The sequence below is a fragment of the Pygocentrus nattereri genome, chromosome 17 (genome assembly GCF_015220715.1).
Source record: "Pygocentrus nattereri isolate fPygNat1 chromosome 17, fPygNat1.pri, whole genome shotgun sequence".
Classification (NCBI taxonomy): Eukaryota; Metazoa; Chordata; class Actinopteri; order Characiformes; family Serrasalmidae; genus Pygocentrus; species Pygocentrus nattereri.
In genome coordinates this window covers 11,345,227-11,416,867 of record NC_051227.1, presented here as the reverse complement: position 1 = coordinate 11,416,867, position 71,641 = coordinate 11,345,227, and the positions used below count along the sequence as shown (strand labels likewise).

Below are 71,641 nucleotides of genomic sequence, written 5' to 3'. Positions count from 1 at the left end.
TAAATAATTACTTAAATGTGATCACACTTTAAGGTGTTTAAAACGCCGTATAACATCAGAATAAACACTAATGAACATAAATACGGTAAAAACGCTGTATAACATCAGAGTAAACAATAATGAACATAAATACGGTAAAAACGCTGTATAACATCAGAATAAACAATAATGAACATAAATACGGTAAAAACGCTGTATAACATCAGAATAAACACTAATGAACATAAATACGGTAAAAAAAAGCCGTATAACATCAGAATAAACACTAATGAACATAAATACGGTAAAAACGCTGTATAACATCGGAATAAACACTAATGAACATAAATACGGTAAAAACGCCGTATAACATCAGAATAAACAATAATGAACATAAATACGGTAAAAACGCCGTATAACATCAGAATAAACAATAATGAACATAAATACGGTAAAAACGCCGTATAACATCAGAATAAACACTAATGAACATAAATACGGTAAAAAAAACGCTGTATAACATCAGAATAAACACTAATGAACATAAATACGGTAAAAAAACGCCGTATAACATCAGAATAAACACTAATGAACATAAATACGGTAAAAAAACGCTGTATAACATCAGAATAAACACTAATGAACATAAATACGGTAAAAAAACGCCGTATAACATCAGAATAAACACTAATGAACATAAATACGGTAAAAAAACGCTGTATAACATCAGAATAAACACTAATGAACATAAATACGGTAAAAACGCTGTATAACATCAGAATAAACACTAATGAACATAAATACGGTAAAAAAACGCCGTATAACATCAGAATAAACAATAATGAACATAAATATGGTAAAAACGCCGTATAACATCAGAATAAACAATAATGAACATAAATACGGTAAAAAAACGCCGTATAACATCAGAATAAACACTAATGAACATAAATACGGTAAAAAAACGCTGTATAACATCAGAATAAACACTAATGAACATAAATACGGTAAAAACGCTGTATAACATCAGAATAAACACTAATGAACATAAATACGGTAAAAAAACGCCGTATAACATCAGAATAAACACTAATGAACATAAATACGGTAAAAACGCCGTATAACATCAGAATAAACACTAATGAACATAAATACGGTAAAAAAAACGCCGTATAACATCAGAATAAACACTAATGAACATAAATACGGTAAAAAAAACGCCGTATAACATCAGAATAAACACTAATGAACATAAATACGGTAAAAAAACGCCGTATAACATCAGAATAAACACTAATGAACATAAATACGGTAAAAAAAACGCCGTATAACATCAGAATAAACACTAATGAACATAAATACGGTAAAAAAACGCCGTATAACATCAGAATAAACACTAATGAACATAAATACGGTAAAAAAACGCCGTATAACATCAGAATTAACAACAATGAACATAAATATGGTAAAAACGCCGTATAACATCAGAATAAACACTAATGAACATAAATACGGTAAAAAAACGCCGTATAACATCAGAATAAACACTAATGAACATAAATACGGTAAAAAAACGCTGTATAACATCAGAATAAACACTAATGAACATAAATACGGTAAAAACGCTGTATAACATCAGAATAAACACTAATGAACATAAATACGGTAAAAAAACGCCGTATAACATCAGAATAAACACTAATGAACATAAATACGGTAAAAAAACGCCGTATAACATCAGAATAAACACTAATGAACATAAATACGGTAAAAAAACGCCGTATAACATCAGAATAAACACTAATGAACATAAATACGGTAAAAACGCCGTATAACATCAGAATAAACACTAATGAACATAAATACGGTAAAAAAAACGCCGTATAACATCAGAATAAACACTAATGAACATAAATACGGTAAAAACGCCGTATAACATCAGAATAAACACTAATGAACATAAATACGGTAAAAAAAAACGCCGTATAACATCAGAATAAACACTAATGAACATAAATACGGTAAAAAAACGCCGTATAACATCAGAATAAACACTAATGAACATAAATACGGTAAAAAAAACGCCGTATAACATCAGAATAAACACTAATGAGCATAAATACGGTAAAAAAACGCTGTATAACATCAGAATAAACACTAATGAACATAAATACGGTAAAAACGCTGTATAACATCAGAATAAACACTAATGAACATAAATACGGTAAAAACGCTGTATAACATCAGAATAAACACTAATGAACATAAATACGGTAAAAAAAACGCCGTATAACATCAGAATAAACAATAATGAACATAAATACGGTAAAAACGTCGTATAACATCAGAATAAACAATAATGAACATAAATACGGTAAAAACGCCGTATAACATCAGAATAAACACTAATGAACATAAATACGGTAAAAACGCCGTATAACATCAGAATAAACTCATTATTGATTACTGAACTCTGCAGTAGAAGATAGAGCTCAGAGTCTGATTATTGATTATTAAACTCTGCAGTAGAAGACAGAGCTCGGTGTCTGATTATTGATTATTAAATTCTGCAGTAGAAGACGGAGCTCAGAGTCTGATTATTGATTATTAAACTCTGCAGTAGAAGACAGAGCTCGGTGTCTGATTATTGATTATTAAATTCTGCAGTAGAAGACGGAGCTCAGAGTCTGATTATTGATTATTAAACTCTGCAGTAGAAGATAGAGCTCAGTGTCTGATTATTGATTATTAAACTCTGCAGTAGAAGACGGAGCTCAGAGTCTGATTATTGATTATTAAACTCTGCAGTAGAAGATAGAGCTCAGTGTCTGATTATTGATTATTAAACTCTGCAGTAGAAGACGGAGCTCAGAGTCTGATTATTGATTATTAAACTCTGCAGTAGAAGACGGAGCTCAGAGTCTGATTATTGATTATTAAACTCTGCAGTAGAAGACAGAGCTCAGAGTCTGATTATTGATTATTAAACTCTGCAGTAGAAGACAGAGCTGATTTTCTATTATGTTTAAAACAGATTTTAAAGCACTTTTAGAACTGTTCCGTCTGTGGACTGTTACAAACACAAAGTTTAAGACTTGATATTTTATTTGAAAGTGCTTTAGACTCAGATATGTTGTCTTATTTGATTAATTTCCTCATTTATTTTTATTACGTTATATAATTTTTAATTGATTTTTTAATTTAATTTTTGTTCCTAATTTAGTTGTTTTATTTTTACTCTCTGGGATTTTTGTTTTGTTTATTTACTTTATTTTATTCTGTTCTCTATGACTTTTTATTATCGCGTGTTTTCATTCTTGTCCTCTTTTCTGGGTTCTCGTAGTGACTGTAAAGCACAGCGACTTAGAACGAAAGATTTTACATAAATATAGGATCAAAAGATTCATGAATTAACAGCTCGAAATAATCACTTATCATGAGATTTTGAGTGAAGCATGTCAAAATAATCAGTTATTACATTTAAATAATGACTTACCGTGTCGAAATAATTAATTATTATTCCACATTACAAACTTTCTCGAAATATTGAATTGTGTTCACGAAATAATCACTTATCATGAACTTTTATGTCAAAACACTGAGGTCTTACGTTTAAAGAAGGTGATTAATTTGGTATGATGAGTCTTTATTTCGCGAACAGCAGGTTATTATTTAAGTTGGTCATAATTTAGAGATGTTAGTTTTAAATGTTTATGCAGCTTCGAGAAACACAGACGGAGAAAAACGCGATTTTCCGCAGAAATAAATATGAGAGAGACTTTTATTCTGTATTTCCGCGGAGCGGCGTTCAGTGCGACCGGCTTCACGCTCCTCATGTGACTCCGGTCTGCGGAGCTGAAAATCATCCGCTAAAGGAGCGAATAAAGCGCAGAATCTGCGGGTTTGGGGGTCTTTGACGCGGCCGGGGGGCGTGGGCTCCGCTCAGAGCTGAGGTTTGGTGTTAAAAGGCCGGGTTTCTGTGTTTTGGTGCTCATGGCTGGCAGGAAGGTGGCGGTGGTGGTTCAGGGCGAGGCCGAGGAGACGGACTCTGACTCGGACCAGGAGGTCTACATCACCACGGCCAGACCCTCCTCAGGACTCACGGTTCCTGGAGAAGCTTCAGAGACCGACAGCGAGGGAGAAGCAGAGCCATGGAGACCAGAACACTCCCAGAACCCCCTGCTGTTCCGGCCGGATCTGCCTCCTCTGGTGGTCGCTCGCGGCCCTGAGGTGCTGTCAGAGCCTGGACCAGATGATGGGAGGTGTTTGAGGTTGGAACCTGCCGGACAGTCCACTCTGCTGCAGCAGAAGCTGCAGGAGAGCAACGCTCGGCTCTGCGCCGACGTTCAGCACAGCCTGAGGCTCCTGTACCAGGGAGCGTCCAGAGACATCCGGACCGCCACCGCCCACCTGAACACCTCCCAGAACGGCATCATCAACACCTCTCACAGCATCCGCCTCATCCTGGAGGACCTCAGAGCCGTGTCCGAGAAGATCGACATCATCACCAGCTGCAAGCTCCTGCCGGACATCACCGCGCCCGGCCAGCTGGCCGCCTCTGGACCTTGACTGCTCTGGAGCCACTCCAGGTTACAGCTCTAAAGCGTGGAGTGGGTTTATTACCATGTTTGGGAAGCAGCATCTCTGGAATTAGGGCTCAGCGATGAGGCTGAAAACGTAACATCACCGCAGACATTTCACGATACGTCCCAGCATCGAGCTGCAGAGTCCAGACGCGGTTCATCAGAACATCAAAGAGACTGTCAGACGTTTTGGGTCCGGTGGTTTTCATACAGCGGTCACTATAGACTTTCTGTTCCAGCTGAAACGGAGCAGCAGTCACATTCTGGCTGCCAGCTGCTGAACCGTTTAAGGTGGAACAGAAAATTAAAATTTCTTTCCACTGTATTGTGTTAGTTACACACCGCTGTCTTAAGTTGTGCACACTATAAAAAGTGATGTCCCACTAACTTGTGTTCCCCATTTTAACACTTTCTGTATCCGACTGCTCTCTGATTTTCATGTTGAAAGCACACTGTTCTCAGTAACTGGGCACAGAAATGTCCCCACGTTCAGCGTTAAAGGGACTCACTGATGCGTCTGATGCGTGACCGATGAGGGTTTTAGCACCCATGCTTTAAGACTGCAGTGAGATCTGCTCTCAGATCAGCTCCTCGACAGCTGTAGACGGAGGAGCTGATGACCTCCTCATTCCGAGCGTCCAGCGTGCTGGATGTTTTGACATTTTGTGGCTCTACAGAAGCTCATGCCTCTCCTCCCTCACCTTAATGTGTCCCTACAGAACTCAGGCTTTATAATAGCCGCTCATTTATTATTATTTACTTATTATTATTTTTTCATGTCGTTATAAAGAAAAACAAACAGGGCAGACGGTGAGATGGACACTCCCGTCTTCCAAGGCCAAGCCAAACACATCCTGAATGATCCTGGATTTATATCAGAAGTGATTCTGTATGTTTGTCCTTCTGAACGGTCCCTTCAGTGAAAGTCCAGTAGGAAAGAGTCGATATTTGTTTCTGATAAAGTTCACTGTTCACCGATCTGGACGTTTGGATTTCTGTTTGTTTTGGTAAAAGTCGAGTCGGATGTGTTTCTAGGAGTGGCAGTAGACGATGATGTATGTATTTGGGTATAATATTGTTTTTTTTTTATTGATTTTACTGAAATGAAACACAAAATCTGTAGGATTTTGTAAAATGAGCATATTTATGATCATCAAGATAAAAACCCGAACAACAAACTAAACATTTCCTGCGTGTCAGAAAAGTTCTTTCTGTATGTGACGCTGGATTAAGGTGTAAACGGTACGTAATGTGTAGTATTACACATGATATCAATTATGTACAGTCTTACATATAAATCTGTTTAAATCATTTTTTCCATCAGTGACCTTGATTGTTTCAGGGTTTATTTCAGATATACCCTTGTAAATGAGTCTGTTTGCTTTGAGGTTAGAAGCTCTTTATTCGTTATGATATAAATGGATTATGAAAATGGTTTAATGTTTGAGGAGCTGTTCATGCGGAAGTCTAGGCAGTTCTAAGAGTCCAGAAACTCTCATACAAACAGTAACACAGGAACAGGTCACGGCTTTATTCGTGTCTTATGTTGATGACAGATATGTTCATTTTTCAAACGCTCTCCCGTTTCATGCGCCCAACTGTCCAAATGTCCTGGACTCTGAAGATTATATGAAAAATAATTCCCGTTTTATTAAACAGACAGCAGGAAACATTTCACAACAAAACCCCTCGTTCTCCAAAAAAAGTTTGGTCTTGATGAAGGTCCTGAGAAAAAGTCTCCGTCAGATTCGTGACGTGTTCTTGAAGCGCAGAACACCTCTGTTCTCACCTCTGTTCTCTGGACTGTGTGTAGATTCTGTTCTTACCTGAGAACAAACCCCATAGAAGAGAACGAGGCCCAGCGTTTGGAGAACGAGGCCCAGTGGCCAGCCTCTGGACTGAGGAGGCTATGAATGCAGTGGTTTTTGTACAGTGGTGAAGTCAGGCACGCATCCTCCAGCTTCCTCATTTTCAGTTCCATCTTAAATGGAGCAGCAGTTACATTCTGGCTGCTGAACCGTTTAAGGTGGAACTCAAAATTCAAATTTCTTTCCACTGTGTCACATAAACCATAGATAAACGGCGCTGTCGTTAGCGAGGTCTGCTCTCAGGGCAGTTCCCTAGGGAGCACCGGTTCCACTGGTGGTCCTGGACACACTCCCACTTTAAGGCATGGCCTGATAATGAGCTGATCAGCTGGACTGGGAGGTGTGGGAGCAGGAGGTTCTCCAGGACCCGGGTTGGGAACCGCTGCTTAAATATTCTACATTTTTCTTGTACCTTATTTCCGCCTGAGCTCTGTTAATGTTTGCCTGGTTTTATGTGACCCATTGTCCAGCTTCTCTTTATCCCTTAGAAAAGGAGAAGCCGGTCCTGGTTCTGGAGATCCACCACCCTGCTGTGTTCAGCTCTGACTCGAATCTGAGCTCGTATTCATCTTCTCAGAGCTGGAGTTCTGATCTAGGATCAGATTCCTCTCTTATTTACTGTGACTTTACTGACATGAATACAGGACCTGATCCAGCTGACGATCTTCAGGAAGATCTGAAGAAGGTGTTCTGCATCAGAGCTTTCCTGGGTGGTAAAGGTCCAGGACCAGGACTGAGCACCCCGCCTTAGAATTAAACAGGTATTTTTTGTTACTGTCCCTGTAAGTCTGATGCAAATGCAAATGAGCTCTGTTCTGATTGGCTGTCCTCTATTTTGGTTTGTTCAGAAGCAGACTCCTTATAACTTCCTAATGTCCAGCATACTGGTCATTTCTATTTTTCCCCCGGCGTTTTAGCTCTATGTTGCGCTCGCGTTTAACATGTTTCTGCACAACTCGGTTGATCGTTTAATTAGTATATCATCTTTTTATCTCATGAACCTGCTGATGTTTCCAGCTCCTTCACTGTGATCTGCTCTGTCTGAATTAACGAGGGAACTCTGTTTTAATCTGTGAGCTTCACTTCATTTCTCATTTTTTAATATGCGTGAAGATTATTTAATATTATCGGAGCCGTTCCTGCAGACGTCCAGTAAACGCAGGAGAAGTTCAGTCCTCGCTGTGTTCTGTTATATACAGTATAATAAAAATAAATAATAAATAATAATAATAATAATGAAATAAGATCAATAAAGATGATGTCCAGCAGCAGTGAACATGCTTCATTACAAAACACTGTTTTTAAGGTGTCCAGTCTTGGGACTGGGGTGTGTGTGTAAATGTGTTGATTTTTGTGATGTCATAAAAACTGTAAATTCAAAACAGGCTGTTTGTGCGGTTTAGTTTGCGCATCTGGACTTTACAGAGGAGCATTAAACTGGACACTGAGCCAGATGCATTTATGGATGGATGAGCCTTCAGTATGAGGCAACTCATTAAATGAAATATATAAAATCAAAAATCACCAACAATGACACGAATGTCTATTTCAGCCACTCAGAATGAATCATATTTTATACGCATTTCTGTTCATTTAATCGTACAGTGTAGCTTTATTTACTGGGTTTAGTGGAAATGCTTTTGCACGTCGTTTCCCACTGCGTTCAATTCAGTAAATAAACAGTAATAGTGCAGTAAAATGTGCCGTAGTGTGTCTGTAGAGGATGCGTCAATTATTTACACGCAGAAAATCAACAGAACATGGAATTTGACCAGGGAGGCAAAAACCAGCCTCTCTGGGGCTGTATGTCCAGGAGAGTGAAGGTTCTGTTTTGGTGCTTTAACAGCATTTATATAAATCAGCTTCTTCAGTCTCAGAAGAGCGAGACAGCCGCGGGTTTCCATCAGACGAGCTCTTTAAAGGACACGGTAGCTTCTGTCTCTGTGAGGTGAGTCACACTGAAAGAGGGAAGAACAGACTGGCTTCCTGCAGCTCCACTAAACCTCCACTGTGCTCAGATCACATGACTGTCACAGCTGAGCCAGTGTTTCACCTGTAACCGCCGACTGAACCAGAGAACCGTGTCCAGTGTGATCTGTATTTATACGATGTTAAACTCTCTTATTGCTGTGTGTTGTATGTTTTTGTCTCCGTGTCGGCGCAGACCGTTTCGGGTGTGTTTAGGTTTTATTTAGGGTCACAGTCTCAGTCTCAGTGAAGAGCAGGGCTCTGTAGGTCACACTGAGAGGCTGTAAATGTAAATGATGATGAGAGTCTGGTGTTTGTCAGGAGTTGTTGAGACTGCCTGACTTTCATGATCAGGTCTATCTGAATGTCCAGTGTTATAATGAAGCAGCAAAGCGAAAACATGAAGATGTGAAGCTGAACTTTGACTCTTATTTGAATCTTCTGTTCCAACTTAAATGGTTCAGATTCCAGAGAACACAGCTCCACAGCCCGGTGCTGGGGGGCTTTAGGCCCCTCTAGCCTACGCTGGACCTGCATGGTGAAGATAAGAGCACAAAGTCAATCTGAACATTCTTTAAGATGTTTAGTCCAGTGGTCACCAACCCAAATCTAAAACATCTCCTCCAGCTAATCAAGGACTTCTGAGACCAGAAATTAGATGGAGGTGGGGCTGATTAGGGTTGGAGCTCAGGTCTCCAGGAAGGTAGAGGGTCTAGTGACCACTGAATTAGACCAATTACATGTGAGTATTAACTCTTCTTGTTTCCATATTGATTAAAAACAATGTGTATGAACAACATTGGCCTATTAGAGAGAACAAACCCAGTGCATCTTCTGATGGTGCTTCTGAAACCCAGCTTTGGTGACGTTCTGTTCTCTGTCTGGTCTCTGCTCTCCATCACTGACCTAATTTACACTGAACAGGACTCTTCTAGGTCAGTGGTTCTCCACCCTGGTCCTGCAGAACCCCTGACCTGCACCATTTACTTGCTCTAAACACCTGCTGCACCCTCAGTGAAGGGTTCTTCATTAGCCGTTGAGTTAGATCAGGTGTGTTGGAGCAATAGCAGAACCTTTTTTGGTGCCATATAGAACCATATACAGCACATTCTCCATCAATCTGCAGAACCTTTCACCATGCAGAGAACCATTTAATCATGCAAAGGTTTCTTTGAGTGCTCATGGTTCTATATAGATCTATTGTCTTTACTAAAGAACCATCTTTTTTTCCCCGGGCGTACCACCCTGGAGAGTTCAGATCCCCTACCTGACTGTGAGATTCAGACACAACAGAAGATCCTCATCACCTGGATCAGGTGTGGTAGATCAGAGTTGTGGTGGTGGATCTTTAGGCCTGGGTGCTGTTCTGCTCAGACTGGTTGTTCCTGATTGTTCTCGCTCTCCAGTCATCCTCCTCCTCCTTACGATCTACATTCCAGCAAGTTGCAGCTTGCATCTCACATCCTGTCACCCCCTACGAGTGGGAGTGAGTATTTCTCCAACTTGAGTTGAGTTTCCAGCTCTACTCAAACGCAGCAGTGTTTCACAATGTGGCCCCCTGAGGGTTAACGCTGCAGACATCCCTCATCAGAAGGCCTGTCTGAATACTTTTGGAGGTCTGTCCTGTGTATGTGCTGTTGTCTCTGTTGGTAAAAACAGTTGTATTAATCAGCATTAAAAATAGCACCTGCTGAATTCCCCCAGAATTCCCCTCGGCTTGTAGGAGGACGTTTTAGAGACTTCCTTCATTCTGTGGCAACATTTACATTTCACTCCTCCAAAGCTGACCGAGCGCTTCTGCTCTGACCACAACACGCTATGGGTCACTGAAGCTCTGCTGATCCTTCCAGGGAAGTTCTGAGGGGAAAAATCATCATAATGACATTTAAATCGAGGAACATGTTTTCCTTCAGTGTGAAAAGGTACAAACGTGTTGAACGCCCTTACAAAAAACCCCAAAAGTACTGAGACGCATCCAGTCCATGACCCGTGGTGGTCCAGCTTTTGAGGCCCACTCCTTTACGGTCTGCATGTTTGTGTGGAGTCTTTTTAACCTGCTGTTGGGGTCATTTGTTTGCACCACGTCTGCATTATGTGTGCATCTCATTTGTGTTTGTGATCTTTTATGTTGTGTAAAGTTTCTGTCTGTGAAAAACGTGACACGCGTAAACTTTACTCCCCTAGTAAAGGTCTGTAAATGTCACTTTATTCTTAGAGGAGAACAGTATTAACATTTTGGTGAATATATGAAGTGATTCCCAGACTAAACATCCCAGAAAAAGATTAGATTAGATTACATTAGATTAGATTAGATGAGATTAGATTACATTAGATTAGGGCGGCACGGTGGCGTGGTGGGTAGCGCTGTCACCTCACAGCAAGGAGGGCCTGGGTTCGATTCTCTGGCCGGGCGACTGGGGTCCTCTCTGTGTGGAGTTTGCATGTTCTCCCCGTGTCTGCGTGGGTTTCCTCCCACAGTCCAAAGACATGCAGTCAGGCCAACTGGACATGCTAAATTACCTGGGTGTGAATTTGTGAGTGACTGTCTGTGTCTGTCTGTCTGCCCTGCGATGGACTGGCGACCTGTCCAGGGTGTATCCTGCCTTCCGCCAGAAGACTGCTGGGATAGGCTCCAGCACCCCCCCGCGACCCTGACGGAGAAGCGGCTAAGAAAATGGATGGATGGATTAGATTAGATGAGATTAGATTCAACTTTGCTGTCAGTGTGCAGAGTTACAGGTACAGAGCCAATGAAGTGAAGTTAGGATATAACCAGATGTGTGAAATACAGTATTATTTAAATATAAAGTGCAAAAAAACTGTATATAATGCAAGTATAAATATAATATACAGACATACAGAGTGAGTGGAGAGCGTACAGTGAGGAAGTGTGTACTGTGAGAGTAGCATGTCGCTGCTGTCAGAATAAAACCTCATATGTCCAAAATGCTAACTTTACAGGAGGAGGAGAAAACCTACTCTACTTTTAATGTAAGTCAAAGGAACCAGATATCTTTCCAAGTCATTTTGGGTCGTTTCTTTTAGTTCACTCATCTTGAAATGTACACACAATGTAAAGAACAACAGGCGTTTTCAGATTATGTCAAAAACTGAAAAATGATAAAACTGGAGATACGAGGTTTCATCCCGACAGCATGTAAGCCGACTCATGTAAAGATGAGTATGCAGAGTAAACTTGTACAGTAACCATTGGTGCAAATATGAAGAGTGCTGTAATACTAGGATATAAAGTACAATACAGGGCAGTGAGTGCAGACCAGTGAACCAGTAAATAAGACCAAACTCTGTAGGGGTGTTTATTCACAGATATGTTTACCACACAGAGGACGACAGCATGACGGTCCAAACCTGACAAACCCACAGTCCTCCTTCATCTTTACTGCTTTAAAAAGCACGTCAGTGTAATAGCATCACACTGGGTATAGCAGTTTTCACGTTCACTGCAGGTTTATCGTTTTCCACAGATGTAGAAGATGAAAGATTGTGTTTGTGTCATTTTGTAAACTTGAGTGTCATTGAGAATTTGGAGTTCGCCAGTCGTAAACACTTAAGTGGCCGTTCGGTCAAAACTTACAAGAGGGAGACTTGGTGTTTTCCAATTTTCTGACAACCAAAAACAAGATAAGACTCTTAAAAAAAAGTGTGAAAAATAAAAATCCAACTTTAATTGAAGTGTTTGTTGATTGGTGAAGGCCCTCATTCTCTCTTCTCCTGTTTATCTGTTGTTCACAACCCTGCTGGAAAACCCATAGACACCATTACGTGTTTCCGAATGACTTTGTAAGGTGTTTTGACTCCTTTTAATGTGTTGATATCACAACGTAAAGAGCCATGACGGTTTAACAGGTGACCCACAGCTGATTCTAAATGCATTTGATGGCTTCCCACTAGGTTCTAAAGGTGTTCTACAGGAAACTATTCAACCAATTCCCATTAGAAGGCAAACCCATTGGGTTTTTAACCTGATGCACTCTCAGAAATAAAGGCCCTAGACTGTCTCTGGGTCAGTGCCCCTCTGGTCACTGGGGTGGAACCCTCAAGGCTCCATCTCAGTCCCTTTAGTCAGGGAACATAACTGAACCATAATCCACTGAAATGATATGTTCTAAGCTGGACTGACTCCACTCACCCCGCCTCGCCTCCAGGCTTTTATTCTACTCTTCTGTTTTAAAACATCTGGTTATGAAAAGGTACAAATACCAACTTTTCACCTGGAAAAAACTGAATTAAGCTTCACAATCAGACCTTAAAACCACCGTAGAACCTTTGAGAAAACATTTACACTGTCTGTACCTCAATGAAGGAGAAATGTACCTGAGCAGAACCTTCATTTCTACCAGTGTGGGTTCTAATGGTCAATGGATCACTGCAGCAGTGTGCAGCACTAGGTTATTACAGCATTTGTGCGCAGTTTGTTTTTTTATAATAGCTGTTTACGAGGTGAACGAGATCGCTCCTCGTGACCGCTTAATCATCTCCAAACCCCGTGATTAAAGTGATGTACTCAGATATTGTGCAACCATCACAGATCAGCGGGGAAGCTGGGGCGGCTGCGCAGACGCGGCGCGGAGGCTGCGCCACTTTTACGCAGCCCGGGTGACTTTTATAGCTGCTGCGGATCTGCTGGATATTGATGACGCGCTGCCGTCATGTGACGCCTCAGCCAATCAGAGCGCCGTGCCGAGACGAGTCGAGTTCAGAAAGGAGGATAAAAATGAGGTGAAGGGGAGATTCACTCGGATTCAGCGGACTCGGAGAAACTGGGAGGAAAAGAAGGGAAAAACGGGAAAATGTGTGCCCTGAAAGTTTCGCTCCTGCTGGCTGTTTTCTGCTTCTGGCTCCGGTGTTCATCTGCGGACAAATTCGGGGTAAGATCCGAAGACCAAGTTTGGAACTTTCCGTTCCACCTTAAATGGTGCAGCAGTTACACTAGAGTTACATTACACAGTTACATTAGCTCTAATGTAACTGCTGCACCATTTAAGGTGGAACGAAAAGTTCCAAATAACAAGTTCGCGAATGGGGAAACTAATGTGTAGAATCGACACTTTAAACACTCTTAAATGTGCTTAATTGTGCTTAAATACAAAATCGCGCCTAAAATGTCATTTAAAAGGCTCGTTTCTGCCTTGAACACCGGTGTGTTTTCATACCGCGTCGGTGCCGATTCCCTAACATCTACTCTCCGAGTCTAATCCAGCATCACAGAGTTAAATCGGCGTGTTTGGGTAAATGTTTCATCTTCTAATCCAGTCGGTTTTGGCAGTCAGTGTGAAACTCTACACCGTGATTTAATCTGTGCTGTGCGGGAAGTTTGACGAAAACGAGCTTCTTCTGTCACAAGTTGCTGTGGGCGTGGCCACAGAAACCGCACAGAATCCGGTGTTCTGTCGAACTGCGCTACTCATCGAGCTGTCCTGCTTCGATTTACTGCGCATGCGTACATCGCTTTCTAAGCTAATTTGTAGGAAGGCTCATCAATTCTTGCTACCTTGGTTAGAAAGTGTGTAATTAATGGTGAGTGTTTATTGCTTTTAATTAATTTAATACTTTACACTATTACTACTGTTTATTATTCTGATGTTTTCTAATAAAACATATATTACCTATTACTGATTTCATTACAGTCTATCGATATGTGCTACCCCTAATATAATACAGGTAGGAGGATCTGACACTGTATTTTTAGCCTATCGATATGTGCTGCCCCTAATATCACAAAATAGTCGCGGTATTATTTTTCGACACGGTAGCACATTTCGATCGATACGATCTATAAATATACGCTACGGTAGGACGTCTCGACGAAGTAGGACAAATCGATAGAACACCGGTCCGATCAGTGAGTCAGTGATTCACCGATTCATTGATTCAGCGTGTGATTATAAAGCAGTTCATAGTGCGACCGAGTGCTGCAGTACTCGTTCATCACGCTGGCGGTTGATTCTCTGTTTAAATAGGACGGTCTGTTTGGCTGCGTTAGGAGGTTAATGTGAGATGAACAGCGTGAAAATGTCGTTATAGATCAAACGCTTTTCTTTTGTAGGCATCATAGTTTTCAGAAATCACCCTGTCACATTCACCTCACACTACCTGGCATATCGGTTATTCCGGTATCACCGTAGAATCGTGGGGGTGTTGTAGCTGATTTACTGTGATTGTCTTTATTGTTGGAACTTTTGCGTTGTGGTGTTTGTGTTTTTAATGCTTTCCCGTGATCCTGTTGTTCCTCCAGATGCTGGATGAGAGTTTGAGGTCTAACCTGACTAAGCCGAACGGCGCGGCGGTGAACGTCAGTCTGTACTACGAGTCTCTGTGTCCAGGCTGCCGACAGTTCCTGGTGGAACAGCTCATGCCGACGTTCTTCATGTTGAACGACATCATGTCCGTGGAGCTGGTGCCGTACGGGAACGCGCAGGTCTGTCTCTGAGCCTTCGGTCTAAACGCTGCTTGTGTTGCTGCTTTGGTCAAACTGCTGGTGTTTGTGCTGCAGGAGAAGCAGTCGGCAGGGAAGTACGAGTTCATCTGTCAGCACGGAGCAGAGGAGTGTCAGGGCAACATGATCGAGGTGAGGGTTCACATCACCGCTTCAGTCTTCTGAAAGGGATGATTCAGCTAACTGTAGAATTCCACCGTCCTCAGTAGCACAAACTCATTCTTGTTTTATGTCCTGTGTTCATCTTCAGACCTGCATGCTGAATAAAATGGGAGGTTCTGCGTATTTGGTGATCAACTGCATGGAAATGTCCAGAGATGTGGTGAATGCAGCGAAACCGGTGAGTCTGGCAGCTACTAACTGAGGAGTTAACACTAGGCAGTCATGGGCTGGAGGTCAGGGAACCAGCCTCGTGACTGGAAGGTCGCCAGTTCGATCCCCAGAGCCGACATGACTGTGAGGTGTCCTTGAGGAAGACACCTAACCCCCAACTGCTCCCCGGGCGCTGCGGATTGGGCTGCCCACCGCTCCGTGTGTGTGTGTGTTTCACTATACAGTGTATGTGGCATTTCACTTCGCGGGTGGGTTAAATGCGGAGGTGAAATTTCCCCGTTGAGGGACTGATAAGGGTCACTTAATCTTAGAATGACTAAAGCTACGAAAACTTTCGTAAGGGCAACCGCGCACCCTGTAGCCCACTCCCCTGCTGTGAAGCGATTAACGCCTATTGTCCTGGTAATGATAAGGAATACGTTGGAAGCACCAACCCCCAGGCTCACAAAGCTTGTACAACTCCCAAAGCACCTAACATGACACGACTTCAAGGTGAACTTGAACTTACAACCCGAGTGTATGTTACTGTTCCTACAGCGCGACGGAAAATTTGTAGAATCATGTCTCAAGTTATAATTCAAGGGCGTGTAGTAGCGACAGAGCGATTGTTTCACTAAAGAGTCCCACTAAATAATAAAAAAAAAACCTACCGTCTGAATCTCGCTCTTTGTACATTTCTTTTTGTTCTTATTGGAAAAATAACTATTATTTAATGATATTTTTCATAATCGAACACTTTCAGTTCTGCATTCTGTTTGAATTCATGTAAGTGCTGTTTATGCTAATTTATACTATACCGTATCCAAAAGATCCAAGAGTTTTATTGTCATGTGCACAGCAGACCAGGCAGTTACACTGTACAATGAAATTCTTACTTTGCTGTTCCTCCATTCACTGAATATAATCTTGAGAATAAAAAAAAAGAAAATAAGAATAACTCTAAAAATGGTAGTAAAAGTAAAAATGTACAGTATGAAAGTTGAAATAAAATTAGTTACACGTATGTGCAAATATGTAGAGCAGCTGTTCATAAAGTGCATCAAGTAACAGATATAAACAGTAAACAATAGTGCTCTGTGCAGTAATAGATGTAAACAGTGTTGTTCTAACCGCAGCAGTGCAGTGCAGTTAAGGTGCAGTTGTTGAGTGCAAGGTTAATCAGTTCGGAGTGGGAGGGGGGGGAGAGGTAGTTAGTGAGGTGTTCACCAGCCTGATGAGCTGTGAATAGAAGCTGTTGGTCAGTCTTATTGTCCTGGACTTCACAACAATAAAGCTATTTAATAATAATAATAATAATAATAATAATAATAAAGCTATTCTAGACATGGTATACACAATAAAGGCAATGAGAGGATAAAACAAACATGTGGTGCAAAACAATTTTATTCTGATTTAAAAATCAAATATAATCAAATATACAACAAACATTTAGTATAAACTGTATAAACAGGACGGAACAAAATAATGAGTAGTTGAGTAACGAATGTCTATTCTGGGTTTCTTGAAGTGCTAGATGAGTGACTCAGCAACATCGTCCTTCCTGTAGTTGTAGCTAACTGCTGCTACACAGCCAGGGACCCTCCTTCCTACATTTGCGACAGGTGTACTTGTGTACTTGTAGGTGAATTTGTGTAAATGCTATTTATGCTAATAACACCAATAATAAATGATGATAAAAACAAGGTGGTAATATCTTACACACACAGACAAGGCACAATTTAGTAGTGCTGTATAACTGTATCCAAAAATGATGTGTGTGGGTTTTTTTTTATATATATATATATATATATATATATATATATATATATATATATATATATATATATATATATATATATATATATATATATATATATATATATATATATATATATATACACACACACTGCTCAAAAAAAATAAAGGGAACACTCCAATAACACATCCTAGATCTGAATGAATGAAATATTCTCATTGAATACTTTCTTCTGTACAAAGTTGAATGTGCTGACAACAAAATCACATAAAAATCAATGGAAATCAAATTTATTAACCAATGGAGGCCTGGATTTGGAATCACACACAAAATTAAAGTGGAAAAACACACGACAGGCTGATCCAACTTTGATGTAATGTCCTTAAAACAAGTCAAAATGAGGCTCAGTATTGTGTGTGTGTGTGTGTGTGGCCTCCACGTGCCTGTAAGACCTCCCTACAACGCCTGGGCATGCTCCCGATGAGGTGGCGGATGGTCTCCTGAGGGATCTCCTCCTAGACCTGGACTAAAGCATCCGCCAACTCCTGGACAGTCTGTGGTGCAACGTGACGTTGGTGGATGGAGCGAGACATGATGTCCCAGATGTGCTCAATCGGATTCAGGTCTGGGGAACGGGCGGGCCAGTCCATAGCTTCAATGCCTTCATCTTGCAGGAACTGCTGACACACTCCAGCCACATGAGGTCTAGCATTGTCCTGCATTAGGAGGAACCCAGGGCCAACCGCACCAGCATATGGTCTCATAAGGGGGTGAGGATCTCCTCTCTGTACCTAATGGCAGTCAGGCTACCTCTGGCGAGCACATGGAGGGCTGTGTGGCCCTCCAAAGAAATGCCACCCCACACCATTACTGCATCACTGCCAAACCGGTCATGCTGAAGGATGTTGCAGGCAGCAGATCGCTCTCCATGGCGTCTCCAGACTGTCACGTCTGTCACACGTGCTCAGTGTGAACCTGCTTTCATCTGTGAAGAGCACAGGGCGCCAGGGGTAAATTTGCCAATCCTAGTGTTCTCTGGCAAATGCCAAGCCTCCTGCACGGTGTTGGGCTGTGAGCACAACCCCCATCTGTGGACGTCGGGCCCTTATACCATCCTCATGGAGTCGGTTTCTAACCGTTTGTGCAGACACATGCACATTTGTGGCCTGCTGGAGGTCATTTTGCAGGGCTCTGGCAGTGCTCCTCCTGTTCCTCCATGCACAAAGGCGGAGGTAGCGGTCCTGCTGCTGGGTTGTTGCCCTCCTGCGGCCTCCTCCACGTGTCCTGGTGTACTGGCCTGTCTCCTGGTAGTGCCTCCAGCCTCTGGACACTACGCTGACAGACACAGCAAACCTTCTTGCCACAACTCGCATTGATGTGCCATCCTGGATGAGCTGCACTACCTGAGCCACTTGTGTGGGTTGTAGAGTCCGTCTCATGCTACCACGAGTGTGAAAGCACCACCAACATTCAAAAGTGACAAACATCAGTCAGAAAGGTACTGAAGTGGTCTGTGGTCCCCACCTGCAGAACCACTCCTTTACTGAGTGTGTCTTGCTAATTGCCAATAATTTCCACCTGTTGTCTGTTCCATTTGCACAACAGCTGTGAAATTGATTGTCAGTGTTGCTTCCTAAGTGGACAGTTTGACTTCACAGAAGTTTGATTTACTTGGAGTTATATTGTGTTGTTTAAGTGTTCCCTTTATTTTTTTGAGCAGTGTACAATATAATAAATACATGTGGTGCAACACATTTTTTGTTTTTAATTTACTGTAGAAAATCAAATATACTGATAGTGATATGGAGATATTACACTAACACCACCACAGAGCTGCTGCCTCAGTGCTTCTCTGTGAATTAACATAATACAGATTGGCTGATGGTCCTGCTAATTGCTGGCAAGAAGGAGGGGTGATGTCCTGAGGATCCTGAAATCTCAGTCCTGCTAGTGTTAATGTGGGCGGGGCAAAAGTGCTGCGGGCTGAATGGGCGGGGGTAACCTGCTTTAGGTGGTGTGTGTGTGTGTGTGTGTGTGTGTGTGTGTGTGTGTGTGTGTGTGATGGTCTCCATGGTAACAGTTACTGCTGTGTCCTCAGTGCACGGATCTGTTCAGTGATACTCCGTGGAAGACCATCGACTCCTGTGTGAACGGAGACGAGGGGAACAAACTGATGCACCAGAACGCTGTGAAGACCGGAGCGCTGAAGCCACCGCACCAGTACGTCCCCTGGATCACCATCAATGGAGTAAGAGCTTTATTACTGCTTTATTACTCACAAAACCCAGGGGGAGGGGTTCACTCTGTTTTTTTCTGAAGTGCGAGGAACGTGAAGTGCCCTTGAAGTGACGTGGTGCTGCTAACAGTCTAAACAGCTAACAGTCTAAACTAAACTCGTATCGTGTTCTGGAGAAAATGGTGACTACACAGCTTAATCGGTTCCCTGATGGTTCTAGCGCATTTCCAAGCAGGTACTTCAGTAATTTGGATGGTTACTATGGTGGTTTGTAAGCTATGCTATTCCAGGTGGTTGTCAATGTGTTACTCTTGTATCATCTAAATATAAGTTGGATGGAAAATTTTCCTCTCCCATTAATTAATGTAGGTGGGACTAATTTAACAACGTCTGTACCACACAGATAGCAGCATATCAGTTTACTGGTTGATAAGGTGGCACTGCTGACCGTTTGCCACTGCTGGTCCCCCCTTGGACCACCCAGATTAGTCCTGCATACAAGCTCTAGTTTTTAATCCCCACAAACAGACTTTAAATGCACAGACTTTTATTTTAGAAAATATTACAAACTGAGAGAAAAAATGAGTAGACTTGAGAGAAAATGACTTTACGGTAAATATACTGGATTAAAATTATTCACTAAACTAATTCAGAGTAACTAAAGAAATGGAGGAAGGAAAAATCAATGAGTTGGACCGAGTGGAAATGAGTGATTAGTGACAGCTCTGCCGTCAGTGGGCCGACAGTGACTCGCCATCTTCTTACTATTAGGGAAAACTGTACATCCAATCAAAAAGCTGTATATAAGCTTGCCATTCCTGATCAGACCGAACATTCCAGAGCTGGAACAATGTTAATCTCACTAATAAAGCTGCTTTATATCTGTCCTGATTATTTGAATCCATTTTGAATTGACCACTGATCTCCATTACACTAGTTTTTCAGCTTGGGATGCCTGCAGTACAGTGATGCCCCCATGACCCCCACAACTGAGCCTGAGAAACATTAAGATTAGTCATATTCGTCTCTGTAAACAGCAGGTCTTCATTATTAAAAGCGTGTTTTCAGTTGAGTGTCTCTTTTCAGGAACACACTGACGATCTGCAGGATAAAGCCATGAACTCCCTCTTCAACCTCGTCTGCAGTTTGTACAAGGTCAGTCTGGGTCATCTCTGAAATTAATCTTCATATTTTAGTTCTTGTGTTTTATATGAAAGTGTAAAAAATAAAATAATAAATCTAGACAGTCTAGAGTCTAGCACTGAAGATAATGAGTGTCCTCATTACGGTTATTATTGTAATGGACTAATGTCCTGATTTTAAGGTGGTTTCACTTCTTTCAGTGAACAACATTCTGATGGGGCTGCCCTGCTGGAGGCTGAATGTAAATGTGCTGGTTTTTGTGACGTCGGGGAATTCAGCCTTTTAATAAATGGCCTAATCAGTCCGATTTTGTGACAGTTTGTAATCCTGATGGTCCTAATGGTCCTTTAACATTTAGCAGGGAAGTTGTTAATTCTGCTAGTTACCTACTACAACCTACCTGCTGATAAAAACACCATTAGAACCATTATGATTAAAACCTGCTGGTTTTGCTTTCTGCTGGGAATAGGCTTAATGGTTAAAATGAGACCACTGTAGATCACATTTTAGATCCTATTAGGAAACCATCAGATACATCTAGGATGCATCCCATAGTACAGACCATTAGGATCCTTTGAGTGTGGTATCAACCCATCAGGAAAACACACAATACAAAATTGGCCCTTTTAATAAATGGTGTGCGTGCGTGTCTTTTGTCTTTCCAATAAAGAGCAGAAGCTGAAATGTTTAATCTCCTGTCTTGATTAAAAGGCGGAAACTCTGCTGTTTTTGGATAATGTTTTCTCCAGCTCCCCCTGCTGGAGCTATGAGTGTCTACATGTATCTAAATTTACATTTTCCAAATTGGAGATTTAATAAAGCAGTAAATCTTAAGTCAGAGTTTGTAGAGTTCAGGATGCAGATCTCTTGAATTCTACAGGTTGCTGTGGCGTTTATTGAACTAAATGACATTTAAAAATGTAATAAATTCTGCAGGCCTATAAATCACTCTTGTTAATGACGTGTTCTGCTGTGTTTCAGGGAGAGAAGCCGCCCGCGTGCACTCTGGGGATGAAGGGGAAAAAGGGAAGTTTCTGCTGATCCGTTTTTCTCTCGGATTCTCCGTTCTGCTGCATCACTTACATAACCAGTCATTTTTATAACCTTTCAGTTTAAATTCACTTTTAAACCCAATCTGCAGTTTGGGTTTCAGGAATGCTGAAGGTAGGAAGCATGTCAGAAGGGTGTGGTTATTGTTTTAATAAAAGAATAAAACCTCATAACTGCCTCCTCAGTTTCACGCTCTTTAAACGAGCACAGTAAGTCGGGTTCGCTCCACCTGCAGGACACCTGCCAATTGCACTGGGTTGTAATTTGTTCTGTGATCTCAGGGGTGAGGAAATGTAGGTGTACGAAGCCCCACTGGTGACATCCTGTATAAATAAAAAATAATGCGTGGCCACAACTTAGTAAGGCATGATCTCGTTCCTAGGTTTACTAAGTTGGGACCATAACTTAATTATCTTTGTTTTGTGTGAAAACATAACAAATTATGTTCTGCCAGTCATTGCCAAGCATTCGCACATGTTAAGGCATGGCCACGTTATTTTTATTTACATAGGATGTCGCCAGCAGGGCTCCGTATAGATGAGCTCATTACTGCATGTTTATTTAACTGAAGAAAGCGAGCTGAACCCTGCTGAAAATGGACCATTAGAAGCCATTAGGATTAAAACCTGATGGTTTTGCTTTCTAATTGAGTTGGCTCAATGGTTTCCCTCAGAGACCACTAATTTCCTGTAGGACAGTGGTGGGCTGGAGGTCAGGGAATCAGCCCTGTGACCAGTTGCTGGTTTGATCCCCTGAACTGACTGGACATGATTGAGGTGGCCTTGAGCAAAACGCCTAACCCCCAGCTGCTCCCTGGCCTCTGTGGATAGTGCTGCCCACCACTCCGGGTATGTGTGCTCACTGCCCCCCAGTGTGGGCATGCGTGTGCGTGTTAGTGTCTGCGGGGTTTCACTGCAGGGATGGGTTAAATGCAGAGGTGAATTTCCCCTGTTTTGGAACTAATAAGGGTCACTCATTTATGCATTTAGAATCAGCCATTGGTCACCTGTAAGACCATCAGAATCGTCGCATTTAAAAAATCAAAACACATTACAAAACCACCAGGAACTGGTTTCAGTGGGTGTTGTCAGCAGGGAGTGCACTCTGACTGAAACTGAAAGTGGAGCAGTGGGAGGAGAGAGAATCGCACAATAACAGACTTTATTCAGCACGGTGAGTTTACAATAGACACAAATACACAGCGCTGCTCTTTGGAGAAGAGCAAGAACGCGTCTAATTAAACGGTGGAGGATTAAAGTTAGAAGCGCCGCTTTTCCCCTATGTCTGTCTGGTGTGGTCACTGCGCATGTCCAAATCATAATCTTCAGCTGATGCTCATGAGTTCGGGGTCTGCTTTGTCCTATTTTTTTAATTTATTTTTTTATTTAATTTCATCTCAATGTTCTCAGGGGTGACCGGTCTGGACTGCAGGCAAGTCAGTTTAGCACCCGAACTCCTTTAAAACAGAGCAATGCTGCTGTAATACATGCAGTGTGTGGTTTAACATTGTCTGTCTGGCTGAAATAATCAAGGCCTTCCCTGAAAAAGACGTCGTCTGGATGGCAGCATGTTGCCTAAACGTGTTTATATCATTCAGCATTAATGGAGCCTTCACAGATGAGCACATCACCCATGCTATGTGCACTAATGCCCCCCAAAACCATCATGAATACTGGCTTTTGAACTGTGCATTGGCTGAGTGGTCTTCAGCCCGGAGGACACAGTGTCTGATTTACAAAAAGAATTTCAAATGTCTACTCGTCAGACCACAGGACACTTTTCCACTTCAACTCAGTCCATTTTAAATGGGCTCAGGCCCAGAGAAGGTGGCAACATTTCTGGATCCTGTTACCCTTATAATAAAAGAAGCTGAACTCTCAATTTTTTCTACTGAAAGTCGACCCATTTTTCCACAAATCTGGGCTATAACTATGAACAGATCTTGAGTGATCTGCTCTGTAAAAATTATTTTTATATTAAGATTTTTGGCTTTCAGCAGTAAATTGTAAGCATATAGCAATATGTGTAGATCATAAAGCATATTTTCTGTTAATTTGAGGGGAGCTTTTAGAAAAAATAAATCATTCATACATGGAGGATGGGTCAAATTCCAGGGGAGATTATGTGTAAACTTATTTCCAGTTTCCACAGCGTACTGCTACGAATATGGCTGCGTTTTATTTTTCATCATCTTTGGCTAAACTCCCGTCACTGTAATTTTTTATTGTTATGGTAGTCATTGTCTTTTGTGTTTAAACAGATGGAACATTAATAAGTGTAGTTGAAGTTTAATTTGTAAAAATTAACATTTAACATTGTACATTAATGAATCATCTATGTTATAATTAAACTGTTGTATCTAATAAACAATGAAGAACTATTTGGAAATGCATTAGAATTTAGTAGTTTTACTAAAAATGTCTCTCTTGGTTCCTCCCGCTCCCCCATGTGCTTTTTGTTTACCTTTTGATATTTCACGTGCTTTTGTTTTGGTTCAGTCCTGCCCCCTTGTTTTCTTGACTCCACCCCTGATTCGTTTCACCTATTTCCCATCTGTCCCTCGTCATCCCTGTGATTATTTAAGCCCTGTGTTTGCCCCTAGTTTTTGTTGGTCTTCGTTTGTAAGCCTGTTTGATCATACTGATTGTTTGATTTGTTGGATATGTTTGGATGTATGTGTTGTATTCTCGTTGTTTGAGGTTCTGTGTTTGTTTACCATGTCTGCACCCCGATCTCTTCGCGTTGGCTCTATGAACCTGGACTGTCATGACCACGACCCTGGATTTGCCCTCAATAAAACTTGCTTATCTCAGCATGTGCGTCCACAATTACACTAAGTTTTACAAAATATAATTAAGCTGATAAAACTTACAATGAGTAAATGCCATTAGAAATGCATGAAATTTGAGTTGTTTAAACTAAAATAAAAGTTGTATTTATAACAATCTACATAATTTGCTTAAGTGGAAAGAACTGTAACGGGCAACTGTTAAGGGCAAGAACATAATTCATTTTAGTTAAAGTCTGTCACGATTGGCCCCTCCCAGTCCTGTGCATGTGTTTGAGTTGTGTTTTAGTCTAGTCCACATGCTTTCTTTGTTTTGATCCCCAGTCTGGCCCCTTGTTTTGTAACTCCGCCCCTGATTTGTTTCCACGTTTCCCCCTGTCTCTCGTCATCCCTGTGTTATATAAGCCCCGTGTTTGCCCTGGTCTGTGTTGGTCTTTGGATGTATTGTTTGACGTGCTGTTTGCATGTTTGTATGTGCTGTTTGATTTGTTTGAATGATGGAAGTGTTCAGATTTGTGTTCCATGAAATATGTTAATACTTAATAATTACCTTTATTAATGACTATTTATATCTCACACAGTTCTTTATTAATGTATACACTTCATTATTTCCTTATTATTAAGTATTAGCCCATGCATTAATTTACTGTGATGATAGCATTAGTTAAGCATTAATACGTGCTTATTCATGGACCGGTATTGTAAAGTGTTATCAGTACGACTAAAAACTCTAGCAGAAACATTCCAGACAGCGCTAAGCTTACACTATTAACGTTACATTAACCAGTTCATATTGTTTTGTATAGATGTAGAAGTGGTACAGTAAAGACACATACAGTACAGAACACAGATAAAGAGTGAAACAGAACATAAAGCTTCTGTATGGTTTAATCCACTGGTTTAAGAAGAGTTAACAACTTGTGACCTGTGAGGCTGCCATTGTTAAACACAAACTTTACCAACCTTGAATCCAAAACAAAAAAAATTAAAATGACTTAAATGACAAATTTAAACAAAAAATGTGATTAAAGTGTAAATGGAAGTAAAATATACAAAAACAAATCACAAAAGACAACATAAAGAAAATTCAATATTTGTATTCACGGGTGCAGAGAGGCTGTGACAAGACTAACAGCAGGCTAACCAGACAAATGCAAACAGAGCATTAGAACGTTAATCTCTCATGCTAATCGTATAGCTAAGCTTAAGCTAGACCCCACTCCCAGTGCTGTGAAAAAGATTTGCCTCTCAACCGATTTCTTCCATTTTTGCTAATTTGACACAATGAAATGTTTGACAGTCCAACTAATTTTAATATAAAGTTAAACATGAGGAAACAAAAAAAATGCAGCTTTTAAATGATCAGTAGATTAATTGAATATTTATTTAAAACCTATATCACCCATGTGAAAAACTCCAAATGCTACCTTTGCCTACCTCTGTGAATTGATCAAATTATAAGCTGCTCTGGATAAGAACATCTGGCAAATGCCAGAAATATAATGTTCTAATTCAACAACTTCATTGGTGCAACTATTATTGCTATATTATTGATACACCGTTTTGATGTGTTTTGTCAATCATTTTGGGCTCATTGAGATGGTATACTGGGTTGTGGGTGAGGGGTGTACTGGGCTGTGCTGTGTGTTGATGAGATGTTATACTGGGTTGTGGAGTGTGTTAGTGAGGGGTGTACTGAGCTGTGGTGTGTGTTGAGATGGTATACTAGGCTGTGGTGTGTGTTGGTGAGGGGGTATACTGGGCTGTGGTGTGTGTTGATGAGGGGGTGTACTGGGCTGTGGTGTGTGTCGATGAGAGGGTGTACTGAGCTGTGGTATGTGTTGATGAGAGGGTGTACTGGGCTGTGGTGTGTGTTGATGAGAGGGTGTACTGGGTTGTGGTGTGTGTCGATGAGAGGGTGTACTGAGCTGTGGTGTGTGTTGATGAGAGGGTGTACTGGGCTGTGGTGTGTGTCGATGAGAGGGTGTACTGGGCTGTAGTGTGTGTCTTTCAGAGGGTGTACTGGGCTGTGGTGTGTGTTGTTGAGAGGGTGTACTGGGCTGTGGTGTGTGTCGATGAGAGGGTGTACTGGGCTGTGGTGTGTGTTGTTGAGAGGGTGCACTGGGCTGTAGTGTGTGTCGTTGAGAGGGTGTACTGGGCTGTAGTGTGTGTCTTTCAGAGGGTGTACTGGGCTGTGGTGTGTGTCGATGAGGGTGTACTGGGCTGTGTTTTAGAGATGATGTTTATTTTTGAGGGGTCTTAAGGGGTCTATTTGACTGTGGATGTGCCTGGGATATATATTGCACTTTTAAGATGTCTTTAGTAGATAAAACTTTTCTACGTGACTTTTTTTATAAGTGATCAGTCTCCATACGTATCTCACAGAGACTTATTGAGGAGTCAGGATAATAAACTCTAAATCCAGCGTAGAGCGACTCAGTGAATGTGGTGTTGAATGTGTGTAGGTGGGTCACCATGTGTGTGTTAGGGGAGATGGTGTAGAAGGACAGAGTGCCGGAACCCCGGTCCAGATACACTCCTACTCTGTTACAGGGGGAGGAGGGGGCCGGTAGGACAGTTTCCTGTTTATTGTGACAGACAGAGTATCTGTTATTAGAGCAGTCCAGACTCCAGGAGAGTTTATTGTATCCAAATTCACAGTGACCACTGCCTCCTTTCCTCCTAATTCCTTTGTATGATACTGATATAGCAGCTCCAAATCCACTCCACTGAACCTCCCAGTAACAGCGCTCAGTCAAACTCTCCACACTCAGAACCTGGTAAGAGCACTCAAATCTGTCTGGATGATCTGGATACAACTGAGCCTTCAATACACGCTCCACCTTTCTATTCCCCTCGGACAGAGAAAGAAAGCTGTTCATTGTGTTTGGATCCAGAGTGAGATCAACAGCATCTGTACACACACACACACACACACACACACAGATTAGAGGAGACACATACATAGAATGTTTTAATGTGTGTGTGTGTGTGCGCGTGTGTGTGTGTGTGTGTGTGTGTGTGTGTGTGTGTTACATTTCTTCAGTCCTGGGTTCATCCTGATCTTTCCTCCATGATCCATCCTGAAGAACAAACACACATTTGTACATTCATTAAACACCTGATCAAATCAAAATTAAAACAATGAATAAAACAGATCATTAGAGTAACATATTAACATATAAATAACATATTAATGTATACTACTACTACTACTACTACTACTATACTGCTATAAATAATAATAATACTAATACTATTACTAACATTAATGAATTATTAATAGTGAATAATTAATAATAATAATAATAATAATAATAATAATAATAATAATAATAATAATTATTATTATTAAAACACTGGGAATATAAATTGTCCATACTGACTGCTGTAGTCTAAAATTATTTGCCCATTTTGAATTTGATGCCAGTGACACATATCAAAAAAGTTGGGATGAGGGAAACAAAAGGCAGGTAAAATTATGTAATGCTAAAAAAAACACCTGCTGGAACATCTCACAACTAATTAGGTTAATTGTCAACATGTCACTAACATGACTGGGTATAAAAACAGAGTCTTTCAAAAGTAAAGACTGGGAGGGGTTCACCACTGCATGGACAAATAGTGCAACAATTCCAGAGTAACGTTTCTCAACATAAAATAGAACTTGGGGATTCCATCATCCACGATACACAATATCGTTAAAAGATTCAGAGAACCCAAAGCAATCTCTGTGTGCAAGGGACAAGGACAAAAATGAGTGGCTGTGAGTTTTGGGCCTTCAGGCAAAACTGCATTAAAATCAGACATGATTCTGTAGTGGAAATCACTGCATGGGCTCAGACTTCCGAAAACCACTGTCTGTGAAAACAGTTCATCACTGCAAGTTAAAACTCTAGCATGCAAAGAAGAAACTATATATAAAAAGCATGTAGAAATGCTGCCACCTTCTCTGGGCCTGAGCAAATTCAAAAATTGTCCTGTGGTCTGACCAATCTAAATTTGTCTTCTTTTTTTAAATCCTGGATGCTGTGTTCTCCAAGTTAAAGAGGAGAGGGACCATCCAGCTTTTTATCATTACACAGTTCAAAAGCCAGCATCTGTGATGGTATGGGGGCATTAGTGCACATGATATGGGTGACTTGCACATCTGTGAAGGCACCATTAATGCTGAACAATATATAGAGGTTTTGGAGCAACATATGCTGCCTTTCAGATGACGTCTTTTTCAGGGAAGGACTTGTTTATTTCGGCAAGACAATGTCCAACCACATTCAGTATGTATTACAACAGCACGGCTCCATAGTAAAAGAGTCTGGTTGACCTGTCACCACTGAAAACTTTTGGTGCATTATTTAAAAAAAAAACACACACAAAAAGAGACTCTGAACTGTTAAGCAGCTGAAATCTTATATCAAGCAAAAAATGGGAACATGGTTCACTTTCAGAAGCTCAAGAACTGGTCTCCTCAGCTCCCAAATGCTTAAAGAACCATCTTCACATTCATAGAGTAAACAAATGTTAGATATTTTAATGGTGCTTTAGCTCCATTACCAGTTTACAGAATGTTGCCACTTCAAATCACCGCCTTCATCTTAATACAGTGTATTAACATATTTAATCACTTTAGCGCTATTACTAATTTACAGAACGCTCAAAATCACCATCTTCACATTAATGTCATTAATTAATGTTACATATTTGTTTTAGTTCCATTACCAGTTAGCAGATTGCTTCAGATCACCATCTTCACATTAATACAGTGAACTAATTTTTAGCTCCATTACCAGTTTACAGAAAGGTCCAAATCACCATCTTTACATTAATACAGTGAACTATGCATTTTAGTTTCATTACCAATTTATCCTTACATTAAAACCATGAACTTACATTAAATATCTTGTTAGCTCCAGAACACAATTTCAGCACTATCTCACTACTACTACACACACACACATACACACAAATACACACTCATAACTCTGAATACACATAGAATTGATTTCAGCATTATCTCCTCACTACACACAAACACACACACACACACACACACACACACACAACTCTGAATACAGATACAATTTCAGCATTATCTCATCACCACACACATAACTCTGTATACAGACACAATTTTAGCATGATCTCCCTACTACACACACACACACACACACACACACACACACACACACAACTCTTAATACAGATAGACACAATTATGTCCTTTCTACACACACAAGATTTTCTAAATGACACCAATGTATCTGTTTTGAGCAGGTTGAAAAACAGTGTTGTGCATGTATGTATAATGATGATAAGATACTGGAACTGTGAGTTATGTTTTATGATGACATTAGCCTAATTCCCACTGTAAACTAAAAAAGCATGCATCAGATACCAAACAAGTCTTGGCTGATCAACTACATATTGCATAAGTAATAAATCATATTCATTTTTGTCTGCTGAACTATTCTTGTAAATCTGTGGCCAAACCACATCTGTCCTGAGGTCAGTTGAAAAACAGTCATTGTAGATTGGGTAGTCTGGTCATTGCTTTTACTCAGAATCTCATAAAACCCCGCCAAAGCTACTAAGCTCGAGAACTCAGTGACATGTTCAGAAGAACAATTCAAAGACAAACGCATCTACAATATAACATTACAGTCATTAATATACATAGACTATATAATGACAATCAGTCTATATACAGAGACAGTAAGTCAGTAACTCACTGTAGTTTCTCCAGTTTAAAGTGTGGATCCTGCAGTAGATCAGAGAGCAGCTTCACTCCAGACTCTCCTGGGTGATTAAAGGTGAGATCCAGTTCTCTCAGGTGGGAGGGGTTTGACTTCAGAGCCGAAGCCAGAGAAGAACAGCCTTCATCTGTGACCATACAACCAGACAGTCTGCAGAATGGAAGGAAAAAGAGGGGCAGATTGCATTTACATACAGCTAAAACCACCTGCAGCACAGAACATAACAAGCACCAAATTCTGTGAAAAATACATCAACACTCTGATATCAAATGGGGTGGAACAAAAACATAATAAACAGACTCCTTTACACTACAGCAAGACATTTTGAGAAGAACCAAGACTCCAAAATCACTATGGGCTTGTTTTGTTGGGGTTGGCTTAGGCCCCTTAGTTTCATTGAAGGGAAATATTAGAGCTTCAACAGACCAAGACACTTATATGCTTCCAACTTTGTGGGAACAGTTTGGGAAAGAACCTTTTCTGTTACAGCATGACTGAGCCCCAGTGCACAAAGTAGCTCCATAAAAGCATGGCTTAGTGACTTTGGTGTGGCAGAACTTGACTAGACCTCAGAGCTGCTAGAATGGGGATTGTGAGTCAGGCCCTCTCATTCAATATCAGTGTCTGACCTCACAAATGCTCTTCTGGATGAATGGGCAAAAATTCCCACAGACACTCTCCAAAATTTTGTAGAAAGCTTTGCAGAAGAGTGGAAACTATTACAGCATCACTCCATATTAATGCCTATGGATTTAGAATAGGATACATAAAAGCTCCTTTAGATCCTTTATACCTTTATCAAATTAGGATACCTACGCATCACATCTAAAGGAGCTTTTATGAATGCCATTCTAAATCCATAGGCATTAATATGGAGTTATGTACTTTTTAATACTTTTGTCCATATAGCGTATATCATAATTAGTGTGGCTGCCGTCAGTGGCAGTCATACAGTTTGTTAAATTCATGATTGAAGTAACAATAAATAAGTTCAAGTAAGGTAAAATAATGTATGTTTATTAAAATCTGATTGTAATATGTATCGTTAAAAATTGCATGTTTAAAGGTTCTACAAGTGTTTCCAGGGTGGAACCAATGTTTAATTTGCTGTTTGGGATAGAGCGATATTTTCAGTTACACGCTACACTCGGTAGAGGGCAACGTGTTTTTTTTTTCTCTCCGTACGCTAGAGATTTGGAGAAGCGTGCGGCGAAGTTTGACTCTTGGTTAAAGAAGACATTCCGAGATGTGTTTTTGTTAACCCTTTCAAGTTAATGCGGCCAATGAGGTATGCAATTTGTATTTTAATGTGTGTGTATCGGAAATAAGATGTTTATCTGTGAAAGACTTGTCAAGTTTCTGTTAGTTACGTGGCCTCAAGGACTATACAGAATTTACTGATGTTGTTTGTAAGTCAAGCCACTGATTTGTGAATATTTTATGTTGTTGAATCATATTCTTATTGTCTATTCTCTATGAGAATCCCTTACTGTATGAAAATGTATTATTTTATGTTTGTACAGTTCTCACGGCATCGTTAGTGACACCTGTGTCCGATTAAATGCCAGTAAAAATCAGGAACGCCTTGTGTCCGTTTTTCAACTTGGAGGGAGTTACAGTGAGAACTCAGTCTGCTCGACATGAGGCGAGGAGACAAGGAACTGTGCCTTCCATCCACTGAGCAGCGAAGAAGATTCATCGCACTCTAGCATCAGACAGATAAGACTGTGCAACACAAGCAAACTACGCAGCGAGCAGTTTGAAGTTTACATTGATGGTCCAACAAGTGATACATTTAAAACAAGTTAAATGTTTAAGAAGTGGATCAGCTTTGTTAATTACTTTAAGGAGACACTGCAAGTGCTGAAATTAAGTAATCTGGTGCTATGCACATTTTCTTCAAGTTCAAGGTTCTGTCTAAGATTTTGTAGGTGAAGTCATTTGGCATTTTTCTGTCATTTGGATGCTAAAGGTGTTATACAATTAAGTGCTCAGTTTCATATGGTGTTGGTTCTAGAAACAGTTCATCACATTTGTGTTATTTAAGCTGATATTCATTCGGATGTTTTCTTAAGATTTAAGGTTCTGTGAAAAAATCCTTATCTTTATCCATTCTTAATGCTCTCAGACAAGTTTATCTAAGGGCAAGATTAAGCTTGTAGCTATTAATATTTTTGTTTGTTGAGCTGGTCAGTTGTTAAGCCACAAGTCTGTCAAAATATAGCTATAAATTATTTGGGTCCAAGTAAGAAGTAAACATTGCAAAATGGAGCAAATGACTGAAAATGAAACTAAGAATGGAGACTTACTTAAAGATAGTAATGGCGCAGACACACAGCAGTCACCTGAAACTGAAGAGGAGTTAAGAAGAAGCCAGAGAGCTCGAAAGCTTACCGAAAAGGCTCAAGAACAGCATGATAATAAATAAAAAAAAATGCAGGATCGTTTTACCATTACTTATGATAAATGGAAAGTGACTGCCAAGCAAGCTAAGAAAGTGATAAAGGGAACTCCCTCTATTGAGGTTGTGCAGGAGTTGATGACTAAGATGCGTTGTGCATCAGCAGATGTGAAACATAGCTATGAAGAACTGCGCAAATGTGCTCCCCCAGGCAGTGAGATCCGTCGCAGAGCTGACACCTGTGACGCTGTATCAAAAATAATCTTGGAAAATGCATCCACTTATCTTCACAACAAGGATGCCAAAGATGTCCAGACAGAGGATTTTGTCTGGCCTGAGTCTGGTTCTGTGTTCTCATCAGCTTCTTCAGGCACAAGTAAAGGCTCTCGAGGTTTAACCTCTGCAAGTGGTTCAAGCATTAAGTCACGTCAGTCAAGCCTGTCCTCTGTTAAGAGACAGGAAGCTGCAGCAGAGCTAGCTGCTACACAGGCTGCTCTAAAGGTCCTGCAAGAGATAGAAAGTGAACAACGAGAACTTGAAAGTTTTGAAGAAGAAAATAGAAAGAAGATTGCATTACAAGAGGAAGAAAATGTGATAAGAAAGAAAGCACTGGAAGAGAAACGCAGACAAATAGAGCGACTTCAGACTGTTAAGAAGTTGAGTGCAGCCAGGGCACGGCTAGAAGTTTACGAACAAGAAGTAAGCTCAGATGAAGAAATAGCAGAGTTGCTTCATAACTGTGCAGCTGAGCAACACCGATCGACAGGAGCTAAAAGAAGTCCTCATGAGCCTCCTGTGACATACCAAGCAGACAGTACTGCAGTCCTTGCTGAAGCAATAGCAGAGTCCATTAATGTGAGCCGTCTTCCAGTACCTGAACCTTCTGTTTTTACTGGAGACCCTCTAAGATTCAAAGACTGGAAGATGTCATTTCAAACTCTAATAGGCAGGAAAAACATTCCAGTAAACGAAAGGGTCTATTACCTTCGTAAATATGTTGGTGGACCTGCAAGAAAGGCCATTGAGAGTTATTTTCTATTGGGAACAGATGCAGCTTATGATTCCGCATGGGTTATCCTGGAAGAAAGATTTGGAAGCTCATTTGTGATAGCTAAAGCCTTTAAGGATAAGCTTGCATCATGGCCCAAAATAGGACCCAGAGACAGTGTTGAGTTGAGAGATTTTTCAGACTTCCTTAGGGGCTGCTGGGCTGCAATGTCTCAGATTAAAGGTCTAGAAGTATTGAACACCTGTGATGAAAATCAAAAGCTTCTCACAAAGCTTCCTGATTGGCTGGTAGCCAGTTGGAACAGAAAGGTGATCGAGATCGAAGAAACTTGCAATGAATTTCCTACATTCAGTCAGTTTGTGGAATTCATCACAAAGGAAGCAAAAATAGCTTGCAACCCAGTGACTTCTCTTCATGCCTTGAAGTCTAGTGATGGTGAAAGGGTAAAGACAACAAAGACACGAAATGTCGGTGCAAAGGTGCTTTTAAGCAACTCTGAAGAAAATGCAGAACTCAAAGGGTGCGTCTTCTGTGAAAAACAAAATCATGGCATTCAGAAATGTTGGAAATTCAATGAAAAACCGGTTCAAGAACGTCTCAAGTTTGTCCAAACAAAAAAATTATGTTTTGGATGTTTACAACTAGGACATCGTTCAAAGGACTGCAAAAGAAGAAGCCTTTGTGAAACATGTAAAGGAAAACATCCAACATGTTTACATGAAGATCGTGAAAGGGCAAACAGAAAGGAAAGGGGCAGTGATGAACACCGGGAAAATGTAAAACACTCTGAAAATAATAAGTCAAGGGAAAGAACAGAGCACAAACACACCACTGAACCCTCAAATGAAGCTACATCCAACAGAGTGGTGCAAGGCATGGACAGCATGTACTCCTCTACAGTTGTTCCAGTGTGGTTATCCACATCAAATAATCCAGAGAATGAAATTCTTGTATATGCGCTTCTTGATAACCAAAGCGATACCACATTCATCATGCAAGATAAGGCAGAAGTTCTGGAAATGAAAGGAGAACCTGTGCAGTTAAAACTCTCCACACTTTCATCCAGAAATACAATCATCCCAAGTCAGAGGTTAGTTGGACTGCAGGTGAGAGGTTTCTATTCGTCAAAGAAGATCTCTCTCCCTGTAACCTATTCAAGAGAGTTCATTCCCGCTAATCTAAGTCATATTCCGACACCAAAAACTGCAAGAGCATGGCGACACTTAGAGCATCTTGCGGAGGAGATCGCGCCATTGATTGAGTGTGATGTAGGACTGCTCATAGGTTACAACTGCCCACAGGCGTTGTTACCCCGAGAAGTTGTACCAGGTAAAGACAATGAGCCATTTGCTCAAAAAACAGATCTTGGATGGAGCATAGTCGGTTGTGTTAGCCCATGTGTCGACTATGGTGATGCCATTGGGAGCAGTCACAAGATCATCACGAAGTTCGTGAAACCTCAACTCCAAACATCTAAGAACCTCACAACCGAAGTGAAATACATATACCGAACTCAGGTCAAAGAGTTCATTTCTCCACCAGATGTGTTGAGACTGCTGGAGTCTGACTTCAGTGAGAGAAGAGTTGAAGACGCAAAGTTATCTCAGGAAGATTTGCGTTTCATAACCATAATGGAAGAAGGAATCAAAATTAAAGCGAATGGCCACTGTGAAATGCCACTCCCCTTCAAAACGGATCAACCAAACCTCCCAGATAATAAGGTGTGTGCAGTTCACAGGCTCAGATGCTTGAAACGGAGATTTGAAAGAGATAAGCAATACCAAAAGGACTACACAATCTTTATGAATGAAATCATAACAAATGGGGATGCAGAAAAGGTCCCAGAAGAAGAAATCAACAGCAGTCCTGCGTGGTACATTCCACATCACGGAGTGTACCACCCATACAAACCAGGAAAAATACGGGTCGTGTTCGACTGCTCGGCAAGGTTTGATGGTGTGTCATTAAATGACTATCTGCTCACGGGACCAGAATTAACAAACAGCCTGATAGGTGTTCTCTGCCGCTTTCGTAAGGGACAAGTCGCCATAATGTGCGATATCGAGCGCATGTTCCATCAATTTCACGTCAAACCAGAGGACCAGGACTACTTGAGATTTCTCTGGTGGGATGGTGGAAACTTCCAGGCCCAACCATCAGTCTATCGCATGCGAGTACATCTATTTGGAGCTGCGTCGTCGCCTGGTTGTGCAAACTTTGGGTTGAAGCATGTCGCTGCCCAAGGGCAAGGTCATTACAGTGAAACAACTATTCAGTTCATCGAACGAAATTTTTATGTTGATGATGGACTGACAAGTGTTGCAACCAAAGACGAAGCTATAAGGTTGGTGAAAGAAGCAAGGGAACTCTGCAGTGCTGGCAAACTGAGAATTCACAAGTTTGTTTCCAACAACCATGATGTCCTTGCATCCATTCCAGAGGAGGAATGTGCAGATTCAGTAAGAAACCGCGACATGGCGCTTGGAGGGTCACAAATTGAGAGAGCTTTGGGAATCAAATGGTGTGTTGTTTCAGACCAGTTCCACTTCAGAGTGATTGTGGATGAACGCCCACTCTCTAGAAGAGGAGTTTTATCAACTGTGGCATCCATCTATGACCCTCTTGGGTTTGTGGCACCATTTATTCTGGTCGGGAAGCAAATACTCAAAGAGATGTGTCGAGACAAGATTGGATGGGACGAGCCATTGTCAGAAGATCTCAAACCACGGTGGGAGTCTTGGCTGTTGGATCTTAAGAATCTGACTGACATTAAGATTCAAAGATGTTATCTCCCAGAAGGGTTTGAGAAAGTTGAAAGATATGAATTGCATCATTTCTCAGATGCAAGTGTTAAAGGTTATGGTGAATGTTCTTACTTGAGAGCAATCAGTGTATCAAACCAAGTCTGCTGTTCCCTAGTTATTGGCAAGGCCAGGGTGACTCCTACAAGGGTCACCACAATACCCAGGCTTGAGCTGTCAGCAGCTGTTATTGCTGTACGAACTAGTGACCTGCTTAAAAGGGAAATGGAAGTTCAAGCCCAAGAATTCTTCTGGACGGACTCAAAAGTCGTTCTTGGATACATTAACAACGATGCTAGACGGTTTCACATATTTGTGGCCAATCGTATTCAACGTATACAAGAAGGTTCCGATCCAGATCAGTGGAGATACGTGTCCTCTGAGGACAACCCTGCTGATCACGCATCACGGGGTTTGACAGCAAAGGGACTAATTACTTCCAACTGGCTCACTGGTCCAGATTTTCTCTGGCATAGCAAACTTCCTGCTTATGATGATAAGGTGGGAGAGTTGGGAGCTGAAGATCCAGAACTTCGCAAAACCTTCGTCCATAAGACACTGACGACAGAAGATTCGCTGCTTAATCATTTCTTAAAGTTCTCAAGCTGGACAAGACTAGTTAAAGCCATTGCACGACTCATGCGATGCGTCAAGGAGGTCAAGGGTCTGGTGTCTAGAACCAACGAAGTCACCAGTCTTGAGGAAAGAAAAGAGGCGGAGCTTTTCATCATATCTACCGCCCAAAAGGAAGTGTTTTCTGAAGAAATCAAAGATCTAAAATCCAAAAAGGAGATAACAAGGGACAGCACAAATAGGCTGCACAAACTGAATCCTTTCTTGGATGAAATGGGTGTGCTCAGAGTAGGAGGTCGGCTGGAGCGCTCTGATTTACATGCACACATTAAACATCCAGCAATCTTGCCAAGCAAAACCCACATATCACAATTACTGATTGGACACTTCCATCAAAAGGTTCATCACCAGGGACGTGGGATGACCTTGAATGAGTTACGATCAAACGGCATTTGGATAGTAGGCTGCAGTCATGCTGTGTCTTCCTACATTCACAAATGTGTCAAATGTAGAAAGTTCCGAAGAAATGCTGAAGCTCAAAGAATGGCAGATTTACCACGTGAAAGAGTTGAAACAGCGCCTCCCTTTGCCTATTGTGGAATGGACTGCTTCGGCCCATTTTACATTAAGGAGGGAAGAAAGGAACTTAAACGCTATGGTCTACTCTTCACTTGCCTGTGCTCTCGTGCTGTGCACATAGAGCTACTTGATGACATGACAACTGACGCTTTTATTAATGCTCTGCGAACATTGATTGCCATTCGTGGAAATGTTCGGCAGCTTCGATCAGATCAGGGAACCAACTTTGCTGGAGCAAGACGAGAGTTCTTGGAATCTGTAAAGAAAATGGACCAAGAAGGCCTAAAACAATTAGGTTGTGAATTTGTCATGAACCCAGCATCTGCTAGCCATATGGGTGGAGCCTGGGAAAGGCAGATCAGGACGATAAGGAGTGTGCTGACGTCCATCCTAGATCATTCGTCCAAAAGACTTGACACTTCATCCTTGCGTACATACCTTTATGAAGTTATGGCGATCATAAATAGTAGACCATTAACAACTCACCTGCTCAATGATCCCAGTTCTCCACAACCTCTTACACCGAATCACATCCTGACTATGAAGTCTTCAGTGGTCTTGCCACCACCTGGTGAGTTTGTGAAAGAAGACCTTTATCTTCGCAAAAGGTGGCGCAAGGTGCAATACTTGGCCAATGTATTTTGGACCAGATGGAAAAGGGAATACTTGCTGAATCTTCAGCAGAGAAACAAATGGTACAAGACACAGAGAAATGCCAAGGTCAATGATATTGTGATTCTGATGGACAATAGTCTACCCAGAAATGAGTGGAAGCTGGCTAAAATCACTAAAGTGTACCCTAGTGAAGATGGAGTCATTAGGAAACTCGAGCTGTTAATGAGTGATGCAGCACTGGATGACCAAGGAAAAAGAGTTAACAAGCCAGTATACCTTGAGAGGCCTATTCACAAAACAGTTACTCTACTTGAAGCTGAATAGTGCAGAACAATAGTTTGTTAGATCTAAAACATCATTTACATTTTTATTTTTCCTTTGCATTCAGGTTTAGTTGGAAATCACCAGTGATTTGGTGGGAGTGTGGCTGCCGTCAGTGGCAGTCATACAGTTTGTTAAATTCATGATTGAAGTAACAATAAATAAGTTCAAGTAAGGTAAAATAATGTATGTTTATTAAAATCTGATTGTAATATGTATCGTTAAAAATTGCATGTTTAAAGGTTCTACAAGTGTTTCCAGGGTGGAACCAATGTTTAATTTGCTGTTTGGGATAGAGCGATATTTTCAGTTACACGCTACACTCGGTAGAGGGCAACGTGTTTTTTTTTTCTCTCCGTACGCTAGAGATTTGGAGAAGCGTGCGGCGAAGTTTGACTCTTGGTTAAAGAAGACATTCCGAGATGTGTTTTTGTTAACCCTTTCAAGTTAATGCGGCCAATGAGGTATGCAATTTGTATTTTAATGTGTGTGTATCGGAAATAAGATGTTTATCTGTGAAAGACTTGTCAAGTTTCTGTTAGTTACGTGGCCTCAAGGACTATACAGAATTTACTGATGTTGTTTGTAAGTCAAGCCACTGATTTGTGAATATTTTATGTTGTTGAATCATATTCTTATTGTCTATTCTCTATGAGAATCCCTTACTGTATGAAAATGTATTATTTTATGTTTGTACAGTTCTCACGGCATCGTTAGTGACACCTGTGTCCGATTAAATGCCAGTAAAAATCAGGAACGCCTTGTGTCCGTTTTTCAACTTGGAGGGAGTTACAATTAGGCTACAAGTTTGTTTGTGTCACAGTGGATTATCTTTGGTTAGCTGTTCCAAAATAAACCGATTTCTTATAAAGTTGTATATAACCATTGCCTGTGCTTGCTATTGGGAGAAAATACATGATCAGGCATAACATTATGACCACCTCCTTGTTTCTACACTCATTGTCCATTTTATCAGCTCCACTTACTATACGGGTGAACTTTGTAGTTCTACAATTAGAGATGGCAGTTCATCTGTTTCCCTGCATACTTTTTTAGCACCCTTTTACCCTCTTCTTCAGTGGTCATGGACCCTCACATAGCAGCTACTATTTGGGTGGTGGATCATTTTCAGCACTGCAGTAACACTGATGTGGTGGTGGTGGTGTGTTAGTGTGCGCTGCGCTGGTCTGAGTGGATCAGAGTTTTCAACAACTCAGTGTCACTGCTGGACTCAGAACAGTCCACCAACCAAAAGTATCCAGCCAACAGCATCCAGTGGGCAGTGTCCTGTGATCACTGATGAAAGACTAGAGGATGACCAACACAAACTGTGCAGCACCAGATAAGCTATCGTCTCTGACTTTCCCTTTACAAGGTGGACTGACAAGGTTGGACTGTCTGAGTGGACAGTGAGTGGACACAGTGTTTAAAAACTCCCCTGTCTGATCCACTATGCAAGATCAGTGTACACTAACCAGCCACTTTATTAGGTACAACTTGCTAGTAAAAGGTTGAACCCCCTTTTGCCTTCAGAACTGCCTTAATTCTTCGTGGCATACTTTCAACAAGGTGTTGGAAACGTTCCTCAGAGATTTTGTTTATTTATTTGAGTTACTGTTGTCTTTCTGTCACCTGGAACCAGTCTGCCCATTCTCCTCTGACCTCTCACATCAACAAGGCATTTTTCGTTCACACAACTGCCACTCACTGGTTACTTTCTCTTTTTTGGACCGTTCTCTGTAAACCCTGGAGATGGTTGCGCGTGAAAATCCCAGTAGATCAGCAGTTTCTGAAATACTCAGACCAGCCCGTCTGGCACCAACAACCACGCCACGTTCAAAGTCACTTAAATCCCCTTTCTTCCCCATTCTGATGCTCGGTCTGCACTTCAGCAAGTTGTCTTGACCACCTCTACATGCCTAAATGCATTGAGTTGCGGCCATGTCGTTGGCTGATAAGCTATTTGTGTTAACAAGCAACTGATCAGTACCTAATAAAGTGGCCAGTGAGTGTGTATGTTCATTTAAAGCTCACCTGAGTGTCTCCAGTTTACAATATGAACTCTTTACTCCAGCAGACAGCAGCTCCACTCCTAAATCCTGCAAGTCATTGTTGCTGAGGTCCAGGTCTTTCAGGGAGGAGTTTGCAGATTGTAGAGCTAATCCCAGATTTTCACAAGCAATCTTTCCAAGACCACAGATACGGAGTCTGCAAACAATCATTTCAATGTTCTCAAAGAAGGATTTCTGAATAAATGAAATCATATAATTTAGATAACACAATACAGGAATATATATGTGTTTCTTTATTTTACTTGTATGGTTCAATTAAGAGAATCATCTCAAAAAACAAAATGCAATGATGAGCAGCTGAAATCCTATGTCAACTAAGAACTGCACATTTAAAACAATATCAACTGGTATTCTCAGTTCCCAAATGCTTAAAAAGTTGTTGTAAAAACTTCTATTGCTTCTTCTCTCCTCTTTGTTCCATGAAAAATAAACTGGACTACCTCTGGATTCAGCAATCTACCCAGTTTGAGTTCAGTGACTGCTGTATGTTCGTTTTTACAGAGACATGGTTGACGAGTTCCACTCTGCACTCATTCACATTGATGGCCTGCTGTGTTTCCGTGCAGACAGTGATGCTGAACTGTGCAGTAAGACTCTAGGATGGGGCCTTTGTTTACATTAACAATGAATCATGTAAAATGTGCAGAGAAGCAGCAAATTACGGTGACTCCATCAACCTAGAGGAGTATACAGAATCAGTGACTGGCTACATCAGTAAGCGCATTGATGATGTTATTGTTTCCAAACTCATCACAACACACCCCCACCAGAAGCCATGGATGACTGCAGAGGTGCACAACCTGCTGAGAACCAGTGATAAGGCCTTTAAGTCAGGGGATAAGGCAAGCCTTAGAATAGCAGGAGCCAAGCTTTCCTGGGCCTCAGAGAGGCAAAACGCACCTACCCAAAGAAAATCCATGAACATTTTCAAGACACTGTTTACATATGGCACATGTGGCAGGGCACCTCCACTTGCTTGTGACTGTGATGCTTCCATTCCAGATGCACATAATAACTTCTGTTTGGTTTAAAGCACAGAACAGCATGATGGCATGGAAGACCACACCTCCTCCAAATGAACAGGTGTCTATGTCTGTCCACTGCTGATGTGTGGAGAACTCTACACAGAGTCAACCCACAAAAAGCCCCAGGATCTGACAGCATACCACGCAGAGTGGTCAGAGAATACACTGAACAGCTGGCTGATGTTCTCACAGACATATTCAACACTCTCTCTGAGCGCTGCAGTGGGTCCAACATGCTTCAAGTCCATCACCATCATCCCTGTCCCGAAAAAGTCTCTAGTGTCCTACCTCAATGATTACCATCCCGTTGGATTCACTTCCATCATCATTAAGTGCTTCAAGAGGCTTGTCATGAGGCACATTAAAGACCATCTCCTCCCTTCACTGGACCCACTGCAATTTGCATATCACCCCAACCAATGATGCCATCTCTACCACACTCCACCTGGCTCTCACCCACATGGTCAACAAAGACGACACCTATGTCAGAATGCTGTTCATAGACTTCAGTTCATTTTCAACACCATCATCCCTCAGCGGCTGATTGGAAAACTGCACCTTCCTGGGCCTGAACACCTCCCTTTGTAACTGGGTCCTGGATTTCCTGACTGAGAGACCTCAATTAGTCAGGACTGGTAACATCTCCAGCAATACCATACTGAGCACCAGTGCCCCTCAGGGCTGAGTGCTTAGTCCACAGCTGTTTACTCTGCTGACTCACAACTGCACTGCAAAGCACAGCTCAAATCACATCATCAAGTTCACTGATGACATGACTGTGGTGGGTCTGATCAGCCAGAATGATGAGTCAGCACACAGACAGTAGTTGCAGCGGCTAACGCACTGGTGTAGAACCAAAAACCTGTCTCTGAATGTGGAAAAAACTAAGGAGATGGTTTTGGAGACACTGCGTCTCCAAAGCCATCAACATTTTTGACGACCCCATCCATCACTCATACTGACTCTTTTCACTACTGCCATTTGGCAGAAGGTACCGAAGGATCCGTGCCATCACTGCCAGACTCTGCAACAGTTTTGTTCCTTAAGCAATCAGGTTTTTAACACAAGCATGACCGAGATTTCAGGATCCTCAGGAAATCACCCCTCCTTCTTGCCAGCAATTAGCAGGACCATAAGTCAACTTTTATTATGTTAATTCACAGAGAAGCACTCCAGAAGGCCTACTAGTAATATCTGTCTTTCTCTCCCTATGTCTGTAAATATATAAATATGTAATTACACTCACAACAACAATCAGTATATATCCCCATATCATTATCATCAGTATATTAGATTTTCTACAGTAAATTAAAAATAAAAATGTTTTGCACCGTATGCATTTGTTTTATCATTATATATATATATATATATATATATATTATAAATACTGTTTTAGGATACAGTTATACTACTAAATTTGCCAAAATTAGGTCGACAGTATTAGCATTGTCTGTCATCATGTGAACCTTGCTAGCTGGCTAGTTCACTCCGACCTAACCAACAGTATGAACGACTGACTGAATGAACTAACGAAACAAAATTAAACTCGAAACTCGAAAGGAAATGTTGAAATTATGTTAAACTGAAACAAGGAAATACTGTGAGCGTGTTTTATTTACACAGAGAACAATGGAAATGCGCAAGTAATTTGCGCAACTACACGCCCTTATTCCACTATGTCATGTCCTGTCTGTGTCTAATGTCTGTTTTAGATATCATATTTATTTTATTGTTTCTAGTTTAATGTTTTGAAACACTTAACATCTGCATGGTTGCACTTTATACTGTCTATTTTGTTCCATGTTGTACCTTCTTCCTGGAGGAACATACACTATATTGCCAAAAGTATTCACTCACCTATCCAAATCACTGAATTCAGGTGTTCCAATCACTTTCATGGCCACAGATGTATAAAACGAAGCAGCTAGGCATGCAGACTGTTTCTATAAACATTTGTGAAAGAATGGGCCGCTCTCAGGAGCTCCGTGAATTTCAGCAGGGTAACGTGATAGGATGACACTTCCTCGATACTAAATATTCCACAGTCAACTGTCAGTGGTATTATAACAAAGTGGAAGTGATTGGGAACGACAGCAACTCAGCTACAAAGTGGCAGGCCATATAAAATGACAGAGCAGGGTCAGCGGATGCTGAGGTGCATACTGCGCAGAGGTTAACAACTTTCTGCAATCAATCACTACAGACCTCCAAACTTCATATTGCCTTCAGATTAGCTCAAGAACAGTGCATAGAGATCTTTATGGAATGGGTTTCCATGGCCGAGCAGCTGCATCCAAGCGTAACATCAGCAAGTGCAATGCAAAGCAGTGAATGCAGTGGTGTAAAGCGCCACCACTGGAGTGATGAATCACGCTTCTCCATCTGGCAATGTGATGGATGAGTCTTGGTTTGGTGGTTGCCAGGAGAACGGCACCTGTCTGACTGCATTGTGCTAAGTATAAAGTTTGGTGGAGGGGGGATTATGGTATGGGGTTGTTTTTCAGGAGTTGGGCTCAGCCCCTTAGTTCCAGTGAAAGGAACAATTTCATGCTCCCAACTTTGTGGGAGCAATTAGGGACTGGCCCCTTCCTGTTCCAACATGACGGCGCACCAATGGACAAGGCAAGGTCCATAAAGACATGGATGAGCGAGTTTGGTGTGGAAGACCTTGACTGGCCTGCACAGTCCTGACCTCAACCCGATAGAACACCTTTGGCATGAATTAGAGCAGAGACTGTGACGGCAGACATGCAAGTACTTTGGGCAATATAGTGTAATTGTACATAGATTTAATGACAATAAATGCCCCTTGACTTGACTTGACTGAAGTGTTGAAACACAGTGGTAAACAAGCCCCCATCCAAACTTTGTGGAATATGTTATTGGCATCAAATGCAAAATCAGCACATATTTTTCAACATTTGATATTTTATCTCTATAGAATTTTCCTTTAAGAATATGGTGTAAAATGAATAAATAAATAAAATAACAGGCATTTTATTCTCTTATTCTGTTATTTTGCATTAACAGTTTATTGGACCTTATCAGCTACACTTATTTACACTGAGGAAATAATTCAGAGAAAGTTCACCTGAGTGTCTCCAGTTTACACTGTAAACTCTTCAGTCCAGCAGAGAGCAGCTCCACTCCTGAATCCTGCAGGTCATTGTTACTCAGGTCTAGCTCTATCAGATGAGTGTTTACTGATTGTAGAGCTGATGACAGTTTTTCACAGGAGTTTGTGGTGAGACTACAGCCAACTAGTCTGTAAGAGCCAGAATAAATACAATGTATGATGTAATCGGGGCTTTAAGACAACTACTTTCATTTCCACTTTCTACTTTGTTCTACTGCTTTTTTTACATTCAGAAATAGTATACTAGATGTCCATAGCCTCATTATTCATCCATGTGATCCTATTTAAAGCAGCACACCTAGCCATACTTCTCTCTAAGAGGCTACCTGTTTAGTAGCATAAAAAGTGAAATGCTACAACAATCCAGCAAATATAGTTAAGCTCAGTAGAGATCTCACACTGTACTGATTTCTGAATAGCAAAGAATGTTGTTTTGATAGCAAATTGGTGCATTTTTATTTTTCAACAATGGCTAAAAAAGAGATTCAGTAAAATCCTAAAACCATATGAAATAAATATAAAAAATGATACAATCTTATAATATCATTATTGTTAGGTTACAGTTTATTATGATGTGTCTTTTTTATTATTAAAAAATGAATTCACAAAAAACGTTCACCTGAGTGTCTCCAGTTTACAGCATGAACTCTTCAGTCCAGCAGACAGCTGCTCCACTCCTGAATCCTGCACATTATTGTTGCTGAGGTCCAGATCTCTCAGAGGGGATTTCACAGATTTCAGAGTTATGCAGAGAGTTTCACAAGACTCTTGGGTAATATAACAGCCATTTAGCCTGCAAAAAAATAATAAAACACAATTCAGCAGCAGCATAAAAGCTCAGCATCAATCAGAACATACTAGTTCAGCTCTGCGGCCCTACTACTGACTGCCATACAATCCTAAAGAATAAAAGATCAACCTCTATGCTTAAAAGGGTGGCAAAGTGTTCTTTTTTTCATTTTGCTCCTTCTTTCTGATTGGGGGTGTGTGGAAGCCAGTGGCACAGGATACTTTGGTGATTTTAGCAAGTTTTGTAGCAATTTTTATCCAAGCAGACAGTATCACTGATTTTTCCATAGATTTACTCTGCATATCTGTTTGTCTTTCAGATCTTGTTTTCACGTTAAAAGTCCACCTTAATGTCTTTTTCTTAATGATACTTCAGACAGTAAAAATTACAAACAGCAAGGGTTTTGATATAATTATAAAGATAACTGACTCTTACTTTGTAAGACTCAATTATGTTTTGCTTCAGATCCTAAGGGGCGTTAAGGGTTGCAGACTACACCTCAATTACTTTACATTAAATTAATGTTAAACATATAAAAAAGTAAAGTAATGATGATCAAATGTGCAAAATTTGGACACCACACACACCTTATAGCTCGCAAACACTTTTTATCCGGCTAGGAGACTAATGCCGAACACTTCTCGTTCTGTAATAGTCTTGATCCTTCTAGCATGCACTGCATGCTTCAAATCTACCCACAGAATTTTAATGATGTTGGTGACTGTGGGGGTCAATCAAAACGTTTCAGCTTGAGATTCTTTATGTGCATGTCGTGGAAATGTATTTAATAGTGTTGAAATATGCCTTTTGAGCTATTATGCTTAAGGATGATTCTAAATGTCACAGTGGCCGAGAGGTAGCGGGATTGTTCTGTGTCTCTGTGATAAATGGAAGTGACTTCGCTATGAGAACAGAAGCGGAGTGTGAAGATAGAGGCAGCAAGGCAGTGGCGCCCAGCCATAAGGCTACGGGTCGAATCTGGATGTTTTGCTTGGCGGCTCGCTGTAAACAGGTCGTATAAGATAAACATGTAAAAGAATTGTGTACAATTGAGAATAATGCTGACTAATGCTTACTGCCATGAAAGGAACGTAAGGGCGGGGGAATGACAAGGGTATAAGAAGCACAACACACAGCTAGGAAAGATATAGGAAAGGGAGAGAGAATCCATTTTTTGTCATGTTGGCTTTTTAATAAACTTGTTACTCACTTTGATACAGACTCAGAGGCTCAAATTCATTTTTCTGTCACGATTTTCCACCACATGTATTATGTCCATTGTGCATTTTAAGGTATGTTTTGGGTCACTTCCTGTTGTAGAAGCCAGAGCCAGCCACCAGCCTCCTTTCAGCTTCGTTTTTATGAACGACTGCATTATATTTCCTGACAAAATTTCCTGATATTCAACGGAATCCATTTTTCTAAAGACTGTGCAATGTTTCCTGTGCTGCTGCCTCCCACACGGCCCCAAAGCACAACAGATCCACCCCTATACATAACAGTTATTTTTATCAAAACCAGCTCCATTTTACTTACATTTAGGGATCATGGCCAAAGAGGGCTATTTTACATAGAAAAATTATATTTTTAAAAACGGTTTCCAGCAGATACTTTTTTCACTTAAAAAATTAGCAAAATATGTACAAACCTAATTCCTAAATTCACATTTATTTGTATTTAATGTTTTATTTAATGTTTTATCTTCTTGTCTTTTGTAAAAAGCAGCTATTCTGAAATTTATGCTTGCAACACATCGCAAAAAAGTTGGTAAAGGGGCAGTTTAGCACTAGGAACATTGTTAAATGTGCTGGAAACATTTTAAAAGAGGAGATGCAATCACGCTTGTGTGATAATAAGAGCATTCAGGAAAGGCCTAGTCCTTCATGAGCAAAGATGGGCCAAGGTTAACCACTTTGCCAAAAATCAGCAAATAGTCTACAGGATTTTAAGTATTTCACACTCTATGGTGCATAATACAGGGAGATTCACTCGAAAGAGGCCCCGAAAATTCTCCTGTTAGGATGAACCAATTTAAACCAAAAAAATACGCTACATATCTTGGCATATGTGTAATCGATTGCATTACATGCAATGCTGGAAGTGATCTCTGTTTTCTGCCAGACACATGAAGGGGTACAAGGGTTTGCACCCAGAAGTTGCAAACGGAGGCTGAACATCACAGTGGCTGTCCGGCACCTACCTCATCGCTCCACTGCAGGATCATCCCAGCTTGTTTGAAGCTCCTTATACTGAGGAGCACATTGCACCCTTTCCAGTGAATCTCCCTGTATTATGAAAAGATTCAGGGAATCCAGAAAAATCTCTTTGCTTAAAAAGCAAGTTCAGAAACATGCAGCATGTGTTTCAGCAGCGTAGTTGTGTAATCAGAGAGAGTGGATCCGAGACTGGCACTTTGAAAATTAGATTTTTGTCAGTTTGTGTCTTTAGTCCATAAAGAATTACTAAGTGCAGATAAAAGGAACTGTGATGTAACACAGTGATAAACCCACTTCCCATGTTCCCAACTTTTTGGAACATGCTTTAGGAGTCATATTTGGAATAAGTGTATATTTAAAAATTTCATCAGGTATACTGTCACGGTTGGCCCCTCCCACTACTCCATGTGCTCCTTTGTTTTGGTCTTCCATGTGTGTTTGTTTTGGTTTTCAAGTCCTGCCCCTTGTTTGGTTACTCCTCCCCTGATTATCTCCACCTGTCCCTCGTTATCCCTGTGTATTTAAACCCTATGTTTGCCCCTTGTGTTTGCTGGTCTTTGTATCGGTCTTTGTTTGATGTATTGGTCTGTGTTTGATGTTTGCTTTGTTTCTCTGTGTTATTGATTGTCATGTCTGCCCCACAATCTCTCCGCATTGGCTCAATGACCTTGGACTGTTTTGACCACGACCCTGGATTTGCCCTCAATAAAAGTCGCTCCCCGTTGCATATACTCAAACTTCTAAAACAGAATTCATGATTCACAATTTTCTATATTAGTGACATTTCACATGCTGTGCCAACTTTTTATGGAATTGAGTTTGTAATTGGGCAAGCCCACATATTAGTAGCTCACTAATTAGTCATTTTTTTGGTTGTTGTTTAAACTGTGTATACTTCACCGTGTCTAATATGAGGCTGTAACCAGTATAAAAGAGTAATAAAATGAAAGTTAATAATTATTAAAAAGATTATTGAAAAATGAGAATGAAGTACAAAAGTCTTCATTATTACTATGCTTCTGGGTAATGCAACAGCAAAATAATTCCAGTGTAAACTTTTCAGTGCAATAAAAAATATATAAATACTAAATACTGAATGAGAATGAGTTTATCCCTTACAACTTAAGCTTTGCAAATATTCCAAGCTATGTTTGTTATTACCCAGCATGAGTCATGCTGCTTGTCTTTTAAGCTGATATTTAATCTGAGGACTTTTAACATGTGGCACCCTTATTATTCATTTTATATTTAATCACATTATTTGAATTTAACCTTTATTTTCATTTCATTTTAGTGTCATGCTATTGCTTTCTTTCTACAGTCTACCGGCCTTTTTTGGTTACAGCTAGTTTTGCCATGATTTTCTTGGATTTATTTTTAGTCTAAATCATAAAATACAGTCTTTCTTGTCCTATTGTTCCTAAAACTGAAAAGCTATATCTCAATATGTCAATATCACATTATGCCAGTACAGACCTTATGTCCTCATCCCTATATTAGAAGTTTCTAATAAAGTAGCCAAGCTACTGTACTGTCTGTAGTACTTCATAATGAACTGTAATAAGTAAAGCTTTTTTAAATTGTCTAACTGAACATCTAATGTGATCAGCCCTAATAAATCATTAATAAACAAATATTAATCTGCTGTATTAATGTAGATGTAACACTCACCAAGCTTTTCTGCAGACAGTCAGAGCTGGGATCAGTCTTCTATAACCCTCCTCTGATGTGGTGTATTTCTTCAGGTCTAGCTCATCCAGAACCTCCTCTGAGTTCAGAATCATATACACTAGTGCTGAACACTGTTCAGGAGAGAGCTTCACCTCTGAGTGTCTCTCTGAGTTTAGATATTGCTGAATCTCTCTGGAGATAGACTGGTCATTCATTTCAGACAGACAGAGGAACAGATTGATGGATCTCTCAGTGGACATGTGATGTTGTTTATTTTCACTTCCTTTGATTAATCTCTTGATGTGTTCTATGGGTGTCTCTAAGTTGATCGGTGTTGGTGTCAGTAGACCCTGTAGGAGTCTCTGGTTGGACTCCAGTGAGATGCCCAGCAGGAAACGGAGAAAAAGATCCAGGTGTCCATTCTGACTCTCTACAGCTTTATTCACTGCTTCCATCAGAACCTCATCCAAAGGAACATTCTGAGACCACTCACTGTACTGTGGTTTAAATATCTGCAGTTCCTCCATGTTGTTGCTCTCATAGCAGTGAAATACATAAACAACAGCCAGGAACTCCTGAAAGCTCAGATGAACAAAGCAGTAGACCTTCCTCTCGTAAAGCACACATTCCTCCCTGAAGATCTCAGTGAAAATCCCAGAATACACTGAGGCCTCAGTAACATCTATGCTGCTCTCTCTCAGGTCCTCTTCATAGAACATCACATTGCCCTTCATCAACTGTTTGAAAGCCAGTTCAGCCAGTTTCAGAAGAATGGTTCTGTTGGACTTCAGCAGGTCCTTTGGGTTTCTCCTCTTTTTCTTCTCAAACTTCTCATTCTTCATGTTCATCTGAGTGAGCAGGAAGTGTGAGTACATTTCAGTCAGAGTTTTAGGGATTTCTGTATGATGCTGTTTCATGATTTGCATAAGAACAGTGGCTGAGATCCAGCAGAAGACCGGAATGTGGCACATGATGTGGAGGCTCCTCGCTGTCTTAATGTGTGAGATGATTCTCTTGGCTTCGTCTTCATCACTGATCCTCTTCCTAAAGTACTCCTCCTTCTGTGGGTCACTGAATCCCAGAATTTCTGTCACACGGTTGATGTATGTAGGAGGGATCTGATTGGCTGCTGCAGGTCGGGAGGTTATCCAGATCAGAGCAGATGGCAGCAGCTCTCCTTTGATGAGGTTTGTCATCAACACACCCACTGCTGATGTCATGGTGATATCAGTTACTTTCTCACACTGTTTAAAGCTCATTGGAATTTTACTTTCATCCAGACCATCAAATATAAACACAGCTTTGAGCTGATCATAAATCTTTGGGTCCAGATCTTTGAGCTCAGGACAGAAGTCGCACAGAAGTCCATGAAGACTGTATTGATCCTCTTTAATCAAGTTCAGCTCCCGGAACGGAAGCACAAACATGAGGTCTACATCCTGATTGGCTTTTCCTTCAGCCCAGTCCAGAATGAACTTCTGCACAGAGACAGTTTTTCCAATTCCAGCGATGCCTTTAGTCAGAACACTTCTGAGCTCTGGCTCTTTCTGTCTGTTATCTTCTTTTCTTTCTTTGAGTCTGAGACTGTCAGCCTTCCCTGCTCTAATGTTCTCTTCTTGTGTTTCTCCTTCAGGACCTTGTAGAGTTTTAAAGATGTCTAAGCAGTTGATTGCAGAGTCTTGTAATTGTCTCCTGGATGTTTTCTCCATCTGTAGAACTTCATGTTCTTCATTCACTCCTTCACTCTCTCCCTCTATGATGTAGAGCTGTGTGTAAATCCTGTTCAGGAGGGTTTTATTCTCTACTGTTTTGATTCCCTCAAATAAACTCTCGTACTTGTTCTTCATGCTGGTTTTGTGTCTGTCTAAGACTCTGCGAAGAACATCATCCACTGGCTGGTGAATATCTGCCAGAGTATTTATCTGCAGTGCTCTTTGTGTGGAGTGCTGCCTAATCAGGACCAAACGCAGTAACATGAACATCATTAACACAAATAGCCATAATAACCTTCTGATTTACTATATTAAATTAGACATTTTTAATTCAGTAAATGTTTCTTTGGTTTACCTCAGGCTCCCAAGACAAACCTTATGTTACATATTCCTAGACAACTGTAATATAGCATTAATGGTTTAAACTCTTATTGTACAGGTGGGATTTCATATAGCTATTCATGGTTAAAGTTTAATGAACATGCACTCTTTTCTATATATTTATGCACAAATCACTCTTTTCACATTTTTCCAGTGTTCAAAATTCAGCACTAGAGTTTTATGTGGCAACATCACAAAATGTCATTGCACATAGTGCTAATGCCCTAAATTGCATGTAAGCACATGCTGCATAGGTGACCCACTTATTTCTGAGGAATAACATGAGTTATTTGTTTACTAATGATGGCTGATAACCTGTACTTCACTGGCTGCCTGTTAGACAATGACATAAATAATTTACATAACCATAATAATATTTTCATAATTTATTGCATTACATGTGAGATACTTCATTTGATATCTGTTTCTTTTAGTTTACCTTAGGCTTTAGACTTAATATTACATGTGTTGCACTCTTGAGTTCTCTTGATTGGTTTCTAATACTAAGAAATATTCCTAGACAGGTGTAATATCACACTAACAGTTAAACCTTTTAAATATTGTACATGAGGAAATTAATGGTCATTCACCGTTAAAGGTTAACAAACACACATTGTTTCTCTACACTTAGAGAAAATCTCACACTTTTCGCATTTTTTCCAATGTTCACAAGTCAGCACATGTGACCTCATTAGAGCAACATGAGAAAATGGCATAGCACATAATGTTAATAGCTAAATTGTATGTAAACACATTGTCATAGGTGTACCCCCAAGTACTCCAGTGAAATAATATGAGTTTTATGTTACTACATGTGATAACTGTAATACCTGTTTACATGTGATAACCTGCATTTCACTGGCTGCCTGTTACTGCGAGGACAGAGAGTGGACAGTGTTATTACCAGTGAGGAAGTGGACAGCCCAGGATGAGGGGGCTCTGCAGGCTGGACTGAAGGAGACACAGTGGAACTTGCTATGCTCATCATATGGAGAGAACATAGATGAACACTGACTGAACTGTTTCCTCAATAACTACTCCATTTCCCATAACCCCCGTCATCATGGGCTACTCAAACAGGCTAATATCAGTTTGTGAGTTCAGACCATCCCTTCAACATGGTGGTGGTAGTATGAGAGTAGACTGATTGAGGGGGGGAGAGAACTCTGAGAACTGGCTGGAGTTCTTACCAGCTTCTGCCTGTAACTAGAAGGCCAGACACTCATAGCTGTAGCAGGTCTGATGTAGGACTGAGGAACAGATGGGGTTTCGGTGGGGACTGAGAACACTTTGTCACAGGAACGGAAAGTGAGGATGTGAATTTATAGGGTGTTAGATTGAAAGAAGGAGGGGTTTCAGGCATGTTCCTCCCCCCAAATGGCAGTTATAACATAACCACATCAAGACAAAAGAAGTGGTCATGGATTTCTGGCATGTGGCACAGTGAACCCAGTCATCATCTACAGAAGATGCGCAGAAGTGTCAGTGCTCAAAGTACCTAGGGGCTACCTGAATGACCAACTGGACTGGACAGATCTGCTAATCTGTGCAGCAGCTACCGGAGTTATTCTATCAGTCTGCTGTAGTAGAATTCTTTTCTTTGCTGGGGAAACACTGTGGAGACAACAAGAACCTTAATAAACTGAGCAGGAAAGACTCTGGACTCAGTGGAGGCAGTGACAGAAGAAGATGACAGCAAATCTGCAGAACACATCCAACAATTCCACACTTCCAACCAGGCCGTGGTAACCAAGAGCCCCTGTACTCACCAGCCTATTTCACTAAAGAACTCTAGGAGGCACTATTGCCATTTAACTGAGGTGCCCTGTGAGGCTGCTTATCACCTTGCCTCAACAAGTGGAAAGGTGTTTTGAAGCTGCCACTAAGGTCAGGGGCCAAGCTTTGTCACTAATTCAATCACTGTTCAAAATTAGACTCACACCAATATCTAGATTTATATCTAGATTTTAATACTAAAGATTGAATGCCATTTCTATATAAATGATTTTTAAATAGACCAATGTAGTCAAGTGTCATTGTGTAGTTCACGATATGCCAATATTAGGAACTTTGGGCTTTAAACTTGATTTCTCTATAGCCAGAATGAACGGGGTTGTCAAAAAATCACGTCCATCACACCTGTGATGAATACAAAAATGTTCAGAACATGATACGTTTTGTCCCGTGTACAGTTTTCTCCTGAATATCACTGAAACCTCTTAATTATGAAGTCATTAAAGAGCCTTATTGCTAATATTGCTACATGCGAGCTAAAGTTATTGTGCATGAATTTCATGAAACTAAGGCTGGCTGTGGTGGTGTCCTGAAAAGTTGTGCTACCTTATCAAAATGTTCTACTGTAGCACAAATTTACAGAAATAAATACAATTACATGAATGAATTTTAAATAGATGAACGAATTTAGCTTTTTTTGCCATCTTCTTACTTGAATGTTCCTATTCCACCTTAAATGGTGCAGCAGTTGTGATTAGCCATCACAAACATTAGCAAATGGGACAAAATAATTATTTTTGCTGTTTCACAGAACCAACAGGTTAGTGTTACTCGGCTATAAAGTGGAAATAAGAGAAACCTCCTATTATCAGGCCTTTCAACTCTCCAGGAACCTAAAGTTAGCTACTTGTGAATCTTCCTGTTCCACCTTAATTGTCATAGAGAAAATACTATTCATTCTGACTACAGAGTTTATCAAAATAGTGGTATAATTTCTGTTTACTGGTAGAACTAGAAGAACTGTTTACTGGTGGCAGTTATTTACCCTGAGTCAGAGGATCCTCTCCCTCCACTGGACTGTGCTGGTAACATCATGGACCGGTCATTCTTCATAGACACACAGCTGGGTTCTCCTCCTCCGCTGAAATTATGAGGATGAGGCATGGACCGGTCACTCTTCATAGACACACAGCTGGGTTCTCCTCCTCCACTGAAACTATGAGGATGAGGCATGGACCGGTCACTCTTCATAGACACACAGCTGGGTTCTCCTCCTCCACTGAAATTATGAGGATGAGGCATGGACCGGTCACTCTTCATAGACACACAGCTGGGTTCTCCTCCTCCACTGAAATTATGAGGATGAGGCATGGACCGGTCACTCTTCATAGACACACAGCTGGGTTCTCCTCCTCCACTGAAATTATGAGGATGAGGCATGGACCGGTCACTCTTCATAGACACACAGCTGGGTTCTCCTCCTCCACTGAAATTATGAGGATGAGGCGTGGACCGGGCCCTCTTCAAAGACACAGAGCTGGGTTCTGGAGGTCCTGCACGCTTCACTCTGAGAAAAGTTCATCCACAGTGAGTTTAAAGTGCTGAGTAATTATGTTCTTCACTAAGACTCATTTATTCTGATCATAAGTCACGATTTCCTCTTTCTGTTTACTCGGGTTAAGAGCTGATATAAAGTTACTCACTTTGAATCAGAGGTTCCTCCTCCACTGCTGGAGTGATGAAGCTCCATCACTGAGGTTTACTCTCCACACACAGCAGGACACTGGAGATGCTGCTCTCTGTGAACAGATCATCCATGAACATGTATAATTACTCTTTCTTAACAAGTGAGTTTATTGTTAACAGGGCAGGAAATTTTTTTTACTAATGTTTTTTTATTCAAATGATCCAATCCATATTTATCACTACGCAAGAAGATGAAGCTCTAGACCTAGTGATCACATCGTCTGCTGCTCCAATCTTTAATAATCATAATCAGTCATTATATGATAATAATCTGCTGTGTAGAGCTCAGAATGTCCATCACACAGAACTGCACACTAGGTTTTAAATCAATTTGTACATGAATTCTGTGAAAAACTACAAAAGCCAAATAAACAGAACAAAATGCTGTAAACAATTTAAGTGAGGTGAACATCTATTAATACAGGTGAGATGTGATAAAGTGTGATGGAAAAGGAGTTTTGAATAAACAATGACATGGAGACACAAATCTCACATTTCAGCTTCATCTGCTCTCCATAATAATAATAATAATCATAATAATATCTCTGTGTAATATTGATCCAGAACTGTGTGGTCATTCTCAGGTGGACGGTGTTGGAGTATAACAGGAATCTGATCTCTCAGTACATGGTCCATCACTCTGAGCTGCTGTAGTTCAGCTGTGTACAGATGACCACTCTATTCAGAGCTAATACAGGCTCAGACTCTCTATTAGGTTCTCTTTAGTTCTACAGGACTAATCCTGTTATGGTATCTTCAGGATCTTCATATAAGAGTAGCTGACAGAAACACTCAGAGACTGATGAACTGAGCTTTTAATAAACTGTATTTACTGACAGAATCCCAGTATAAACAGACAGTAGAACTGATCACCTCTATGATCATGATAATCAATAACATTAATGTGTCTGAGGCCTGATGTTATCTAGATGGAAGGAGTTCCAGGCACCAAAGCTCCTCTCTCCATCTTCTGTAGAACCATAGTTCTGCAAAGTTTACTCTGCTTTACCTGCTGAGGTTAATCAAGTAAGTCTGGAAGTGAGGAACACTTCACGGAATCATTCATACTGTGAACTCTCTCTACCTCAGTAGAACTGTCCTCCTCTCTGGATCTTCATGGTGGATCACTGACTCTTCATGGACTTCATGTAGCTCAGATCAGGTGAGAGTAGTCTGTCTGAATAAGACTGAAACAGAGCAATGAAGGAAAAATCACAGGTGAAGGAAATATGATAATATGCATTGTGGAGTTAAAAATTAATTATGGCAGATGAACAAATGAGTCACACACAGCTCAACTACAGCATGAACTAATAAACTAGTCACCAACAGCTCAACTACAGCACGAACTATTAAACTAGTCACCAACAGCTAAACTACAGCACGAACTAATAAACTAGTCACCAACAGCTCAACTACAGCACAAACTAATAAACTAGTCACCAACAGCTCAACTACAGCACGAACTAATAAACTAGTCACCAACAGCTCAACTACAGCACGAACTAATAAACTAGTCACCAACAGCTCAACTACAGCACGAACTAATAAACTAGTCACCAACAGCTAAACTACAGCACGAACTAATAAACTAGTCACCAACAGCTAAACTACAGCACGATCTAATAAACTAGTCACCAACAGCTCAACTACAGCACGAACTAATAAACTAGTCACCAACAGCTCAACTACAGCACGAACTAATAAACTAGTCACCAACAGCTAAACTACAGCACGAACTAATAAACTAGTCACCAACAGCTAAACTACAGCACAAACTAATAAACTAGTCACCAACAGCTAAACTACAGCACGAACTAATAAACTAGTCACCAACAGCTCAACTACAGCACGAACTAATAAACTAGTCACCAACAGCTCAACTACAGCACAAACTAATAAACTAGTAACCAACAGCTAAACTACAGCACGAACTAATAAACTAGTCACCAACAGCTAAACTACAGCACGAACTAATAAACTAGTCACCAACAGCTAAACTACAGCACAAACTAATAAACTAGTCACCAACAGCTAAACTACAGCACGAACTAATAAACTAGTCACCAACAGCTAAACTACAGCACAAACTAATAAACTAGTCACCAACAGCTAAACTACAGCACGAACTAATAAACTAGTCACCAACAGCTCAACTACAGCACAAACTAATAAACTAGTCACCAACAGCTCAACTACAGCACGAACTAATAAACTAGTCACCAACAGCTCAACTACAGCGCGAATTAATAAACTAGTCACCAACAGCTCAACTACAGCACGAACTAATAAACTAGTCACCAACAGCTCAACTACAGCACGAACTAATAAACTAGTCACCAACAGCTAAACTACAGCACAAACTAATAAACTAGTCACCAACAGCTAAACTACAGCACGAACTAATAAACTAGTCACCAACAGCTAAACTACAGCACGAACTAATAAACTAGTCACCAACAGCTCAACTACAGCACGAACTGATAAACTAGTCACCAACAGCTCAACTACAGCACGAACTGATAAACTAGCCACCAACAGCTAAACTACAGCACAAACTAATAAACTAGTCACCAACAGCTCAACTACAGCACGAACTAATAAACTAGTCACCAACAGCTAAACTACAGCACGAACTAATAAACTAGTCACCAACAGCTAAACTACAGCACGAACTAATAAACTAGTCACCAACAGCTCAACTAAAGCACAAACTAATAAACTAGTCACCAACAGCTCAACTACAGCACGAACTAATAAACTAGTCACCAACAGCTCAACTACAGCACGAACTGATAAACTAGTCACCAACAGCTCAACTACAGCACGAACTGATAAACTAGTCACCAACAGCTCAACTACAGCACGAACTGATAAACTAGCCACCAACAGCTAAACTACAGCACAAACTAATAAACTAGTCACCAACAGCTAAACTACAGCACAAACTAATAAACTAGTCACCAACAGCTAAACTACAGCACGAACTAATAAACTAGTCACCAACAGCTCAACTACAGCACGAACTGATAAACTAGTCACCAACAGCTCAACTACAGCACGAACTGATAAACTAGCCACCAACAGCTAAACTACAGCACAAACTAATAAACTAGTCACCAACAGCTAAACTACAGCACAAACTAATAAACTAGTCACCAACAGCTAAACTACAGCACGAACTAATAAACTAGTCACCAACAGCTCAACTACAGCACGAACTAATAAACTAGTCACCAACAGCTAAACTACAGCACGAACTAATAAACTAGTCACCAACAGCTAAACTACAGCACGAACTAATAAACTAGTCACCAACAGCTCAACTAAAGCACAAACTAATAAACTAGTCACCAACAGCTAAACTACAGCACGAACTAATAAACTAGTCACCAACAGCTCAACTACAGCACAAACTAATAAACTAGTCACCAACAGCTCAACTACAGCACGAACTAATAAACTAGTCACCAACAGCTAAACTACAGCACGAACTAATAAACTAGTCACCAACAGCTAAACTACAGCACGAACTAATAAACTAGTCACCAACAGCTCAACTACAGCACGAACTAATAAACTAGTCACCAACAGCTAAACTACAGCACGAACTAATAAACTAGTCACCAACAGCTCAACTAAAGCACAAACTAATAAACTAGTCACCAACAGCTCAACTACAGCACGAACTAATAAACTAGTCACCAACAGCTCAACTACAGCACAAACTAATAAACTAGTCACCAACAGCTAAACTACAGCACGAACTAATAAACTAGTCACCAACAGCTAAACTACAGCACGAACTAATAAACTAGTCACCAACAGCTAAACTACAGCACGAACTAATAAACTAGTCACCAACAGCTCAACTAAAGCACAAACTAATAAACTAGTCACCAACAGCTCAACTACAGCACGAACTAATAAACTAGTCACCAACAGCTAAACTACAGCACAAACTAATAAACTAGTCACCAACAGCTAAACTACAGCACGAACTAATAAACTAGTCACCAACAGCTCAACTACAGCACAAACTAATAAACTAGTCACCAACAGCTAAACTACAGCACGAACTAATAAACTAGTCACCAACAGCTCAACTACAGCACGAACTGATAAACTAGTCACCAACAGCTAAACTACAGCACGAACTGATAAACTAGTAACCAACAGCTAAACTACAGCACGAACTAATAAACTAGTCACCAACAGCTCAACTACAGCACGAACTAATAAACTAGTCACCAACAGCTAAACTACAGCACGAACTAATAAACTAGTCACCAACAGCTCAACTACAGCACGAACTAATAAACTAGTCACCAACAGCTCAACTACAGCACGAACTAATAAACTAGTCACCAACAGCTAAACTACAGCACGAACTAATAAACTAGTAACCAACAGCTAAACTACAGCACGAACTAATAAACTAGTCACCAACAGCTCAACTACAGCACGAACTAATAAACTAGTCACCAACAGCTAAACTACAGCACGAACTGATAAACTAGTAACCAACAGCTAAACTACAGCACGAACTAATAAACTAGTCACCAACAGCTCAACTACAGCACAAATGAGTCACTCAGCTGTTAGCATTTAGCCATTAGCCGTTAGCGTCTTTTCCCCAGAATAAAAGTCTTTAAGAAGCTCATTCTGGACTATTTATAACCAAAATGCGGTGATTTACATAAATTAAAGGTCCTCCTCACATAAAAAAGCTCTGATGTCCCAAAAGCTCCAACATTTCTCTCGGTTGATAGGCTACCTGAGCATTAGCTTAGCTTAGCTTCAGTTATCTGACGTCATCAAATAGATCCTTTCAGCAGAACCTGAAACAGAACCCAGCAGCTGTTCCTCTCAGATTAGTGTGGTTCTCGCTGTTCTCCTCGGTAGACGGTGTGTGTTGATCTTCAGTAAAACCTCTGAGCTTTTCTCTGTCTAGGATTCTCTTCGCTGAACAGGCGCTGCTCAGCTTTCGCTTTCACTTTAAACCGCTTCGGTTCGGTTCAGCTCCTCCTCACCGACCAGCGCCTCCTCACCGACCAGCGCCCTGCAGCTCTGAGCCGCGGACAGAGAAAAGGTTCCAAACATGTCTGTAAGTATTGATCTGTATGATTGATTAACGCCGCGTAGGGTTAAAATAATGTATGTCCCTGAATCTCAGCGATGCTGTGTTGATCTGAGTGCTGAGTTGTTTTATCATGAATAAACAAATAAACCAATAGCAGACTTCTTCTTGATGAGGATGAGGTTCCTAATAACGGCTGCTTTAACTCCAGCGTATCGTCACTGATCTGTTGTTGCTGTGATACAGACTGAAGGGTGGTCTGTATAATTCTCCAGGTGCGTTTTTAGGGGGAAAGCTTTTACTTGAACCCAGCAGAAACAGCCAGATCATCTCCTCCTGCCATGTTCAGCGCAGAGAAGCTCCATAAACACCGGAACGCACACCATGACGGAGGAGCGCCGTGACTGACTCTGTTAGACTTCCTACAATAATCAGAGTCAGAGTCAGCCTCATTCTGATCAGCTCAGAACGACAAACACTGCTCGTTTTTCAGAACAGCTGCTGATCTGCTGATCCGGCGCCAGAGTGGAGATAATGACGCCTCCTACTGTTCAGACCGACTGAGGCTCCACGGGCTTTTCTGACCGTTTAGTTCGGTGGCGTCACAATAATCAGCGTCATCTTGAAGTCTGTTAGCGGGTGTTTGTAAAAGGGGCTGTGATCATGGCACCGTGACGTCATATGTGAAAACCTCTCAGAACATTTGCACAATACTTGGCATGTGGTGATCATCCAGCACAAACTGTAGTTATAAAGCAGGCATTCTGTGAAAACTGCATCCTTCTTATTTACAAAACTCCATTTCAGAAATTTTTCATTGCAAAACTTCAACAAACCAAGCAGTTCAGCCCATTCACACCAGCAGGACTTAATTATGGGACGGTTAAGCCTGAAACTGCATCGTACATCGAATCTATACAGCAATATGAGACCTCATTTATTGGGATAACAGGGAGCAACAGTGCTGCTCAAGAGACCTAATACCCTGAGAACAAGTGACGAACCAGAGAAAACGGGTCAAAATAAATGGGGACACAAAGTGAAATGGGCTGCCTCTGCGCTGAGCCAGTGGACTTTCAGACAGATGGTGCAGAATTGTAGTCACTTCTTTAGGTTTTGTTTTAAAGGCCTCATATTAACTGTGTGTTTTCTGTCTTACTGCAGTGAAACATTTACTGTACAAGAACAAATCATTAAAGTACTCATCTTCTACATTTTGCTTCAGTTTTATGAAAGAACTACTTCCAGCATGTTTAACATCCATAAAACTGTCATTATTAAGGTTTAAAATTCTGACATGTCCTCCATAATGTGAAATGACTCAGAAGCCCTTTAATGGCATATTCCAGCATTTGTTTTCTGTGTGCTGCATTTATCTGATTTTAGAAGATTTCAACCTGTTTTCTGAACCTAGGAAAGAACAGGAAACACTTTTTGGAAAAAAAGAAAAACACTTAAATATCCTGTTCATCTGAAAAGGATTCATACTCATGGCAGATTTGGATTTATAGTAAATGGTAATTTGAGCAGTAGTAAACCTTCTGCCTGGAAATGATAAGACAGTAAGACATTGTGTTAGAGATGTAGAGAAATGATACCAAATTTATTCATACTGTTTGAAATGTAAATGTTTGAGACAAAAAACGAGCTTCTGTATCATTTCAACAGATCTTTGTTTATCAGATGTTTATCAGATGTTCTAGAGCCTTTTAATCAGCTATACATTGAAAACAGTTGATGCAGTAGTTCTCTAGACAGTTACCAGTCAGCAGAAAATCATGGCTAAAACCAAAGAGCTTAGTCAGGACCTCTGGTTGCTCGTTGTGGCTGCTCAAAAGATGGGAAAAGCTATAAAGCGACCAGGAAAACATCAGACAGTCTGCAGCAACTCTTGGCCTTGGGCAGCATCAGACTTTCCAATGTGATAATGATCTAAAAACATAATAAAACCTGATTCCCTCAAAGTTGAACTCATCTGCAAGCTTTGCTACGTACCAAACACCAATCAGAACCGTTGAAGAACAATTAGACCTTCCAAAAACTGTGTATGGCATATGGAATTGTAAGCAGTGCAGAGAACATTGCTTCAGAAATTTTGGGCCTCATCCTTGAACATCTCATAGAAAACTGTATCCAGAACCTCTCAGCAGAGGGCTCTGGCTGCAGTTCTCTGGGCAGATGAGGTAAAGATGAATCTTTATTAAAACAAGGAGGAAAGGAAAAATCTGGAGAAACAGATTGAAAATTACTCTTAGAACGCCATTGGTTTGAGCATGGCTGCTTCTGGAAATGGCTTGCTGGTCTTGATGTCATGGATGATGGTACTTACTTAAAAATGGTTCTTCAAGGGAACTTTAGTAAAAAAAAACAAACAACAACCTGGTTGTTCTGTTGTGGTTCTGTTGTTACCAGCTTGACATCGTAACAGTGGAAGAACAATTTCTGGTGTTGTATAGAACCCTTTTCAAAAAGGGTCTCCACACCATCCACAGCATATTCTTCATCAATGTAAAGAACATTTTCACAGTGCAAATGGCTGTTTTTGTTTGTTTGTTTGTTTTTACGAAAGAAGCCTTTAATATCCATCTTTTTTAAAGTGTAGCAGCCGTGAATTTTGAATACATAAATATCTTGTGCTGAAGTTAAAAATCCCCCAAAACAGTGACCTGAATCTACAGCCTGGCGTACAGATTCAGGAGTTCAAGAAAAGGTGGACAGTCATTGGATGGATAAGTCGTTCTCATTATTTAAACCCAGTTGAGCAGACGTTTCACTTCTTGAAGAGGAAACTGAAGCAACATCTCCACAACAAGCACCAACTGAAAGAGGAGGACATAAAGGCTTGGTAGAGTACCAGCTATAATTAAACCCATTTTACCAATAATTCATTCTTCTCTTAGCCTAGGTCATGTACACAAATCGTTCAAACTAGCAGTGATTAAACCTTTGATAAAGAAGCCAAATCTTGACCCCAGCGAATTGTCAAGCTATAGACTTATTTTCAACTTATCATTTATTTCTCAGATTTGAAGAAAAGCTGTAGCCCAGCAACTCTGTTTCTATCTACATTAGAACAACATATATGAAAAATTCCAATCTGGTTTTAGGCCCCACCTGTCATGATTGGCCCTTCCCAGTCTGGTCCAGGTGCATTGTGTTTTGGTTGAAGTCCTGCCCCTTGTTTGGTAACTCCTCCCCTGATTGTTTTCACCTGACTCTCGTTATCCCTGTGCATTTAAGCCCTGTGTTTGCCTCTTGTGTTTACCTGTCTTTGTTTGATGTCCTTGTCTCTGTTTGCCATGTTGATTCTGGTTTATGTCATGTCTGTTCCCCGATCTGTCCATATTGGTTATATGAACCTGGACCATTTTGACCACGATCCTGGATTTGCCCTTAATAAAAGTCGCTTACCTCCGCACATGTGTCCGCCTCATCGCTCTGCGTTACACCACCGTAGCACAGAGGCGGCTCTAGTTAAGATAACAAATGATCTCCTTGCCTCTGATCAAGGCCACATATCTCTGCTGGTACTCCTCCATCTAAGTGCAGTTTTTGACACTATAGATCATTCTATTCTCTTAGCCAGACTACAAAACATGGTTGGAATTATAGGAATAGCGTTATCCTTGTTCACATCCTACCTCACTGACCGGTTTCAGTACACACAAATAATGTATCATCTAATTATACAAAAGTTAAATATGGGGTTCCACAAGGTTCTGTTTCAGGTCCTCTGTTATTCACGTTATACATGTTGCCGTTGCTAAGAGACTCGCTCTACGCTGTTCTTCAAACATGTGCCTGGCGGCTCTTTCCATGGAGGATATTGAGGACTTCTACCTATTCGGAACCATGATTACAGGTGTTTTGCTGATTGGATTAAGCATTGCCCTGTTGTATCACAAAATTCGAGGAATGAGGACAGCTGTCCACGGCCCTTAAAACTGCCCGACATGATTGACGTGGTGGGCAGAGCTGTGAAAACTCAGACTGTGACCGTAAGTCGCACCCTGGATAACATCGTGGAGAAGCTGGTAGCTTTGCAAAGGAAAATGGATCGTTTGGGTGACCAAAATGGACTTGGCGAGTTGTCGTGAAAATGCAACTACTTGCCCGAAGCCTGTAACCCTTTTTCTTAATCTGCTTCCGTCTTGCTTGTCCAAGGCCACTGCTGGAACATTGCATTCCTCCAGAAGATCACTGCAGCAAGACGCTCTTTTATCCCTTCCCCCACTTCCCCGGATTCCTGCTGATTGTTGACTCTGCCTGGGTCCCAATCAAGGCTGCCTCCACGCCAATTTGCTGTGTTATCGCCATAACACCCTGCGGACTGAGACACCTGGACTGGGATGCCAGGCGAAGCGCTTTCTTCAGGCCTCCCCCCATTAACCAGATGATAAATCCAGATTAAATAAAAGAGAAGCTTGTGTAAAAGATATAAGACACTGGATGCTGCAGAAGTTTTACTTCTTGATCCAAGGGCTGCTCGGAATAAATGTTCAGATTTTATGTTAAATCTTGCTGACTTCTCTGTAATACCTGGTTCAGTAGCTAAAAGTCTTTGTGTTTACAGTTGATTCAGACCTGACGTTTAATTAACACATAGGTAATATTACAAGGACAGCGTTTCTTCAGCTCCGAAACATTGCAAAGTTAAGAAATGCGTTATCTCTACATGATGCTGAAAAATTGGTACATGCCTTTACAACTTCAAGGCTAGACTGTAATGCATTGTTGTCAGGATGCTCCAGCAGGAACCTAAATAAACTTCAATACGTTCAGAAAGCTGCAGCTGGAGTTCTCACTAAAACCAGGAAATCAGCCCAGTTTTATCAGCGTTACACTGGCTTCCTTTCAAATTCCGCATTGACTATAAAATTCTCTTATTGACGTATAAAGTTACATCACCTTTATACGTCTTTATACATCACCTTCAGTTACATCACTGTGCCATCCAGATGTACCAGCATTGAGAATAAGACTGTTTCAGCTCTCCCACTTTTCATAAAGACTGCCTCAGTCAGAGACTGCCTCAGTCAGAGACCGCCTCTACCAGTGCAGTTTCTAAAGCTTTACCATCCAAACTTCAAACAGAGATCCTATTAGCCTATTTGGTATTTAGCTTATTAAATTGTAAATACTGTTTGACCAGAGGAGGATGGGTCTCCCCTTGTGAGTCTTGGTTCCTCCCAAGGTTTCTTCCTCCAGTCTGAGGGAGTTTTTCTTGCCACCATCGCCTCTGACTTGCTCACTGGGGGATTATATGCTGTAACTGTGTGTTTTCAAACTTCTGTAAAGCTGCTTTGTGGCAACATCGTTGTAAAAATACAGATATACAAATAAACTTGAATAGCATGCATCAGGCCTTACAGTCAAAAGAAATGATACACCAGCTCTTAAAGAATACTGCATTATAGCATTAGCAACAGGGGAGAAAAAATACATACAGCATACGACAAAATCTTATCTCACAGGTAAAACAATGTCTCTGGCTTCAGGCAGCATATTTATAACTATTTTATGTAAGAAGTTTTTATGAGGGTGCTTTTAGAGGCCTTAAACACTTCAGACGTCTGGTTCCTATCACCATCTGTATTGTTTCTCTAGAACAGAGCATTTCAAATCAATCCACTTGGACTTTGGTTACATCTTAACCATTTAATTAAGCTCAATGTTTTTGTTGGAAGTTGGATGGATTGATGGATGGATGGATGGATGGATGGATGGATGGATGGATGGATGGATGGATGGATGGATGGATGGTGGAATGCCCCTTTAAGTTCATTGTTAGACGGACTGGATAGGATACAAAATTCTGTTTTCTTAGTCCACAAGATGGTGCTAAAAAGCCACTTTTGCTTTCTGGTGAAAGGCTCTGTTAAGAAGGATTATTTAAATAGAATGTGCGTGTTGGTTTGTCTACTTCACAATTTTGTTTGCGTCAAAAAAAAAAGACATTGTAAATTTTATCACTACTTATATCACAAATAGGGTTTTTTTATTTTTTAATCATATTGTTTTGTTTATTATTCTGTGCTCACTGACATCTGCAAAAAGCTATTATTTGCACCATATCTTACTTAAGTACAAAACCATTATATAACGTCTATTACCACACAGTGTTTATGGACCGCTTGGCTTTTAAAGTGTATCATTGTCCTCTGTATATGTTTTCACAGTCTGTCTGTCATAGTTTTGTCTGTAATTATTGCCAGTACTAGTGTAACTGGGTGCCCCAAAGCATATTCCTCCAAATGAAAAGTGCATTCCTGTACTAAACCCTAAACCCTTTCCAGACAGTACTCCCAAACCCCTGTAGCACCTGGTCAGCTTCCTCAGGCTGTACTTTAACAGATTTCCTTACAGGGGAGCTTAGTCAAGGGTTTGTCTGTGTGTTGAGTAGAGGGACAGGGAGATCTGCTGGGAGAAGTGAGTATGCAATAAGCACCCTTCCCATTGATGGTTGAGGGTGTTTCAGCAACAATAAACACAGCTTCTGTTCTGTTTCTTGTGCATTAACATCTTGCAGAAGCCCAAGCGATCCCCTGAAGGACTGCACTTCACTGACATCCGTTCTGCATCACATGGACAGTATTCACTTTACTAGTCTTAACGGTCCACTAAGTCCTGCTTGTGGTGTGGTGCTGTGGTGGTGATCTCATCAGTGTCCACCAGAGCACACGGTACACAAGGTGGCCATGGCCCTGCTTTCTGTGACTTATTGATGTGAATTTTATGAATGAATATTGATATATATGTAGAAGATAGTTTGGCTTTTATTTATTTATTCTTTTTTCCTTCGTTCTGTCTTCAGTCTCTTCGTTTCATTAAAATGAAAACCTGCAATCCTCCCATTCGATAAATACAGAAAAGGCAAAGGCACTTAAAAGGCCAACACAAGTAATGGTTGGTGTAGTGGGTAACGCCTTTGCTTTCTACACTGTAGACTGGGGTTCAATCCCTGCCCCGGTAAGCACCCTACACTATACCAATGAAAGTCCTTGGGCAAGACCCCTAACACTACCTCTGCTTACCTGTGTGAAATGCTCAAATTATAAATCACTTTGCATAAGAGTGTCTGCTAAATGTAATAAATATTGGCAAAGAAAAAACATTCCTAACTTTTAAGCTTTATTCTACATAACATTCAGTCTTTGAATAATACTTTATACTATACTAATCTTTAGTCAATATATTTATTATTTAACCAGTCCTATTAGTCCATTAATACTAATATGCTATCACATCATGCAACAGATGTTATCAAATAGTTATATATATATAAAACGTTTGCAACATTTTGATATAACAGCAAGAAGGCAAAAACACTGTAGATATCACATTCACACACGTTTAGTGCATTACATTTTATAGAATGAATGCTATATCTATATATCACTGTTGTCTTAAAAACCTCGTATCTCCGAAATGGTAACTTTACAGGAGAAGGAAAAAACATACTTTTAATGTAAGTCAATGGAAACAGACATTTTTCCAAGTTATTTTGGGTCGTTTCTTTTGGTCCATGCATCATGAAATGTGCACATAATAAAGGGTAACAGGCATTTTCATTATGCCAACAACTAAAAAACTGGGGACTGGTTTTGTTCCGACAGCAGTGATATGTATCTTGACTGAACTGCACAGCTATGCATTATAGCAAATGTTTAGTGTACATTACAGATAAAACTGAATGTTTGTTTGTCTGACAGCTAAACATCTTTGCAATTACATCTTACATCAAACATTTCACCATTTGTCTTACATATTTACTTCTTTGTTTCAAATGTATTGCGTATTTATATAAAGGAACCTAAATAAACTTATATAGGCCTTATAGAGCTCTTCAGCCTAAAGTGAGCTACCTGCCTCCCTCCTCACTGGCCTTGTTTATTCTTGTTTACTATGCACTCCTTAAATTTCAGTTCAGACCTTTAAAAGCACTCACTGCAAACCTTAATCAAGAAGGTTTTTCTTTTTCTCTAGAAGGTTCCTGTGCATGTTAATTCACTGATTTTATTAAAACATCCAGTCAGAATCGTATCATGTATCATGTAACATGAAACTACCCACAATTATACAAATTTATTTTTGTGCAAGATCACGTAGTACCCCACCAGCATATCAAACAATACAACACGGATCAAGTTCCGTCTGTCCCCAGACCGTCCACGCTTAAAGCAGAGGAATATTAGTGATGGTATATTAAATAAAGCAGGTGATTTCCTCCTTCTGACTCACCGGGGTGGTGACACTTTAGACATTAGAGTTACACTCTGGGCTTCTTGTCTTAGTGTTGCTGTCATGGCCAAAGCGTTTGCTGTAGTGCTGCTGCTCCTCAATGCACTGAGACCAATTACAGGAATCAAACTGGATGGAAATGGATACACTGTGACATTCTCATAGCCATCAACCCAGCTGTGCCTCAAAATGAAGAGATCATAAATCAAATCGAGGTATTCAAATGTGTATTCCAATGATAGACATTCCTAATTTCAAACATTAAGTCAGGTTAGCACCAATAATGGGTATGAAATGTACACTGCTCAAAAAAATAAAGGGAACACTTAAACAACACAATATAACTCCAAGTAAATCAAACTTCTGTGAAGTCAAACTGTCCACTTAGGAAGCAACACTGATTGACAATCAATTTCACAGCTGTTGTGCAAATGGAATCGACAACTGGTGGAAATTATTGGCAATTAGCAACACACACACAATAAAGGAGTGGTTCTGCAGGTGGGGACCACAGACCACTTCTCTGTACCTTTCTGCTTTCTGGCTGATGTTTTGGTCACTTTTGAATGTTGGTGGTGCTTCACACTCGTGGTAGCATGAGACGGACTCTACAACCCACACAAGTGGCTCAGGTAGTGCAGCTCATCCAGGATGGCACATCAATGCGAGCTGTGGCAAGAAGGTTTGCTGTGTCTGTCAGCGTAATGTCCAGAGGCTGGAGGCGCTACCAGGAGACAGGCCAGTACACCAGGAGACGTGGAGGAGGCCGCAGGAGGGCAACAACCCAGCAGCAGGACCGCTACCTGCGCCTTTGTGCAAGGAGGAACAGGAGGGGCACTGCCAGAGGCCTGCAAAATGACCTCCAGCAGGCCACAAATGTGCATGTGTCTGCACAAACGGTTAGAAATCGACTCCATGAGGATGGTATGAGGGCCCGACGTCCACAGATGGGGGTTGTGCTCGCAGCCCAACACCGTGCAGGACGCTTGGCATTTGCCAGAGAACAAACACCAGGATTGGCAAATTCGCCACTGGCGCCCTGTGCTCTTCACAGATGAAAGCAGGTTCACACTGAGCACATGTGACAGATGTGACAGAGTCTGGAGACGCCATGGAGAGCGACCTGCTGCTTGCAACATCCTTCAGCATGACCGGTTTGGCAGTGGGTCAGTAATGGTGTGGGGTGGCATTTCTTTGGAGGGCCGCACAGCCCTCCATGTGCTCGCCAGAGGTAGCCTGACTGCCATTAGGTACCGAGATGAGATCCTCAGACCCCTTGTGAGACCATATGCTGGTGCGGTTGGCTCTGGGTTCCTCCTAATGCAGGACAATGCTAGACCTCATGTGGCTGGAGTGTGTCAGCAGTTCCTGCAAGATGAAGGCATTGAAGCTATGGACTGGCCCGCCCGTTCCCCAGACCTGAATCCGATTGAGCACATCTGGGACATCATGTCTCGCTCCATCCACCAACGCCACGTTACACCACACACTGTCCAGGAGTTGGCGGATGCTTTAGTCCAGGTCTGGGAGGAGATCCCTCAGGAGACCATCCGCCACCTTATCAGGAGCATGCCCAGGCGTTGTAGGGAGGTCATACAGGCACGTGGAGGCCACACACAATGAAATGAATGAAATAGAAATGCTGATTATTCATTGATTTTCAACATAGGTTTATAACATTTCAATCTTAATACAAGTTAAATTCATGTTGTTGCAAAAAGTTTTAAGCCCAGTTAAGTCATACTGTTTGTTTGTTTTTAAGTTAATGTTTATGAATAATGTTTATGGAAATATTTTAACATTTAAAACTTTAATTACAAGTGATCTATGTTTACTGGCAATTGTTATTAATATTTGATATGTGTTTATAATAAATGTCACTCCCTGAGCGCATGAAGCTAGCTGAGGTAATCTGAACATGCATGACATGTGCACTTATATCTTATTAACTAAACTGAAGGGAAAAAAAAGTACAACTTTTTCCCTAAAGGACAAGATGTAATTTTATTGTACAACACATAAAAGTAGCATAAAACTGTAATTTTACTTACCGGAGGCAAAGAAACATCACCACGTGTGGAGAAGATGTGGTGTGTGAAGTACCGTTGCTTGTTTGCCAAGAAGTGTTCGGAATACTGACGCTCCAGTCTTATTAGACAAAGGACAGTTTTTTTCGGTTTTCTTTAAAACGATTGGTCCAAAATTAACCAATCAAAATGCATTTTGGTTGCTGGGCAATTATTCCATAGCTCAGTCAATCATTATAGCCTCTGTGACTTCGAGTACTCCAGTACCATCCACTAAACACGGAAAATAATGAAGTAGTGTATGGAATACGGTGCTCTTATGTTAAGAGCAAAGAGAAAGATTTAAGACGAACATCGATAATGCGGAGATGACTGGACTTGCATTTACAAGCACTCCAGCTAAAGTCAGCTTCTCATTCCCCAGCTGACCACAGGGTGCATAGGAATTCATCCAGCATCTTCAAGATTCTGCTTTCCTTTTTAAACATTAACACGGTTACAAAAATTGCTGCTATATTCCAGAGGTATGGACAAGAGTCGTACAAATTTGGTGACTTGAGACTCCAATTGACAAAGTCAAAGGGCTTGAACACCAATGACTCGGACTTTGGCCCAATCCCATTTCTTATTTCGACTCCTACCCCTTGTTTTCGAGTGTCACCTTGCCCCTTGGAACTGAGTTACAAGGGTAGTGGTTAAAATCTTCCCCTACGAAATGTGACAGCCCCCCAAATAAAAAACATTATTTCATTAACAGGCTACTAGTGGTGCACTGTGGGTGACCCTGCCAGTCTTCAGAGGAGGGTAAAGTTCAGCAAACTCGCTGCTGGTCTTTAGCAAACATTTAGATAATCATATGCTTTCAAAGAGGAGGGATGCAGTAAGTATTTTTATAAAACCACTTGTTCAGACCCTAAAATCTGATTGGCCTGAGCCATGTTCAAAGCTGTTGTAAAAACCACAATATACCCACTCCTGTGACCGCCTCACAATTGAGCTGTGTATCATTCCACCGCGGTATGGTGGAGTCCTTTGTCACCTGAGATTGGAGTCAACTTGACACTGAACTTGATGTAAGCAGCCTTAAAGGCAGCTGCTGCTTTTTGGAATATGCCTTCATAAATGTTTATGTAGGTTTGTCAGCTGTCATGGAAGTCTAACGTAATTGTCATGTAGCCTATTGAACTTGACCGACATTAAAGCTTTACTCTAAAAATAAGTTAACGCAGCATCTACAGAAACAAACTTAAACATGGAATTATTCTGTAAATGTGAATGTACAATTTTATTTATGTGCTGCGTTTAGCACATTGGGAAAAACCTAAATGCAAAATGTACCAAAACTTTTGTACAGGCTATATTTTATGTTTTATTTTTACAGTATGTTGAATTTGGCATAGAAAGGTGCTTCTTCAAAAGAATGTGAACTTTTTTACCTTTTGAAAATTAACAATACTTAATTTGATCGGGGTACCCAGACTATTGCATATAATTATGCATAATAAGGCAAATACTTTAGATATACTATTAAAGTACTTCCTATACAAATTTAAACCTTTTTGGGGTTGTTTGCTATATTTGCTTATATGGTTGGTTCACTTCATAAATATAACAAATG

The 71,641-nt window shown here is 40.7% G+C and overlaps 3 protein-coding genes and 1 long non-coding RNA gene across 6 annotated transcripts; 3 read left to right on the top strand and 1 right to left on the bottom strand.

Moving 5' to 3' along the window:
* Window positions 1-3,787: 3,787 nt before the first annotated feature.
* On the top strand, window positions 3,788-5,873 carry bloc1s3 (biogenesis of lysosomal organelles complex-1, subunit 3). Its single transcript, XM_017682880.2, has one exon. The coding sequence runs from the start codon at window positions 3,973-3,975 to the stop codon at window positions 4,546-4,548; it is 576 nt and encodes a 191-aa protein (XP_017538369.1). The 5' UTR covers window positions 3,788-3,972; the 3' UTR covers window positions 4,549-5,873.
* Window positions 5,874-13,094: 7,221 nt separating this feature from the next.
* ifi30 (IFI30 lysosomal thiol reductase) lies at window positions 13,095-21,522 on the top strand. The gene is made up of 7 exons (XM_017682876.2): window positions 13,095-13,287; window positions 14,655-14,837; window positions 14,913-14,987; window positions 15,106-15,195; window positions 19,022-19,171; window positions 20,246-20,314; window positions 21,284-21,522. The coding sequence occupies exons 1-7, from the start codon at window positions 13,210-13,212 to the stop codon at window positions 21,341-21,343; spliced, it is 705 nt and encodes a 234-aa protein (XP_017538365.1). The 5' UTR covers window positions 13,095-13,209; the 3' UTR covers window positions 21,344-21,522.
* A 3,488-nt stretch (window positions 21,523-25,010) lies between these two features.
* On the bottom strand, window positions 25,011-59,722 carry LOC108411355 (NACHT, LRR and PYD domains-containing protein 12-like). 3 transcript variants are annotated; one of them, XM_037546730.1, is made up of 11 exons: window positions 59,397-59,712; window positions 55,760-55,862; window positions 54,633-54,728; window positions 53,975-54,496; window positions 49,103-51,052; window positions 45,045-45,218; window positions 44,381-44,554; window positions 40,227-40,400; window positions 29,870-30,043; window positions 27,177-27,223; window positions 25,011-27,054 (listed from the first exon to the last, which is right to left on the bottom strand). In XM_037546730.1, the coding sequence occupies exons 3-11, from the start codon at window positions 54,677-54,679 to the stop codon at window positions 26,492-26,494; spliced, it is 3,825 nt and encodes a 1,274-aa protein (XP_037402627.1). In that variant the 5' UTR covers window positions 54,680-54,728; window positions 55,760-55,862; window positions 59,397-59,712; the 3' UTR covers window positions 25,011-26,491. The 3 variants fall into 3 exon arrangements, with proteins under 3 accessions (XP_037402627.1, XP_037402626.1, XP_037402628.1); XM_037546729.1 differs by having other exon boundaries at window positions 59,453-59,712; XM_037546731.1 differs by lacking the exon at window positions 44,381-44,554 and having other exon boundaries at window positions 59,453-59,722.
* Window positions 59,651-60,967, top strand: LOC119265773. Its single transcript, XR_005131731.1, has 2 exons — window positions 59,651-59,782; window positions 60,031-60,967. It is a non-coding gene; the product is annotated as an uncharacterized LOC119265773 (long non-coding RNA).
* The last annotated feature ends 10,674 nt before the right edge of the window (window positions 60,968-71,641 follow it).

What these genes read in the sequence shown, in the direction of transcription:
- LOC108411355 (XM_037546730.1), bottom strand. Translation starts at nt 54,679, where the DNA reads ATGGAGCTTCATCACTCCAGCAGTGGAGGAGGAACCTCTGATTCAAA. An exon ending in GGAGGAACCTCTGATTCAAA is followed by an intron (nt 54,497 to 54,632) that starts GTGAGTAACTTT and finishes AACTTTTCTCAG; the next exon opens with AGTGAAGCGTGCAGGACCTC. An exon ending in TGTAAACTGGAGACACTCAG is followed by an intron (nt 30,044 to 40,226) that starts GTGAGCTTTAAA and finishes TCCATTCTGCAG; the next exon opens with ACTGTCTGGTTGTATGGTCA.
- bloc1s3 (XM_017682880.2), top strand. Translation starts at nt 3,973, where the DNA reads ATGGCTGGCAGGAAGGTGGCGGTGGTGGTTCAGGGCGAGGCCGAGGAG.
- ifi30 (XM_017682876.2), top strand. Translation starts at nt 13,210, where the DNA reads ATGTGTGCCCTGAAAGTTTCGCTCCTGCTGGCTGTTTTCTGCTTCTGG. An exon ending in CCTGGATCACCATCAATGGA is followed by an intron (nt 19,172 to 20,245) that starts GTAAGAGCTTTA and finishes GTCTCTTTTCAG; the next exon opens with GAACACACTGACGATCTGCA. An exon ending in TCGTCTGCAGTTTGTACAAG is followed by an intron (nt 20,315 to 21,283) that starts GTCAGTCTGGGT and finishes GCTGTGTTTCAG; the next exon opens with GGAGAGAAGCCGCCCGCGTG.